This window comes from Punica granatum, chromosome 8 (assembly GCF_007655135.1).
Source record: "Punica granatum isolate Tunisia-2019 chromosome 8, ASM765513v2, whole genome shotgun sequence".
Taxonomy (NCBI): Eukaryota; Viridiplantae; Streptophyta; class Magnoliopsida; order Myrtales; family Lythraceae; genus Punica; species Punica granatum.
The window spans coordinates 13,340,608-13,412,101 of NC_045134.1; the positions used below are offsets into that span (position 1 = coordinate 13,340,608).

The window sequence follows — 71,494 nt, forward strand, 5'->3', positions numbered from 1 at the left end:
GAATCCGCCCTCTCCCTCGGCGAGTACGCCCGAAATTCCCTACTCGCAGGCGAGTATGTATAAAATTATCTCCATCCTCCGTAGCCCAGAGAGGGTTACGTGGAGCTCTCATGTTTGTCTTGTTCCTTTTCTAACCCCGAAGGAGGATCTCCTTTTAAACCCACCCCCCAACGACGCTCACGGCGGACTCCCCCAAAAACCCTTCCCGTAAGCCTTCTCCAGATCTCTGCAACAATGGTGTTTAGGGCTCCGAATTGGATCCTCTTCGCTCTCGTCGCCCTCTCTCTGTGCGCGGCGGTCGCCTTCGCCGATGCCGATGCCGATGACGGCTCCGAGTCGAAGGAGTTCGTGCTCACACTGGATCACTCCAACTTCTCCGACGTAGTCGGCAAGCATGACTTCATCGTCGTCGAGTTCTACGCCCCGTGGTACGTTTCTTCTCACCTCTGTTTCGGTGAATCCTATGGATTAACGCCTTTTGGCTGTCGTTTGTATCTGAAATCGTCGAATTTTCTGCACGTTTTCTGGATCTTACGCACCTTTAGATGGCACCGATGTTTTATCTGCTTTTGTTCGATTTTTGATTTGTCGCATCGTTTTGTTTTCGGTGTCCGGTTTCCTCTGAATTATCTGAATTGCGTGTTTGAAGCTTGAGCTCATGAGTTTTACCTGCATGCATTGCTTAGCTGCACTCTGTTTCGCTGTCGGTGACTTGATCGGATGATTCTGATCGCGAATTGGAGTGTTTTAATTTAGATGAATGGCGACTTCATCTGCATGTGTAACTTTCGCTTTATTTTTATCCATGCCTTTTGCTCTAAATAGGTCGCCCCTTTCTTTCCTTTTTTTTTTTTTGTCTTTCTGGGCTGTGGAACTTTTACTTCTGTCTCTCTATTGAAAGAATATCTATTCCTCAATTGGATAGCAAAATAGAGCTTTGACGTTCTCTGATGCGTTCATTTTATGGCATTTGAAAGAAAAATGACATTTTCGGAGCCAATAACTGTGAATGAAGTAATCTTAGTGCGATGTCATAGTCAGGAATATCGAGGGTAATGGATAGTACAGGTGCTACTTTGATGGATTATGCCAATCTGAATCCACACATGGCGGCAGTCTGACCTCAAAGTTGTTTACAGTGCACCAGGCATTACAATCATGATCATGCATTTCTAAGTTTTCGATTGAATCATTGCACTGAATCGGGTGATTTCTGTTTCAGGTGTGGCCACTGCAAGAAACTTGCTCCAGAGGTAATCAGCTTTGTTAAATATTCTACTTCGCTGGTAGTTGTACTTTTCTCTTTACTCTCTTGGTTGACAATATCAATGCTTTGCAACATGCAGTATGAGAAGGCTGCATCAATATTGAGTAGCCATGACCCCCCTATTGCTCTAGCAAAAGTTGATGCCAATGAAGAAGCAAACAGAGAGCTTGCTACTGAGCATGAAGTTAAGGGATTCCCCACCCTTAAAATCTTCAGGAAAGGAGGCAAGGCTGTTCAGGAGTACAAGGGTCCGCGTGAGGCAGAAGGCATTGTTTCTTATTTAAAGAAACAAAGTGGTCCTGCTTCTGCTGAAATAAAATCCGTAGATGATGCTAGCAATCTCATTGGGGAGAAGTCTATTGTCGTTGTAAGTACTAATCCCTGTATGTCTGGCTTTTTATCTACTTTCATGTCTATCAGGTTTCCCTGATTTGCATTTTTGGCTTACTTTTTCAGGTTGGAGTGTTCCCCAAATTTTCTGGTGAAGAGTATGAGAATTTCACAGCTTTGGCTGAGAAATTGCGTTCTGACTACGAGTTTGGCCATACTTTGGATGCGAAGCTCCTTCCACGCGGAGAATCATCTGTTGCAGGACCAGTTGTGAGGCTTTTCAAGCCATTTGATGAGCTCTTTGTTGATTTTAAGGTATTTCTTTTGTTCACAAGCATGTATGATAGATTTGCCTTGCCACTTAATAGTTATTATGTTACTAAAAATATATATTTGCAGGATTTTCACGTTGATGCCTTGGAGAAGTTTGTTGAAGAATCTAGTGTGCCGGTGGTCACTGTCTTTAACAATGATCCCAGCAATCACCCTTTTGTGATCAAGTTTTTCAATAATGTTAATGCTAAGGTAAAAGAAGCATGCCTTTGAGTTTTCTCGGTTAATTTTCACTTGATTTGCTTGATTATGAGTCTCTTCAATTTTGCTAATTTCTAATGATTGACCAAATGATTGTAGGCGATGCTATTTATGAACTTCACCAATGAATTAGCTGAATCTTTTAAGTCCAAATACCGCGATGTCGCTGAGCAATTTAAAGGAGAGGGTATAAGCTTTTTGTTGGGAGACCTTGATGCCAGTCAGGGGGCCTTTCAGGTTGGAATTCCCAATCTTCTGGACATCTCTGTCTTATGCTCATTGCTCAGTTATTTTCTACTGACAAATGAATATTTAATGCTTTGAATGAGCAGTATTTTGGACTTAAGGAGGATCAAGTGCCTCTCATCATCATTCAGACTACTGATGGACAGAAGTACTTGAAAGCAAATGTGGAGCCTGATCACATTGCTCCATGGGTCAAAGATTACAAGGTAACATAATTCTGTTCCTTTCTTTGTACAAATTTATTCCAATTGAAGTGTTGTTGCTGCAATGAAAGCTTATAGCGTTTCTTTTGTCTTCCCCATTTTTCTTGACTAATGAAATGAAAATTACAGGCCGGCAATGTGCCACCATACAGGAAGTCTGAACCCATTCCCCAAGATAACAGTGAGCCGGTGAAAGTAGTTGTTGCAGACACCCTGCAAGACACGGTGTTCAACTCTGGGAAAAATGGTACGTATACCAATCTTTTCCATTACCTTCAATAATTGTTTCGCTCAGCAGGGAGCATTCTTATGACTTTTTCCTTTCTTATTATCAAATGTGCAATCTTCTTGTTTTTAGATGTGTGGAAAACTATGTTTCAAACTCATTGCCTATGAATCTTTTCATTTACAAATTTTCCAAGTGTAGGGGGGAAATTTTTGTAAATGAGGCGAAGTCAGTGAGAAACTTTGTGCCATGATGCCCCATGAAAGATGAATATGATCGTCCGTGTAGGATGCTACAGTTTAACGGGATTGCAATTTCAGATGTCATTCTATCATTACCAATTTTGCAACAAATATTTGTCTTTACGTTTATAATATATATTTCCGCTTACTCACCTCTCTCAACAATACCGTTCTCCTGCTTCCTATAGTTATAGTGGATTGTATACATCTAATGATGAGTAATTGATATGCTAGGGTACATGGTTCATATTCTATTTCGTGATAGTGTTATGATATATCTAATGTCTTGGAATCTGCAATTTTGCAGTTCTTCTCGAGTTCTACGCCCCTTGGTGTGGACACTGCAAAAAATTGGCTCCAATATTGGATGAAGTTGCTCTGTCTTATGAAAGCGATGCTGATGTTGTTATTGCAAAGTTGGTAAGTATAGTCGCCCTACCAATTTAATAAATAAATTTATTATTCTTGGCTGATGATTTCTGTACTTTGGTATCTAACGTGCTACATTAGCTTTCTGTCTGGCTTTATGAATTGGTTTAAATATATAATTTGGAGAGAGAATTTTGCTCTGGAGAGCGTAGGAATCGGAACTTTTTCTTCCTTCCTATTTATATAATAGGCTTTCAGGTTAGGAGAATTTTCAGTATTTGGTTAAGTTAAGAGCCTTTCACTCATGGACATTTTTATTTATGTGTTTACTTAGGAAAAATTTAAAATTTTCCTTTTAATTTTACTTGTGAATTTTAGCTCAGATGTTACTTCATTGCTTCACATGTTAGGAATAGGTATAGTTATCCGAAAGATTTTTAACAGTTCATCTCATATCTGCGTATACGCACGAAATTAATTTTATTGATATTTGAGGCATCAAGAGGGAAATATCTTAAGAGGTGGTATACTATTGGGAATTTTGCTTTTCTGACAAATGCTTCTTGGTTACAGGATGCCACAGCCAATGACATCCCGAATGATCCGTTCGATGTCAAGGGATACCCAACTATATACTTCAGGTCTGCAAGTGGGAAGATAGTGTCATATGAAGGTGACAGGACCAAGGAGGATATCATTGACTTTATCGAGAAGAACCGTGATAAAGCTGGTGATGCCACCACTGAGGAAGAAGAAAAGAAAGATGAACTATAAGTAAAGGTGCGTGATCAATCACTTTGTCTTCTGTCAGCCTAATATGTTGGATTGCCTGAGGACCATTTCCCCTCATCCACATTGTCTAGTTTCTGCATAAAAGAACAACAAAATTGAGTTTCATTTTGTTTTGTCGTTGGCTTCTTTAATATCCTGAAGTCACAATCAGTTGAAGCAGGGGATGCCTGATATTACCTGATATAATCATTTTGAGATAATTTCCTGAGTTTCTTGTTCTGTCAGTACCAAGAATAGCAATGCAGCTCGGTTCGTTTTAATTGTTCTGATACTTTTTGTGTGCACTTTTTGCTTCCTTTGAGTGTATAAGTAATTCGCATATGGCGGCGTTGGGATCTGTTTGGTGCAGGATGAGCTGCCATAGGACACTGAGTATACTCAGCTCCATGCTTGTCCAATGTAGGGAGTTGTAATACTTGAGGACACTGCAAAATCAGAAGTCAACTCCCCTCCTCCAAGTCCCCAGTTTCTTTTTTTCTTCCCATCTTCTCATGCTTAGTTCGTTTTGTTTTCCTTTTTCAAATAAAACAGGAGGGGCTTTAGGTATCTGTAGAGGAGACATGTTTACATTTCTCGGCATAGTGTTAGGAATTAGGGTATAAGATGTATGACAGTGATGAGCATCTTTAATTTAAAGAGTTTCTATCTATGCGGTTTGAAGCTTTTGGCCACATGCCGTTCATTTCTTTGCGTGAGATCACACTAAATTCTGGAGTATCGGAGTCTATGACCTTCTCATGGTCTTTGTCGCAAGTGTGTTTTTTTTTTTTTTTTTTTTTGTGAAGTGTTTTGATGTGCCGAGCGCTGGCCCTTGACGGGACAAACCTGCTACGATAAAGTTTGAGAAATTCGTTGAGGCTCCAGAGAATTAATCTGGCAAAGTTGCGATTCATGGGTTTGTTTAGAAATACTGCTGAGGTCAACGGAAGTATGAGAACTGGATCCAGAACTGTTTCTGTAACGGGTCGAAGTTGTGTGCAAGCATGCCAATCTCGGCGGTTTGAGTGTCGAGCTTCGTCCTACAAATTAGCTTGCTTATTAAGGATGCAATGCAGTGTATTCTGCACATTAATCGAGGATGAAGTGATGCTGTTAGTCCCTGACTGTGTTATCAAAATTGGACCGGATATCGAATCAGTCCAGATATGAATTTATGGGTTCAATCGGGATTTGATATATCAGATCGCATATTTAATTATAAAATAAATAAATAAATATTTATTATTTTAAGAAAATATTATAAAATATAAGAAAATAGTAATAAATATTAAATAATATGAGATCGCATATTTAATTATAAAATAAATAAATAAATATTTATTATTTTAAGAAAATATTATAAAATATAAGAAAATAGTAATAAATATTAAATAATATGGGTTCAAAAAATACAAGAAGACCCAAGCATGTTTCAGTTGGAGGGCTCACCGGTCTGGCCTCCATCTTCTTGTGCTTCAACCTTAATCCAAACCTCCGGAACAAAACGTTCTAACTCCCTCTGGTCTTCACCAGCTCGTGGAGATCCTGCTTCATGTTGAGGCACTCCTTTTCGAGCTCCAACACGCGTTCCTTCATGTCATTGAATGCCAAGCTGTCGACGTTCTGCACGGGGTTATTGTTATTGTTTCCGTAGTGGGAGATGCTCGTCCTCGTGAGTGCAACGCTATTCCTGCTTGGGTTCTGATTCAGGCCCTCGAGGTTGTCTAAGACGAAGAACCAGCTTGCTATCGAGGTTCGGAGTCGGAGCTGCTCGAAGAAAAGGACCTAGACGATCACTCACAGAGGGAGCCACTCGTTCTGTACAGAACATCCCTTTCTCTTGGTTCTCTGCACCAGAAAACTAGGGCAAACGCCCCTTTCTTTTATGTTTTTCAGATTTACTTTTAGGTCCTTCATGTTTAAAAAGGTATGAACCCATCCCACCAGCCGGTCACATGGGCTCGATGGGTTTGCCTAAAAACCGTCCAATTTTTTGCATTCACAGGTCTATTTATACATTTTCGATTTTTAAACTAATCGGACTGGACATGGGTTTTTTGGTTCGACTGGTCGAACCGTCCGGACCGTTCCGGTTCTGATAACATTGGTCCCTAATGACTATCCTCGAGAGAGAAAAGACGGACAGGGAGAAGAGGAAGTAGAGGAGTAGAGAGAATGACAGATGAATGAAGTTTGTTATTATGATGATGATGATAGCTTAAGAGTATAGAGCTAAGAATATATATCCCTCTCAACCCGTTCCCATAACAGTATTCATGAAACTCACGTGAGCTAAGTCACTCATGTAGCATGAATGACTTAGCTCACTCCTCAGTTGACTTGAAGAAGAAGAGCGGAAAAAAAGAAAAATGGTTGGGTTGCTTTACGGGCTGGGCTTCGATCGACTTTAGGCTGAAAACAGAATCGTAGAATTGGCCCAATTCAAAGATTCCACGAGTTTCCATCTGATTAAGCCACGATTCTACATTTTCGGTTCATGCCATGAAATCGAAATCGCTAGCCACCCTTCAAATCGTAGAATCATAAGATTCTACGATTCAGATTCCAATTCTGACAACTATGCTCATGTTGTCCATCAAAACTGTACTTACGTGCCCCACACTCAAGGAACTCGAATGTATGGGCTGGGTTATTGTTGATATGGGCTAGCCTTTATGGGCCACAATTGCCCCGCCTTTAAAAGGTCCTTGTCCTCGATGGAAATGAGGGAATTGCTTCTGAATGAAGGATCGGTCCTCCCAAGTAGCTTCTTCCTCTCCGAGGTTCGACCATTGAAAGAGCACTTGATGTATCTCGTGGTTCCGGAGCTTGACTGACCATTGATTGAGTATAGCCATGTTGACTTGATATTTCGGATTTAGGTTATGATCAATTTAAAGGAGAAGGGCGGCCCATGAGGTGTTAAGTTGATCTAGGCATCACGAGTTGAGATGACAATGCAGATCAAAAGACAAGCCCAATCCATTGTTCGATGGCCCAGTTTTAGAATCAGATAGAATTGAAGAACGTGAGATAGATTTGTTGTCATGCTTATCTCTTTTGTTGAGGCCCCATCAATTAAGGACACATGGGATGCACAATCAAATTATTTGAATAAACTGACAGAAGTGGTGAAGAAGAGAAGAAATAACGTATCACTTGTTCATCTGGCAACAAGTAGTTACTGCATGATCAAACACCCACATTTGTCAATTGACAGAAGCATGGGAGCATGGAGGTTACGGTGATGACAGCTTGGCTGCTCTAGAAATACCAGGCTTGGAAGATTAGAGGACACAAACTCATTGACTCAGACTTGAAGCTCCGTCAAAATGCTCATACAATCCTTTTCTTTCAGCTAGTTCTTCTGTTTCCTTGTACATAAGTTCCTTTAGGTTTTCCCGCTTTCTCTTCAATTTATAAAGATCGTCCTTTCTCTTTATCTCATTATACAGAGCTTTACCCTATTAATGCAATTTTAGTTTCCTTGATCCTTCTCAATTTAAGTCCTTTTTCAAAGTAAGGCATGAACTGATCGTCGATATTAGAAGCTAGATTACTCGTATTCTCATATTTTTAAGACCTACTATCTCTGGCACGCCGTTTTCCTATAAACAATATTTTGTGGCACTACCCGGCGGGACTCATTGAAGAATTCAAGAGATGCCTTCGCGTAAGCAACCCCTTGCCAACATCGAAGAGGCCCCTGAGGCTGAATCAGCTTCGGCTGCTCAAGCTGTCGTGGAAAACCTAACAACTGGCGGCAGCACCGATGTTGTCAGCATGTTGTCTCGTTCTATTGAGACCGTGGCTACTGACATCAAGCAAGGTCAACAGGCTATGAACCGTCCCATGGAAAGTATGACAGCTGGCACAACCTAGTTGATGAAGTGCTTAGTTGTCGAGTTTCGGTAGACTTTCCAAAGGATGAGCCCGTATTTGGAACATACTTCTGTTAGCATAACTTGGACTACCGAGGAGATGCAGAACCAAGGAGATGCGCCCTAACACGTCAGGTAAACATGGGGCAACAGTAGTTACTTGCAGTTCAGCAAGCACCAGCACAAGCCTTGATTGCTCAAGCTCTTCTGGCACTAGTTCAAGCTGCAGATCCACTGAGGAGGATATCGGCTGAGAGAGTCAGCCCAAATTTCCCGGCTAGTAGTAACGGTCTCCCATGCTGCTACTAAGCTCCACCCCTTAAGAACTAGGCCCTACTAAACAACAATCAGCTCGAAAGGCTCGGGGGGCATAAGGTTCATCAGCTGGTGGATCGGAATCAGTTACAAGACGTCATCTAGGAATTTTATGGGCCCGGCCTTCGGCGTATAGACAGCTCGGCATACCAAAAGCCTTATCCTGACTGTATTGACATATTACATGATCTGCCACGTGGGTATAAAGTCCCGGAGTTTGCAACATTTTTCGGGGAAGATGGACAATCCACTATCAAGCACATAGCCTGATTTACAATACAGTGTGGGAAGGCTGCATCCAATGACTTCCTCAAGTTGCGCCTGTTCTTGAACTCTCTCATAGGTACTATGTTTGCTTGGTAAATCACTCTTTCGGTGAACTAATTCACATGTAGAATGAGATAGAATCACAATTTCATACTTAGTTCTATAGGACTAAGCCAGAAGTGTCCTTGGCGGATCTATCTCGACTTGTTCAAGAGTCGGAGGAGACTGTCGAGACTTATAAAGCTCGTTTTAAGAAAGCATGTCACCGCTACAAGATGGCACTCTTTGAGGCTGAGTTCGTGCAATTGGCACAGATCGACCTCGACTTCGAGATTCCTAAGAAGTTCGAAGGAATGAATGTTCGAGATTTTTTCGAGTTATCTATCAAGGTACCACAATTCCTGGAGGCATGCCACTATAGATTGCCTTGAATTCTGGGATATCATTCTAGAGAAAATTGATCGTGGGTTCTATCACTTTGGGGATGTACGGACCCGAATGTGGACTCTCATCGGGGGCCTGCATGCGCGCTTTTGGATCGTGCAGCTTGGGAGTGTCCACCTTCCCGTGGGGATGCGTGACGGACACGCGTGAGAGAAGGAGTCGCCACTTATCATTTTACGACCTGAAGGTCGAGGGCGGATAAGTTACCCGGGGTCTAGGGGTATGGAACACCTAGTTGTTGTTAAGGCATTGGTCTGTGCGGAACCGGAAAGTTCGTGTTCGGGGGTTCATGTTACGTGCGGGCCTATATCCCGTACGCCCTTTCGGTACTCTGGTTTGCTAGGCTTGCATGTTTTATTATTTACCGCATGGATTAAGTTGCGCTCGCCTCGCACGTTTTGACATCGTAAGTTCGACGAATCAAACAATATCGGTTGAGAAACCGAGAGAGAAGTAAATCTGTGTGTCCGGGAATTGGTTCACAATCTCGCGTTACAGTTCATCGAACCATAGAGGTTGAATCCCCGCGTGAACCAGAACCATGAGATCTTGGATTTACCTGTGTTTAGGCAAGCATTAGACCGATTCGATTAATTCGACTCTCGGACCGTTCGCTCACCGACTGGAATTCTTACAGAATGAATGTAAAAAATAAAATTCTTACAACACTCTCAGAAATACAATAAAATATAAATTACAAATGATCGAATTCCAATCGATTCGCGTTCGGTTATTATTCTGCTCTAACTCATCGTGAGTTTAGGGAAAAACCGAAGAAATGGAACTCGATGCACGCTCTCACTGAATAGGGCGTTGGACCCTGTAAGTGATGATTAGGGCATTGGACGTTGTGATTGATGATTAGGGTGTTGAACCCTAATATTATTCGGCCTAGGGATTAGGCTCGACCCGCATGGCAAACAGGTGCAAAAAGGTAACTCACAACATGTTAATAACAGACAAAGTGTTTGTTACTATCAAATGTACGTGTTTTAGCAAATTGTTAATCCGGGGTACTTTGGCATGCAAATCCTACCCTAGACAAACAAACACGTGTTAATATTTTAGCATTCGGCTTTGGTTTGAGAACTTGACATATCGGATGTTCGTAGTCAAGTTTCTTGTGTGTGGATTGCTTTTACAGTTGTTCTGTATTGTGTCACTGAATTACCCAAACTCGTGTTTTGACTCTAGATTTGGAATCTAGAATTCCTCCTAACCATTATCTAGTGTTTGGTTAGGTCGAGTGAAAGGTTAATCAGCATTTTGCGTGTTTTCTGACAGAGATAACCGTTCTAGTTACCCGAGTCTATGTTAGGATGACAGAAACTCATCAGTTAGATAAGAAAAGGCTATGCAGATGAACTTGCACCTGAACAGGTAGCTCGTTCTTATCCCGTACTGTAGTGTTTCTGTCATGCTAACCCTAGGGGTGTCGCTGAATTGTGAAAAGACGATTTTGCCATTTATTTGAAAATTGTTTTCAGAAAAGGGGAAACATCGTAGTGCGGGCCACCTCGGCCTGTAGCCAGTGTAGACCAATTCCTTGGATCGTCCAGGGTTGTGCAAGAACCCTGAAAAAGCCAAAGAACAGATCGATCTGCCCGGAAGTGATATAGAAAGATCTTCTGTATCCTGACCTGAGTTACCTGGAATCAGGTAAAAACTCAAGTTGAGACACAGAAGCCCTTTTCAGACGTCCATGCTACATCGGACCGTGCGTTTTGGGTTTTGAAATTGATAAGTTTGAAAAGGGCACCAACGTCATTTGACAACTCATCGACGCGAGTTATCAGTTAATGGCCAATTCGTGTAAACTTGTTTGAATTGAATGAATTAACCGTGTGAGCGTCCCGATTAACCCGTTAGTGAAATTAATGCTTAAGGGTTGTGCCGAATGCATTACTTACGAAAGCGATTCGTGACTCGGTGACCAAGACTGGTCAAGAAAGACCGACGATGATTCGACCAACGATGGCCGAAACACCCTTTGGTCCTAATAGGCCCGAAAGGGTCTCCGAATTGCGAATCCGTGCATACTTTGGTTTGGAAAGACATTTCATGTGAGATTCTCGATGTAATTGAACTTGCAAATTACACGAAATCCGAGAACGGATTTAAAACGGGAAGAGGAAGCCTCATGGAACCCGAATAACTCTATGAGACTCTCGGCCTATTCTCCTTGGAGAAAGCCGAGAGGTCTCATGGCTTGTATTTGGTTTCACGAGTTTTTCCTGTCTTGTTTTGAATCGTTTCTCGCATGCTCAAACATCAAACATGTTAAATAACACGATTAAACGAAAGTCGGTATTATCATGATTTAAATAACACATTCAAACTTGCAAACATGCAAACATGCACAAACATATTATTTAAGGAATCGATAAAACAATACCGACTTCATGGATGTGAAAAAAACAATAAAACTCGGGAAACAATTTAAATCGGGGCAAAGGAATCCGGTCTTGACCCAAAAAGGTCAAGAATGCTCTCGGTTACCTCATGGAGAGGTTAACCCGAACGATCTCGGCTTTTCCGGGTCGGGATGGTTTCCTCGACTTCGATTTAAATATTTCCCGACATACTAGCACGCTAAACGATGATAAACATGCATGGTGTAATAAGGAAATTGCACAAAATTAAAGTTCGGAATTAAAATCATGTTTAAAACCCCTGAAAACTCCATAAACACAACAATAATATAAAAGTCCTAGCTCCTCTAAGTTGGGAATGGTCATACCTAGTCCCGAGAGGCGGGATGGGACCTTCAAGAGTCGGGTTGGATCACTGGTTGGTCGGGTTTGGGCTGTTTTGGCTTGAACAGACCCGAATGGCAGTAACAGACCCGACTGGAAGGGTGGACAGACCCGACTGGCACAAGTCGGGTCGGACGTCGTCACGGAGTCTCCCGATGGACTTTTTGAGCACGATCAACGGCCCTGGGTAGCCAAGAGACCCCTCTAGGTGGCTGTGGTGGTCGTTTTCCCCTAGAATTATCGGGTCGACCCGTACAGTCCTGCGAAAAACACCGAAAACAGAGCGCGTCTGGAAACTGGCCCGACTGAGCAGTTTTCGGGTCAGAATTCACCACGGCGTTTCCCGGTGGACTTTTTGAGCAAGGCCAACGGATCTCGACTCCTAACTGACTCCTAGAGGTGATAGAAGTGGTCGTTGGTCGAAAAGGGTCACGGATCGACCCAATCTACAAGAAAATCATACAAACAGTCAGAAACGCCGACCCGAATGAGCAGTTTTCGGGTCGGACATCATAATGGTGGATTCCGATGGATTTTTGAGGCAAGGTCGGTGGCTCCCGAATCCTAACTGACCCCCGGAGGTGTTTGATGGGTTTTTATAGTTCGGACAGACTCTAAAAGGTGAGAAAACAGGGTTGGAAGTTCTGACCCGGCTGGGCCAAAACTGGACTCGGTTCTATACTGAGCTGGCTCTATGACTTAGAGACTTCAAAATTAAAATCTAAGCTCGGAAATGGATAGAGGGGGTCGAAAGCATGTGGGATATGAAGTTTGGTAAAGTTTGGATTTAAGCCGGGATGGATTCCGACTTAAGACTTTTCCCGATTTTGCTTGGTTTTGCTTGTTCTTGCTGAGCTGCGATTTTGCTGGAGCTAAAAGGGAGTTTGAGAGCTTCTTGATGAGTGAGAAAGCTAGTGAGATGATTTGTGATCACTTGTGATTAAGCGAATGACATAAAAAATATATATAGGCAAAGATAAAATGCAATTAAGTGAAGAAAAGCTTGCTTAAGAGCTTGATTAGGAGATGGGCGGTTTGATTAGGGGAAAGTCAAGCCAATCCTCTTCCATTGCATTGATGAGGAAGGGATAAGAGCATTAATGGGCATTTATGAAGATGGAGTGTAAGAATGGAATGGTAGGCTTGATATTTCCATGGAAGGAAAAGGCAAATTGTAATGGAGAAGAAGACAATGGACATGGACGGCAATGGGCATGGGTGAGGCGGCAATGAGTTGGTCGTGGGTCCCACGGGTCATGAGGTAAGTTCGGGCCAAAGTTCGGGTCTCGATTGATCGTGTGTTCGAGGTTCGTGGATCAAACGAATGTCGAATTGTCATTGTGCGCGTGAAAACGATTTAATCGAGCCCGAAATCCTCCATTTTGCCCAAAGGAAGATTTGTGTGATTTTTGGCTCGGAAGCCGGTTTTGCTCATTTCAGGTGTTCAGAGCAAAGTTAACCATTTCGGAATACGCATGTTTTGTCTGCATTCCGAATCGGTCGTTTTGACGTGCATTGTCGATCAGACTGAATAATTGACCCTTAAGTCGGTATTATCAATGTGAAGCCGGAGACGTCCTAAGAGTCCGAAGCCGGATTTCTCATAATGCTTCCTGAGTTGCTTGGGTGAGCTGGAGATCGCTGTAACCTCTGTTCGTTGAGAATAGGGCTCGGAGGATTGAAAAACTACATCTGAAACTTTGGAATGCTATTCTGAGGGTTTAAATGGATTGTGCGATTCTGTCTGAGGATTTCACATTGAGCGTTGAGATAAGCGGCACTGGAATTGCCGACCATTCGGCGTCAAGTTTCCGTAAAAAGGACCTCCGGTTATGAATTTCCGTTAGAAACAATCTTTTCTGCTCTTCGGAGGTCACTCGGGAAACCAAATGGGATTCTGCAGTCTGATTTGACCAATTGCGTACGTCCTCTGTAGTTTTTGGGGCAATGCATGGCTAACTTCGTTTGCCGATGTTTCGTCAGATCAGTCTTTGGAAATGGTTTTCCGTTGAAAGGTATGCTTGATCTGTCGTTCGAAAGTCATTTGAGGAGTCTGTGTGACTTTCGGAAGACAATATAAAGCAATGCTTATGCTTTGTATAATTGTTGGATGTGACTATATCTGACATCGGGCATTAACTTTTCTCAAGTGAACGACATTTTTGGACTTACACTGAAAATTTTTTCTGTATTTTGAAAGTTGCTCTGTATAGAGCAGACGAACTCCGAAATGCATTTGAAGACACTTTTCATCTGTTTGGGATCACGAGGGATTTTTGGAGTCCAATATTGACTATTTTCTGATGGTCGAACGAAACAGTAGAAAATAGCACTGTACGTGTTGTATTCTGAAAATGCCGGTTTGGATGCTGTTAAGGCTCTCTATTTGCTCCGTATGCCACTGGATGATTCCGTATATTCCTTTGTCATGTGCTTGAATCATCTGCCTATCTCTGTTGACTTGAGAATGAATAGCAATTTGCTGCTTTGTTGAGCCTTCTTCTGTATCGATGCTCAAGTCATAGCCTGGATCGCTGTTAGGTGGTATTGCCTGGATCGATGAACCAAAATGGGGTACTAACAGCTTGCCCCTCTTTGGCTGGATACTCTGATAGAGGATTCGGCCAAAGATACAGAAGAAGCCCGTTTTGGTCATGATAATCGATATGGTATCTTCCATGATTGTTTTCCTCGTCCTCTTTGGATATGTGGGATTACTGTACCTAAATGCAATATGAAGAAGCGGAATGAGACATAGGTAAACTTTACACAGGGAAAGTATAGAAAGATAATGCATGCGGGAGTACGAAGCTAGCTTATGAAAAGTGTGGAATTTGGTAAGAGATGCAAAGCTCAAAGAAACATGTGAAGCTTAATTGAAAGAGCCGAGTTTAATACAAATGTGAGGGTTTAATGAAAGGTGCAGTGCAAAAGATAATGAGCTGCGCTTAAAATGCAGAAGGAAAGATACACGAGCGAACAGGCCCGGCGGCTTTGCAAGAAACACGAGCTAGGTGGCTCGGCTAACTTACGGAGAAAGGGGGAAATGCACGGATTAGCAGACCCGGCGGACTTGCAAGAGCACAAGCTAGGTGGCTTGACGAGCTTGCAGAGAAAGGGGGAGAAGCACAGGTTAGCAGACCCGGCGGACTTGCAAGAGCACGAGCTAGGTGGCTCGGCGAGCTTGCGAAGAAAGGGGGAGATGCACGGGTTAGCAGACCCGGCGGACTTGCAAGAGCACGAGCTAGGTGGCTCGGCGAGCTTGCAGAGAAAGGGGGAGATGCACGGGTTAGCAGACCCGGCGGACTTGCAAGAACACGAGCTAGGTGGCTCGGCGAGCTTGCGATGCATAAAGAAAAGTGCAAAGCGTAATTGAAAGGTGCAAAGCGTAAAGTGGATGCAGATGTTTGGCAATTGTATGAGGTGTGGAAGGAATCATTGTGATTCAATTTGAACATTGTGCTTGTTGACACTACAAGTGACGCTGTGACAGAATGCTTTGCCGCTCGTTGTCTGGTTTCAGTGTCATTGAATGCATCAAGTGCTGCTCAGAAGACTTCTTCCTTAGATTGAAACTGTCGCCTTTTGCAGAAGGCAGATGTGCATCCATCCTGGGGAAACATATTTTGGGATTCGCATTTTCATGTCTGTGTACAGGATAAGAAAAGCTAATAATTTTGTTAGTCGCGTGCATTAGCCATAATGAAGATGTGCAAAAAAGTCCGAGTAATAATGCTTGAGGGATTTTGACTCGGTGACCATTTGAAGGGTGGCCGTGTCCCAAAAAACGTTTGACTCAAAAGGAAAGCTTTTTGCAGAACGGGGATGACCCATGGAATTTGCATTAAGGTAAAGGGAGGGATCTTTGGGATCCTCCAGATCAAGGATACAACGATTCGACCCCACGTCGAAAGGTGTTACATGCCCGGATAATCAAAGAGAGTTTGCTTGCGTCGAAGACTGCCGAACCACTACTCGTTGTCGCTTCACATTAAGTGTCGCTGTCATTTCGTGGTCGAGTTGCCAAAGGCCCCTAACTTTTGCATAGGTCGCAAGACGCGTGATGACCTAACGGGGTATTTTGTTTGACATTTCCCTCATTTAAAGCTCACCTTTTGCTACGACCGCCCTGATGATCACACCTCTCGGCTCCTCTAACTTTTGCCTAGACCGCCCTTTGTGAGTTTTCGATCTAACGAGGATTTCGTTCATGCTCTCCTTTTACCACGATTCCCCTTTGCGGGATTTTAAACTGTGTCCCTCATCCTCTAATTTTTGCCTAGGTCGCCTCAAAGAGGTTTTCAACCTAGCGGGAAATTTATTTATTTTCTCTCAGGAAAAGTTCAGAGAAAAGGAAAGAGCAGAAGAGGGGAGTACATGAGTTAGTGAAATTAAAAGGGCTGGGGATTGTACATGCGAAGAAAGATAAAATGTAATGTGCATTTGAGAAAACACCCGTAGTGGGATGAGAGAAACACCATCACGGATAGTATTTCTTAAGAGCATCAGCATTGACTGGAAGAGCGTTCTCGTTTCCGTTGATATCATTGAGAATGATTGCCCCTCCGTCAAAGACTTCTTTAACGATGAAGGGACCGTCGTACTTGTAAGCAAATTTGCCCCTGTGGTCTGGGGCGATGTGCAAGACTTTTCGCAAGACGAGGTCGCCGGGGCTGAACTCGCGGGGACGACCTTTCTTGTTAAATGCTCGGGCCATTCTTTGCTGATAGCATTGACCGTGGCAAAGTGCTGTTAGCAGCTTCTCATCGATGAGATTAAGCTGTTCGTAGCGCTGCTTGGCCCATTTTGCTTCCTTGAGTTTGGACTCGGCAAGGACTCTCATAGAAGGAATCTCCACTTCGACTAGAAGAATTGCTTCCATACCGTAGACCAAAGAGTACGGGGTTTCCCTTGTGGACGAGTGAACAGATGTCCAATAAGCCAAGAGCGCGAACAGGAGCATCTCGTGCCAGTTCTTGTAATTCACCGTCGATGAGTTTGTTGTTTAGGTTCTTGGCATTGTCTGTGAGGAGAGTCGCAGGAGCCCCGTAGCGTGCAATGATGTCGCGCTTGAGGAACCGTGCTACGACCTTTGCGGTAACTGACGCAAGAGTGATAGCTTCGATCCATTTGGTGAAGTAATCGATAGCTACTAATATGAACAAGTGTCCGTTGGATGCTTTGGGGTTTATTGGACCAATTATGTCCATTCCCCACATTGAGAAGGGCCATGGAGCTGCCATTGGATGTAGTTCATTGGGCGGGGCTTTGATCTGAATCGCGTATACTTGGCACAGATGACAGTGCCTGACATGCTTGACGCAGTCAGTTTCCATTGTGGACCAGAAGTAACCAAGTCGCATGAGCTTCTTCGCTAGCATGAGCCCGTTCATGTGCGGTCCGCAATTTCCTTCGTGTACTTCTTCTATGAGACGTCATGCCTCATTTCCGTCGACACACCGTAGTAGTGTGGCGTCAAATGAACGGCGGTAGAGAGTCTCACCGCTCAGGAAGAAATTTGCTGCAATGCGCCGAAGAGTTCTCCGGTCATGACGATCAGTAAAAGCAGGGAATTGGCTGGTTTGCAGCAAATGCTTAATGTCCACATACCAAGGTTCGCCATCAACAACCTCAATTATATCGCAATGGGCAGGGCCCTGAGCAATCTCGAACTCGAGGGGCTCGATGAGATTCTCTTTTGTGATGCTCATCATGGAAGCGAGCATTGCGAGTGCATCGGCAAATTGGTTTTTCATGCGTGGTGTATATGTGAACGAGACTTTCTCGAAGTTCTCCACTAAGTCCTCGAGATACTCGTGATACGGCACCAGATTGGGATCATTCGTCTTCCACTGTTTGAGTGTCTGAAAGATTGTGAGCATGGAATCTCCAAACACTTTGAGCTCCTTGACTTTGAGATCGATCGCCGCCTGCAAGCCGAGGATACATGCCTCATATTCGGCTATGTTGTTGGTGCAGGAGAAGTCAATCTTTGCTGCAACTGGGAAATGGCGTCCTTCAGGGGATATCAGCACAGAGCCAATACCCGACCCGGTGGAATTGACTGCACCATCGAAGTACATCTTCCATCTAGGGATTTCCTCCTCATCATTCACTAGGAGGATCCCTTCATTTGGAAAGTCAGAGTTGATTGGTGTGTCATCGACAATTGGGAACTCTGCTAGATAATCTACTATCGCTTGGCCCTTCACTAATGTGCGCGACACGTATTCGATGTCGTACTCCGTCAGTTGACAACGCCACTTCGCTATGTTCCTCATGGAGGACGGACTATCAAGCAGGTACTTCAGCGGATCCGTCTTGGACAACAAACGGATGGTGTGGAAGAGAGTGTACTGCCGGAGCCTTTGCATGACCCACACGAGCGCGCAACACATTTTCTCTATTTTAGGGTAGTTAGACTCCCCTTCAGTAAACTTCTTGCTTAAATAATAAATTGCTTGCTTTGCATGCGAGGAATCGTCCTTTTGTCCTAACATGCACCCGAGAGATTGTCGGCGTACTGTCAGGTACAAAATGAGAGGACGATCCAGTGAAGGTGGGACTAACACCGGCGGCTGAATCAGATATGCCTTGACTGTATTGAAAGCTTTCTGACACTCATTGTCCCACTCAACCACTGCATTTTTGCAAAGCAGGCGGAAGAGCGGTTGGCATTTGTCTGTAAGATTTGCAATGAAGCGTGCGATGTAATTCAGCCGTCCTAAAAAGCTCCTTACTTTGCTCTTTGTCGACGGAGGAGGCAACTCCATGATCGCCTTGACTTTGTCGGGGTCAACCTCAATTCCCTTTTCACTGACTACGAATCCTAACAACTTACCCGACTTGACACCGAAGGTGCATTTTGCCGGGTTGAGTCGGAGCTTGTACTTCTTGAGACGGTCAAATAGTCGCTTGAGATTAACTAGATGATCTTCTCCTTCTTTGGATTTCGCAATCATATCGTCGACATAGACCTCAATCTCTTTATGCATCATGTCATGAAAGAGAGTGACCATTGCCCGCTGATAGGTTGCCCTGACGTTTTTGAGACCGAAAGGCATAACCTTGTAACAAAACGTCCCCCACATCGTGATGAACGTCGTTTTGATCTTATCTTCCTCGATCATCTGAATCTAATTGTATCCAGAAAAACTGTCCATGAAGGAGAATTGTGTGTGACGTGCTGTATTGTCCACCAAAACATCAATATGGGGTAGTAGAAAGTTATCCTTAGGACTGGCCCTGTTAAGGTCTCGATAGTCGATACAGACTCTGACTTTCCCGTTCTTTTTCTCAACCGGGACGATATTCGCTACCCACTCAGAGTAATTGCATACCTCCAAGAATCCCGCATCTACCTGCTTGATGACCTCTTCCTTAATGCGTAAGAGAAGGTCGGCACGTTGATGCCGTAACTGTTGGCGTTTGGGCGAGAATCTTTCAGTGTCGAGCGGGAGGAAATGCTTCACGATCAAGGGATCTAAGCCTGGCATGTCAGCATAGGACCAAGCAAAGACTTTCTGATACTCTGTTAAGAAATCGATCATCCGAGATCTCTGTGCAGGGTCGAGTCTCGTCCCGATTCTAAGGGTGGGTGGTTCTTCTGCGGTGCCAATGTTTATTTCTTCAGTTGGCTCGACGGAGGTGAGTTGGTGGTTTTCGAGACGATGCAAACTCTCCTCTATCTCGGACACGTGATTGTCCTCGTCAAGCCCTTTTTCAAAGTATGTGGGTAAGGGCTTTTCGAAGCGTCTTTCGGGTGGATTTGAATCGTTATATCCGTGATTTGGATTCGATTGGAGCTTGGAAATGGAAGGAAATTGTTTCAGAAATTAAAGCGTCGAAAATGAGAGTGAGGGAGAGAATTTAGACACAAGAATTCAAAAAGTGCATATAGGGATTTTATTAACAAGCCATAACAAAATAATCCCTCTTCCGTCACGCGGCTTATGGCTTTGCCAACATGCGGGTGGCATTATTTGTACAAGGATTGTCTTACACATCGACGACTACGGCCGAATAGCATGGGACTACGGTCCAATTTGTCAGCTCCTCGTCCTCTTGTGCCAGGCGGATAGGTACCCTGGAAGATGTTTCCTCCGTAATGGCATACACGGCTGGCTGTGCAAAGAACTCTTCAGTCGTATCTGAGGAAGAGTCCTCTGACTCAGATGGTGCGGTATCAAATGTGCCTCTGACAACGAGCGGTGGCCCAGGGAAGAAGTGCGAGAGGGGTGGAACTGGGATGCCCCTGGGGAGCTTTCTGTTATGTGCCGCAAGATGATGAAAGTGCTTACCGCGGCGTGCGTGGACAATCTCATGGCAGGAGGGGCGAAAACCGAGTCCCCTCCTATTACGATATTCCTCCACCTGAACTGGATGAAGGACTCCTTATGCATGCGCCCCAAGACCGGTTCCAGGGACGTATCCGCTCTTCAGCAGAACCTTTCCTATCATGCGATCAGCCCGTGACGGACCGACTTCTCCGTAGTCTCGGATCACGGAGATAATATCAAAGGAGTGGAAGGGCAGGTTCTGATCTTCACCGATGCTGACATAAGGGACGGCTGTCTCCTTGTATATCGTATAGTCCTCTTTGCCGTTGACAGTGATGAGCTTACCTTCGACAAAGAATTTGAGTTTCTGATGCAACGAGGAGGGAACAACGCCGACAGCGTGAATCCAGGGTCTTCCTCGCAAGGGACTAAAAGCATTAGGGATTTCGAGGATCTGGAAGGTGATGGAGAACGAGCAAGGTCCCACGTCGATGAGAAGATCGATTTCCCCATTCACTTCTCTCCTTGAGCCATCGAAGGCTCGAACAGTTGTCTTGCTTCCACGGATACGGCTCATGTCCACATTCATCTGCTTCAACGTGGAGACGGGGCAAATGTTCAAGGCAGAGCCGTTGTCGATCATGACTCGACCGATGACATGATTATTACACTTGCAGACAATGTGTAATGCCCGCAAGTGTCCTTGACCCTCCGAGGGAATTTCGTCTTCAGAAAAGGAGATCTGGTTCGAGAAGATAGAACTCACAGTCTCCTCGATCCTTTGCGGTGCGGTCTCCTTTGGAACTTGCGCTGCAGTGAGAACCTTCAGAAGAGCGTCACGATGCGATTCGGAACTTAGAAGTAGTGCAAGCAGCGAAATGTGGGCCGGTGACTTGCCCATTTGTTCCACCACTTTGTATTCGCTTGCTTAATAACATTTATGAAAGCCTCAGCTTCCTCTTCTGTCACTTTCTTCGTTGGAATAGATTCAGCTCTCACATTGTCCCTGAATGCAGCGGCGGGAGCTTTCCCTTTGTCAACAGGTTCCAGGCCTTGCTAAACCCTTCCCGAGCGCGTGATGCCCATCGCGCTCAGCTCTTGCTCTGCATTGGCAACACTATCACCGTAACTCCAGGGAACCCGGCTGTCCTGATATGGCTCCTTTGCAGGAACCTCAATGACGAATGGGGCGGATGCAACTGCTATTTTCGCTGGGACATGTTCGATAATGAATGGGACCGGGGTCTCCTGCGCATCTTTGTCTTCTCCAATGGCGCCTATGCTGATCATGTTGATAGTAGGCCCTGAGCCCGACCCATGATTAGGGAGAGGATTAGCTCGTACGTTCGGTGGCTTTACCTCGTTGAAGGAGATTTGCTTCGTATCAACCATCTCCTGTATCTTCTCTCGAAATCTTCAACAGTTGTCAGTTGTATGACCCGGAGCACCCTGATGAAATTCACAGCGAATGCTCTGATTTGTACTGTTGGATCGAAATTGGGGTGAGGTGCCTCCGATTGGATCTTGTTGCCTGCCAAGAGCTGCTGGTATATGTGGGATAGAGACGCCGGCAAGGGTGTGTATTGCTTCCGCGGGTACAGTGGGGCAGTGTTGCTCCGCTGTGCCGGCTGAGAAGGTCTTGAAGCCGGGGCTCTGCTTTGAGTCGGGGCGTGTTGTTGTGGCGGCGGTGGCTGAATAATGAGCGGTGAAGCCGGATGATATGCCTGATGTGCTTGATAGGGCGGCGTGTATTGTACAGGATGTGCATAGGCTTGTGAACCGGCGGTGGAGGTGTATAATTCATCGAAAATTGCTGCGGGGATTGACGTCCCGGATTGACAGCATTAACGGTGACATCTTTGGCCCTCTTGGAGGTACTGGCAGTGTGTCTCTTCGGTGCTTCTTCTTCTTTCTTCTTAGTCAGTCCCTCGATCCTCCCCAACTTGATGCCCATGTCAAGCTTCTTTCCTGCTTCGATCAAGTCCGAGAATAATGAGGTATGAGCCAAAAGATGTGAGTAGTATGCACCCCTGAGTGTGGAGTGAAACAGCTGAACTTGCTGTCGCTCAGTAATTGGGGGAATGTGCTTTGCGGCTTTTCCCCTCCACTCCGCTGCATAGGCTTCGAAAGCCTGATTTTCCTTCATCTCCTTGGTGCTCAGCTCTAGGAGGGTCGGGGTGTCTTCGCGTAGAATTGATACTGGTCTAGGAACTTCTGAGAGAGATCAGTCCAAGTGGGGATGTCGTCAGCTTTCAACGTCATGAACCAATCTAATGCTGATCTCGCAAGACTGTCCTGGAATGTCTGAATGACAAATTCCTCATAATCCCAGTACTGCATCATTTTACTCTGATAATGGCGGAGATGATGTCGTGGGTCGTTCGTCCCATCATACCTTTTGAATTCTGGAATCTTGATCTTCTGAGGCAATCGCATGCCCGGGAATAGATTCCAGTTGATATCACTGTAATCAAAACGAGAACTACCTGCTTGGAGGGCTCGGATGGTTTCCTCAATTCTTCTTATTCTCCTCTCCTGTTCATTCTCCGCGTTAGGAGGAATGTTTGTTGGTAGAGCTGCAGGGGCGGCCTGAATAGGCATGCCCGGTTTAGTGGGAGGAACATTTAGGGGTAGTGGAGCTGGGTAAGAGAAGCTTGCTTGGGGTTGTGGAGCTTGGAAAGGAAAACGGTTCGCGGTGGGAGCAGGGGCTTATGTAATCGTGACTGCAGGAACTGTCAGTGGTGGAACGGTGTAAGTTGGAGGTTGAGCCGTTATGGTAAGCAGCGGCAACGTATGTATAGCGGAATCCACCGATAGGAAAGCCGCTGGAGGCAAAGCGACGGATGTAGGAGCGGGCGGCGGTGGAATAGGATCGCTGACTGGATGGACTGCCGGTACGTATGTCATTGTGGATAAAGACATCTCCTCACTATCCGTAACATAGATCGGTGGGACTACCGGATTCGGATCTACGATTGTCCCGTGCTCCGGAGGGGGAGTGTAGCTTGAAGAAGCCCGATTATGGTCTCGGAGCATGGTTATAAGTTCTGCCATGTTGGTGTTCATGTTGGCAGCCAGTTGATTCACCATTCCTTCGAGTGCGGTGAAGCGCACGGGGTCAATGACGTTGGATGCCGTCTGTACCGTCGGAGGAGGAAAAGGCATTGAAGGAGCGCCTAAATAAGTTGCAGCTGTAGTGGGTGTTGCAGGCGGTATAACATGTGTGCCTTGCGACGGGGAGTGTGCCGGCGTCGGCGGTGCGTCTTCCTCATAAATAGCGAGTTGTTGCTCCTCTGCCATTCTTACGTGTGCACGAGTTGGATATCGATGCTACGCCAGTTGTGAGCACCTGTATATATAAATGTATAAGCACGATTGCTGTTTGATTGACTCGAATGTCAAAATAAATGAAGTAAATGAATGAACTGTATGAAATGCATGAATTCAAAACACTAATGCCATTACATCGACTTGATTCAAGTTCCATAATTTACAAAGATAGTACTTTTGAAAAAGAAAGGAATGTAAACATAAAACCGACACCCTACTACGCCCGACAGCCGAGTGAGCATTGCGTAGGTCTAAACGGGGGCAAAAAGACGTTGCTGACTACTGAACTCAAGGATGGGGGACTTTGCGCTTTTTTCCCCGCGCTTGGTCCAACGTAGAGCTCAAACGCGCTATCTCCCGGTCTTGGTTCGCAATGTGCGCGTGTGCGTGAGCTAGTTCCCTCTGGAGCTCTCTGTGCTCTGCAAACTCTGCGCGAGTGTCAACGAGCTTGCATCTGAGTCGATCTTGTTCTTCCCTGATAGACTACAGTTCTGTGCGTGCTGCGGCCTGGGCGGAACTCTCGGCATTGGGAACGGATACTGAGGGAGCTCGTGGAATCGGTGTCGTTCGAGGCTGATGAACATGTGCTAATTCCTGCGGGTGAAACTGAGCCCATACGCCGTGGTAGCAGAAAAAACTTGCTCCTCATCAGTGGGGTGTTCCGGAAAATAAAGCCGCTGAATAGTTTGCATACCCCACAAGCGTCGAGCTTCTCGGACTCGTAAAAACCTCTCTGGGAGCGAAGCTGAAGTGTCTGCCCACATGAACCGGTGAGGAGTACGGTCCGCTTCGGTAGGAATATCCTGTAAGCCACCGAGTTGTCTGATGACTCGGCTTGGGAAAACAAGTGTGCTCCCCAAATGACTGATTAAAGGAAGTCCTACCACTGATGGACATCCAATAGCCATGGGACCGCCGGGATTCTAGTGAGCGGCCAACAGAAACTGTGCTGGAGTAAGATCCTCCATGAATTGCCTCCAATGTGTAGTTACGCTCAAAAGGTTGAAACATATGAAGCAAACGAGCGATGAGGGAGCGTTCGTCAGTGATGTAGGAAAATGGGTGGGATAAGCCGAATGGTCTGATGTGTGCGAGGAGCCAAATCTGCAGGAGGTGCGGAGACCTTCTCATTCTGCCGCACCGAACCTCTCGTACATAGTCAAAAGACCGAACAATCTCAGCCACGACGGCTTCAATATAACTATGGCCTCCTACCACTTGGAGGACGACTTGGGCGTGTGGCCCGTCTATGAGGTCAGATGTGTGCGGGAACAAAATAGTCCTGAAGATGAGCATGATGAATCCGTGGCAGGCGTCACGCTGATAAAACTCTCCGGTAGCACGGAGTGCACGGATGTGTATGAAGTCTATAAGCCATTCAGTCCTAATGCCATGCTCCTATCCATACTGAAACTCGCGACGAATTTCTTCACCGCGAAGGCCTAAAAGAACGGCTAGTCTACTCTGTGTCGTGGCATACTGGTTGGGCACCACAATATCGCGAGTAGGCATGGGCCTCTGAATGAGCGCCTCGTATTCTTCTACTGTAGGGGCTAGTTCTGTCCCCTGAAAGTTGAATGCGGCGTGCTGAGTGTCCCAAAAGCTTATTGCTGTTCTGAGCAGGGTCCAATCGATGGGAGAATCAGCAAGTAGGGGCAGGTCTCCTATGATGAGCCGGAGGAATGCCCGGTCAACTGGGCGGAAGTTATGGGTAGAGTCACTATCAATCAAGAAAAAAATTGGCCTCTTTTTCGCCATTCCATTGATTCGAATGTTGTTGTAGGCTACACTACTAGCTAGAGCGTGCACAGAGATCTCGATTGGGTCTTCTTCATCTCCCGTGATGTCATTTTGCTCCTTAGCCGCTTCTTTAGTTTCCTCCTCCATCCTACTTATGTTATTAAGTAGACATGTCTTGCATTGGTGATCCAAGAAGTACTTCTTACAATGATAACAAGACCCACACTTCTTCTTCCTTTCAATGCTTCCCTTCCCAGTATTGGAAAGTGTGTGACTGGGTCAAGCAGTAGTACTCACAGGGTCGCCCTCCTTCAATTTGGACTCTGATGGTGCCATCCTAGGAACGGTGTGGGAGAGACCACCCCCTTTGGCTTGCTCAAAGGAGAGGGCCAAGGTTTGTGGTTTGAACAGATTAATGATGGGTATAATACCGTCTTTTAGTCTACTAATGAAACTCGAGATGGAATAGGACTCCGAAAGGGAAGGGTTCTGATGCGATTCCCTCCAAGAATGACGAGACCTGACAACTAAAGGAACCCAAGATCATTCCACGATCAGATTTGAGTGACAAACCTTCGATCCGTTGTTTACGACAAAAACAAGAACTTTGGTATAACTGACCTCAACCCATTGTTTAATGCGAAACAAGAACCTCGGTATATAGGAAGACGCCACAAACGGTGGTGGAAAGCCGCTTGATAAGTCGATGAAGACGCCACAAACGGTGGTGGAAAGCCGTTTGATAAGTCGATGATGAACGCCACAGAAACTTCCGATAAGTTCGAATTAGTTCTTCAAGAACCAAAGAGAATACTCTCACAATTTTCTGAATGTTCCTTTCATTAAAAATTGACTAAGATGAATATATATATAGATATAAAGTAACCATAATCTGGCCATATCTCTTCCTAAAGATAAGGAAATTAAAACCTAGAATATCGATAGAGATATGACATAATCTATAAAGATATGAAATCTAAATACCCCTAGAATATCTCTATGAGATTTAAACTTTAAACAAATCTGATGATATCTTCTCTTGATCATCAAATATTCTAGAAGCTTCCTCAAACACTTGTTGAATTTAGCCTTGTCCGGAATCTTCTATAACTTGAATCATGTTGAGGGATTTTTGTTGATCACATGGTTTATGTCCAATAGGCCTCCATGAATTTGCTTGAGCCTAAACCTCTTCAATCAGGCCGTTGAGTTCATCTTTAAACTTCTTTGCTCGTGCTCGCGTAATCTGTCCAATTGGAATTTGAACCGGATCCCTTGAAGTCGTGCTACGATTTGCATTAGGTTTGGACCTAGCATCAAGGAGCGAAGCTCCTCAAATTTCTCCTGATATTCAATGACTATACTTCTCTAGCATAACTTGTTGAACTCCTCTATTGGATCCTCTGGGCTCAGGTCGAACCTCTAAGGCTTCATTGAACTCCGACTAGCTGATGACTTTGCGAGTAGCCAGAAATCCATGTAACCACAAGTCAACCTTGTCGTCAAGATACATCGCCGCCATCTCTACCTTATGAGTCTCCTCCACTTAGTTCGGTATGAAAGATCTCTTACTGCAACGAATTCAACTCCGTGGATTCCCCCTATCGAAGCGAGGGAAATTGATCTTTAGTTTGAACCATGGCGTCGATGATGCCTCCGCATCATCGGTTTAGGCAATAGCGAAGTGTTCACACGGTATGGGGAGTTTGTTGTCGTGACTGATTTTGCAACTACGTTCTTCTCTAGTAATGTCACCATCTTCTCAAACATCTCAGAGAGCTGGTTCTTGCTCTCCTCACGATCGAGTCTCCTATGCTCGTAGACTCCAAAATTTTTTTTCCAGCTTTTGCTCTAGGCCTTAGATATGATCTTTCATGGTCTTCAATTGAGTTCCCTTCGCCATGTGTTGGAAGCCCTTCTCCAGCTTGAAGTGCCCAAGACTCGACTCTGACACCAAATTGTTAGTCCCTGATGACTAACCTCGAGAGAAAAGAAATAGAAAGGGAGAAAAGAAATTTGAGAAAGGGAACATAGAATGATAGAGGAATGAAATTTGTTATTATGATGATGATGATGATTGCTTAAGAGTACAAAGCTAAGTATATATATCTCTCACCTACTTCCCTTACAAGTACTCACGAAACTAACGTGAGCCAAGTCACTCATGCTCCTTACTGAAACTGTACTTACGCCTACACTCAAGGAACCTGAATGTATGGGTTGGCCTTTATGGGCCACAACAGATACCCATGCTGTTAAAATCCAATGCATTACCGTTGTCCTAGATTCATGTGCATCTCTCATAAATTAAAATAATTTGTTTTAGTTGAGATTTCTTGAGTCGGGGGTGACATTGGTTTTCAAGGGGCCTGGGGGGAAGGATACGGATTCTCTTGGAGGATCATTAGCTTGATAGATTTTTTTTTTTTGTGGGTGGGGGGCCACGGGTTGGGGGGGTGGGTTTGAGGGGGCTGGATGGGTGGTCCTAAGCCGATATGAGAGATCTCAATCGATATCACGTGAATGACTTATTTGTCCCTTGAAAGACATCATGTGCCACGCATATAACTCATTTGACTAGAGGATTCACTAAATGAAATTAAGTACTTTTTTTTTTATGAAGGTCAAGGACATGTGTAAATGTATGTTTGGTAACGAAGTTTGATTTTACTTAACTTAACTTAACTTTTTCCTCAATTTAACAATATAATTATTACTTTTTATCTATTTTTTTAAATTCTTTCTCATACGTTTTTTTGTCTATTAGTACAATTAATTTTTTAATATTAAATTCTCTTAACTATTCAATACTTTTTCTTAATTTCAACATTTTTTCCTCAACTTATCAATACAATCATTACTTTTTTTTTTCATTTTCAAATTCTCTCACATAGTTTTCCCAACTACTTTTATTTTCGTCTCCTCAAATCATACTAAATTAAATTAAATCAAACTTAAGTTAGTTATGAAATGCTATATTAAGATAGAGAACACAAGTTACTTACCAAATGTCGGAAGCAAATTGCTTTACACTCAAATCGAAAATTTTAAGGTGCGGACTTTGACATTTATTTGGATATGATATGATATAGTATTTTCTAACAATTAAATAATTTATCCAAAAAATACAAAATGGATAGGAAGGAAGATTATCTCGGCTACGCTCGAAAATTCAAATCTAAATATAAAAAAAAAAACTATATTTGATTAATTCAATAGAGCAATAAAAGTTTAGTAAGATATATATATTATATATAATATATATACCAACTACGGAGAAATGTTTGCTGGCTAAAAAAGAGTCGGACAAAGAGATGAATCAAGCGGCCAAATTCTCATCTTCGCCGGAAGACTCCCTTCCCCATTGGCTCCCCTGATCTCATCATCCTTCAGATAAGGTCACCTCCCTCTCCTGACCCTCTCATCTCTCTCTGTCGCCATCTCTCTCTCTCTCTCTCGCCATCAAGGTTCGGTCCAGCTGAATTCCGCTTCCTTACTTTGCTTCTCATCTGGGTCTTTCATTTCGAGCTCGCCGGAGCTCAGCTTCTTGGTAAAAGAATCAGCTTCAGCCCATTTGAGCGAAGTTCATCTTCAAATCGTCCCACCCCACTTTCTGATTCGGTAAACGCCGCATCTTTGACTAATGGGCTCCGTCCCGACCCTTAATTTTGACTGCGTTAGCCATTAATTGTTCGTAATTAATTCAGGGGCTTCTGTGATTGAACCATGGCCTCTGCGATGTTCACTGCTCCCTGCGGTGTCCGTTCTGCCGAGGGCGCCGACTGCCAAAACTATGTGGGTCTCCGACCAAACACCGGCTTGAAGTTCAATGCTTCCGTTACTGTTAAAACTGCGATGAATGCTCGGCGGCTGTTTGCCGTGAGGGCGAGCGAGAAGCGCGATGAGTCCATTAAGAAGCTCGGGATGACTGATGCGGAATGTGAGGCTGCCGTAGTGGCTGGGAATGCTCCGGATGCCCCTCCTGTTCCTCCGAAACCTGCCTCTCCCGCTGGAACCCCTGTGGTCTCTTCTCTGGTAAGCATGAGCTGCTCTTGCCAGTTGAATGGACTATTGAATATTGAGTTCAGTAGTTATATTTTGTGATAGAGTAATCCATCGAACATCCAGGGTTTAATTGTTCTTAAGTTTAGGACATGAATGATGGCGATGTTTTCTTGGCAGTGTATACTGAAGATTTGTTAGATCAATATTCATTTTCATTTGCTGCTCATCAAGAAAAATGGTCTTGATCGAGTTCGTGAGAGCTGATTCACTTGTTGGTGATCTGTACCAGCCACTTAGTCGGCGTCCTCGTCGTAATCGGAGGACTCCTGCAATGAGGGCATCCTTCCAGGAAACTAATCTCTCACCTGGAAACTTTGTATACCCGCTTTTCATTCATGAAGGTGAAGCAGACCTGTCTTTTGGACTGCCTTTCGAGGACTGTCCTAAACTTGTATCTTCACAATTACTTATTTATGAGGTTTCACAGGTGAGGAGGATACACCAATCGGAGCTATGCCTGGATGCTATAGGCTTGGGTGGAGGCATGGACTAATTGAGGAGGTGATTTTGCTCAATCTTCTCCCTTAAGAAATGAGTTCTTTACTTAGAGGACCGCTGAAAGCAAGATTGTCAACCCTTTTATGGTATCGTCATTATTAATGATGTGATTTCGTTTTGGCTGGTTTATAGAGAGAAGAGCAGGATACTCACTGAAATCATTCACTATGTTGGCACCTTTTTCTGATTTTGACAATCTACTTGTGAGGCATTTAATACAAGGGACTGAATTTGAAATGTGAAATCTATGTTCTTTGAGATAATGTGCTTACTGATGCTTAGTCTGATCCTAGTTCTATCCCTTGGATAGGATTTTTCCTTTTAGACAATATTCCACAGCATTTACAAAGCTTGAATGCAATAAGAAGCGCACAGCTAGGTGTAGTCTCCTAAAGGAAGGATCTAAATGTGCAGGTTGGGAAAGCTCGGGATGTTGGTGTCAACAGTGTTGTACTCTTCCCCAAAGTTCCTGATGCTTTGAAGGTTGTTATTCTGCTTTTGCTTTTGTTTCTTTTTGGTATATAGAATGATCAAGCAATTGCATTTCTTTTTTTTTTTTTTTTCACTTCTTTCTTTGTAAACAGACTCCCACAGGTGATGAAGCATACAATGACAATGGCTTGGTTCCACGAGCTATCAGATTGCTCAAGGATAAGTACCCCGACCTCGTAAGTTGGTACAGCTAAATTTATTTTCAAGATAAAGCTAGTCGATTTGCATCGAGAAGCATCTCTTATTTCATTTTTTATCTGGTGGTAGGTTATCTACACTGATGTTGCTTTGGATCCTTATTCCTCGGATGGGCATGATGGTATTGTTCGAGAAGATGGTAAGTTTTATCATAATGCCATGCTTGCAAAGAGAGGGTTTTGTTCCCTTTCCACCCTTTGATGACGTAGGAAATTCACCTCTTTGATGAGCTTGGTACTTCAACACTGAGATATTTAAATGTCCTAGGTGAATGCAAATTGCTCCATCCATATCGCATCCAAGGGTTGCAGATAGGCTGTTTTTAGGTCTCTGATAGTAACATGCATTGCACGTTGCAGTGCGAGCTGCCTAAAGATGTGGTTCCTTCATAATCCATTCGGTAGAAACGGAATGATCTGCCAAGTTCATATCTTTAAATTGTTTTTGACCCCTCTAAGCACTGTTATGTGGAATCTTTATAATATCCGTTTGGTATTTATTCTGCTGATGTAATTTGTTTGACTGTTTGCAGGGGTTATACTGAATGATGAAACAGTGCATCAGCTATGCAAGCAAGCCGTTTCCCAGGTAAATTTCCTTCCCGTCAGTTGCTGTATGGCATTTTATGAGCTGGGAATATAGGATGATCTTGGATTCTTTTAAAAGAATCTAATGATCTCTTTTTTGCTTCCGTGCATTGGTGATTTTCTTGGGCCCAGGTAGCTTCAATTAAGGCTTTCGGCATAGTGGTTTTGTCCTCTCTTTTCAACATTTTTGGTATGCTATATGAAGAGAATTTCTGATGTATTGTAGAAAACTCAATTTTGTTTCTTAGAGTTGCTCTCTACAATTACATCCCAACATTACTTCATATGGAGCCTGTCTTCCCAGTATTGCTTACCCTTTGTTAACTTTGTTCACTTTGATGATGCACTATGTCACCAATCTCAGACCCAACTTAACTTTTAGGCTGCTCATTTTACTTGTTCACTGAGTTAATTTTTCGGGATTATGCAAAATGATTCAATTACATTATATTTATTGGCGTGCCAAATTAAAGCTTTGCAAAGGCTTTACTCTTGCATCCGCTGTAATTTATCCCCTAGAGCTACATACGGCAAGTATTTCACATTGCGTGGAAATTTCTCGCATAATGGATCAATTTCCAACACACTCAAGCTAGCTAATGGTAATACTGAAATGGCACCTAATTAATATAAGAGTGCTACTTTTTCTTTGCCTCCTTTGACAAAAAGCTAGTACTTTCAAATTTTAGAAAATACTAATGGATTTTTGGTTTTAAATTCACCTCAGCTTCTGTAACTCTGCTTCTGATTCCATGACATGATCCCTTGTTTTAGGTCTATTGGCTCACTTGTTCTTCATGCATGTTATTTTTCCAATAGGCCCGAGCTGGGGCAGATGTTGTCAGCCCTAGTGATATGATGGATGGTCGAGTTGGAGCAATTCGAGCAGCTCTTGATGCTGAAGGGTTCCAGCATGTTTCCATCATGTCCTACACGGCGAAGTAAACTTTTGAGCTTCTATCTTTTTCAGTCCCATGATCATCCTTGTATCCTTCCATACCATTTACATTTCTAATTTCATATTTCCGCTCAGACATGTATGACTGTATTAATTTGCAGGTATGCCAGTTCGTTTTATGGTCCATTTAGAGAGGCATTGGACTCTAACCCACGTTTTGGTGACAAGAAGACGTAAGAAATCATCATTCTTTATGGATGTTTTGTGGGGCTCTTTTTGTGGGTTACCTCAATACACTAACTTTGGTTTCTTAATAAACAAAGTTATCAGATGAATCCAGCTAACTATCGGGAGGCTTTAGTGGAGCTCCGTGCTGATGAAGCCGAAGGAGCCGACATTCTTCTGGTCAGTATCTATTTTTCTGCAGCTCATCAGGAGATTGTATTAATTGGTGAACCTCTTATATCTCGAACCTGAACCACTGACCTTGCTCTGGCAGGTGAAACCTGGTCTGCCTTACTTGGATGTTATAAGGCTTCTCCGAGACAATTCTCCTCTACCAATTGCTGCATATCAGGTAACTCCCTCTTCCGGCCGTGCTTCATCAGAGCCGTTCACCATCCGTAATTTTGGATTTGATTAAGGACTCACTTGATAAAATGTGATAGGTTAGAGAATAAGTCCAGAATGGACTCGAGAACGCATTCTAAGAGATACTTCAAACTCCACACATGTTTCTTTGTCAAATAAACCTGTGTACTGTTTGGCTTCAGGTGTCGGGAGAGTACTCAATGATAAAGGCTGGTGGGGTCCTCAAAATGATTGATGAAGAGCGGGTCATGATGGAGTCACTGATGTGCCTCCGGAGGGCAGGGGCTGACATTATTCTCACCTACTTTGCACTACAAGCTGCCCGATGTTTATGCGGGGAGAAGAGGTGAGGAGCTCCGGTGAGTGAGAGGATGCAGCGGTTGCGATATATGTTCAGACAGAGCCTTTTGTAGTGTTGGTGAAATCCCCCATGAGCCATTTTATTTTATTTTTTTTGTTTTCTTTTTCTTTTTCTTTTTCCTTTAAAGGTTAATGATAGTTAATCCAGGGGGAAATAAGAATGGAGTCAATCAAGACTGTTGATTTACGGGTACATGTACTGAGAGTTGAATTGAAGAGAATATTCATTATTATTGTTCGGTCCCAGTTCTGCGGCCAAATATTCGGGATCCAACAATTCTCAATGCAGAAGCAGTTTCGGATCTTCGTTTGATAAATTATTGGAAATTAATAAAGTTCATAAATCGTTGATGGTATTTAGAGAATGTAAGTTGTCTTGCGGAATCCATGGGACATACGACTAGATATGGTTGCTTTGATGCATCATTAGTCTTACCAAAGCTAACGTCTATTCTTTCTGGCCATATGAAAGTCCGACTTGACATGCCATATTGGGTGGGATGCATAACGAGAAAATGGAAAAGTAAGGAGCTGCATGCTAGGCATATATTAAGGAAAATCCGAATTTACCCCATTGGCACGCACAGGAGAAGGAACCATATTAAATTCATATGACAAATGATATTCTTATAATCTACTGGTGTAGAATAATTAAAATTTTATTTTGTTCTTTTCTTACATATATCTTATGTGATATATTCATTATAATCTAGATCAATTTATACATATATTTACTAATTTCGTAAGAGAGGATTCCTCTGTGAAAGAAAATATAAGAATTGTTTTGCTACACATTTTTTTGTTTTGTAGATAAACATGAAAAAATGATTTTCATTTTGCATATGTTCTCATTTGATTATCTACTATTTATTCCAAGATGATTAGATTGTTTTCACTCTTTCCACAAACACAATCCCTGTATGCCTGTATGCAGGCATGGATATGCATGTATGTAATGTACATGCTTAAATAACAATATGATTTTTATTACACTACTGATAAATTTTTATATATTTACTTTCACTTCCATACCTTCTTTAACTCACGGTAGATGTTTGGGTTAGAACCGACGGAGAGCGGTTTGACACTTGCTTTCGTTAAGTAAAGTTTTGAATTCTAGTCATATGAATGGAGAAAATCCACGTTAGAAGAGTTTTACCCTTTAGTAGACTGACCACCCAACTCGACTGGATTAATTGGAGTACATTAGGCTTCCGAATACTAGGTGCATACCAAAAAAAAAGAAATCCAAATGGAGAAACAAGAAATGAAGAAACTATAAACAAATAGTATGTGGTGGCCAAAATCAGAAAAATACATAATTCATTCATTTGCACATGGCATGTACTCTGCCTAGGTGGATATGCTTCTGATTATTCTGATCTTATAATTTATGTGTTCTCTTGAACATTCTGTACTCTTTCTATTAATGAATTAATCCTCAATACTTTCGATAAAAAGAAAGTTAGGATTAGGAGAAACTACATAGAGAGGCAAAGAAGTCGAAAATTGAAAAAATATATATATACAGAGAGAGAGAGAGAAGAAGAGAAATACTGTAATATATATGTATGTCTGATAGAAAGAATAATTTCTTTCTTTGCCATATAAAGTAGGAAGATTTGATTTTTTTTTTCAAACGATTATGCTTTATTGATATTCAAATGCATACATAGGTCCATTGCAAAAACGAATACAGAGGAAAATATCCAAGCACTACATATGAATTACAAGAGCATGACACTTGGTTAGTCTGCTGAGCAAAACTACAAAGAAACTTAGACTTAAACAGTCACAATAAGTAAGAACATTACAATTATTGTAAACCATTCTGAAACCAAGAATCCCGATCAACCACCTTCATGCAACAATACACCACAGACCCCAGTAAAAACCGTAAAGGGAATTCTCAGTACAGTCCATTAGTCCATGGTAAATTTATGTCTCCGTTGCAGAAGATAGAGCAAGAAGGATGTCTTGGGTCGGTATCCAAACGCAGACTCCCACCACAAATTGCAACTCCTAGACAATCAAACCAAGGAAACTAAAGCTTCGTCGATCGGTTCAAACCACTGATCATCAATCAATTTTAATCAACCTAACCCTAATAGTCCAATCCAAGACAATCAAACCAACTGAACTAGCAGCTAAGCAACTAGAGCTCCTTCGATCGGTTCAAACTAGAGACCGTCAAAAGGGGACTTGACCTGTTCATATCAATAACAAAAAGGCAAGCCACAAAAATCGATTTGAACAGGGGAAGAAGATCAAACCGATCAAAATCGCAATCCTTGACGTGATAGGCAAGGATACTGTCACTGAGAAAGATGGTGGGAAGACCGAAGATAAGAAGCCGCCACAGAAGAGGAAAAAAATGGACCAATAAATGAGCGGGGAGGTGGAGATTATCCTAGCACAGTGGGTCGGTCATGAACTGACTCGATCTTGATCCAGCACGACCTGACCCGAACCCAACCTGACCCAAACGACACAGTCGCAGCTCAGCTCCTCCATCAGAACCAGACGGACCGCCTGATAGAGGGAGCGCGGAATCCGGGAAGGAACGGGAGGCCACCACTATTTAGGAGAACCAAGCCGTCGAACGGAGAGGAGGAGGGGAGGGTTGCTGTCACAGCCTGAAGAGCCAACTCCACCCATTCCACCAGTTTGAGCCGCCATGGTGTGGTCCCGTTGCTCCATGAGAAGACCACCGTGATGAGACCATCGTGAGGAGACCATTCTGAGGAGACTAACACCTAAGCCACCAAATCTAAACCACCACAGTGGAGAAAACCGCTGTATGGAGAAGGTCCGACTCGAGTCGTCAAGAAGGAGATGGTGACGCCCTCATTGCCTTGGAGTCGAACGTAATCGCATCACCGCACCGTCATTAACCATCCGAAAAAAAGAAAAGAAATGGAAAAAGTGTGAAGATGGGGCCATCGAAAAAGTTAAGACTACAAGAGGGTAGAGGAGGGTCTTAGCTTCCCGATGGCGGAGGTGGTGGTGCCCGACCCGCCGGACAAAGCTCGGATGTGCCGGGCAAAGGGGTTAAAATGAGGATTTTCGGTCTGTTGTAGAGGTACAGGGGGAGAGCTGGGGAGATTAAAAAAAAAGGGAAACCTTTGTCTGCTAGGAAGATTTGAATTTGAACCTTGAATGACACAACTTTTGTATAAACAAATGACCCAATAATTAAACAATTGACAGAACTTACTCTATTTATTCGCTATTTTTAACGGAAAAAGTGATAAAGTTTCAATCTATTTTCATCTCTCTAAAACCTTTAAAACACACTCAAGAGTGCACCTTGGGGAGATGATCTCAATCCAAAACCAGCAAATAGGCAGTGGCGGCCCAAGAGATGTTGTGATTTATATGAGAGCTCTAGATTATATTCAATAAAATTTAGGGTTAATTACATTGGTGATCCAAAAAGTTTTAATAATGTATCAAGTTGGTCCAAAATTTATTTTTTGCTACTTGATGGTACAAAATGTTTCAAAGTTGTAACATGATAGTACAAACCGTCATCTCGTCATTGACGCCGTCAAGCCGTCCTTTACAAGACTGTAAATTTTACACCATCATGTAACTTACGTAAAACATTTTATACTATTAAATTACAACTTTAAAACATTTTGCACCATCATATAACGTCCCACAAAAATCAGTTTTGCACCATCAGTGTCGGCTTGACGGCGTTAATGGCGAGATGACGGTTTGTACTATCATGTTACAACTTTGAAACATTTTATACCATCAAGTAGCAAAAAAAAACTTTTTGAACCAACCCGATGCATTATTAAAACTTTTTGGACCACCAATGTAATTTACCCTAAAATTTATATACCCATAAGAGGAGTCCTTTAGCCACACATGCCAATAATTAGGTTCATATTACAGATATTACAGAATCATTGACTATATATATGTGTGTGTATGATATTGCATATTTCACTTTACCATACATACGTGATATTCCATACATATGATAATGAATTCCCCATGGGACGAGTTCTTTAGCCACACATGCCAACAATTAGGTTTATATTACACATACTACAGAATCATTGACTATATATATATATGATATTGCATATTTGAATTTACCATATAACTAGATTACATATTTATTTGATAATATTTAGCTTTTCTATAGTTTGTTGTATCGATTATGGTTAGATTACATTAGCCAAATAGTTGTTGTACAGTTTTTATATATTAATTACTTCATTTTTATCATGTGGAATAATAAAAATGTGACAGCCACTAATAAGTAATAAAACAACGTATGTCGTATAAATTCAATGATTTGATGAGGAAGTAAATTCTTAATGGCTCGATGGCACGACGAATTGGAGCAGCTCCTTACTGGCCTCGAACTCGGCCATGTCTGCTTTAGTTAGCGTGACCCATGCCTCTACTCCCTCATCTTCCAGTCATGTTCCCATCAGAATGACCACATTCTTTTATGGGCACGTTTAGGGGTGTGCACGAATACCGAGTATACTCGGAACCGGTTGAATCTACCATAACAGTTAGGGTTCGGATAGCTCGTATTGAAAATAGGATAAGGTCCGGGTATTAAAATACAAAACCTGTGAAAATCGATTCTGATTCCGATTCTTGCATATAAGGTATTCATAACCGGAATCGGAACCGATACCCAAAGCCGGATTATAATTTCCCCATTATATATATAGTTATATCCAGATATTCCTCTATTTAAAAAATATAGTCACTAATTTATAATAAATCTAAATCTATGTCGACATTATATTTTGCGTAATTACTGATTATAGATGAGATATTTTCGATTTTATTAATGAGATAAAAAATTTACAGGTTCCACAGAGTACCCGGAACCTGTGGTATAATACAAGTTCCGAGTAGGTTTTAAGGCTCAACATGGTAGGGTCTAGTTTCAAAATATTGGAATTAATCACTTATAGGGTAGGATTCGAGTATTCGGATATCGTGAAAAAAACAGAGTACCCGGACCCAAACACCCTAAGCACGCTGGCTGGTTGTGCAGCCCCATGCGGGCCTGCCCCACCCAAACTCTGCCTCGTAGAACGGGATCCTCGTCCAGCTGCTATACCTGTAAAACTCAAATCCCGCACCGCTTGTTGAGGCCAACTTCCTTGCCGACATAGCGACTCGCAAGGTTTGGCTGACCCGTTCCCTCCATGGAGCACCCTTACAAAATCTCCATTCATTCTTCCGATAGACTTCCGAAGCAGAGCCCCTAGATCGTGCAGTTGGGGAGCTTGTTTGTCCATGTCGATCATCGGGCGGGGCCACCGCTGATTGCCAGAGATTGCCCAGCGTCTGCTCCAGCAGTGGTGGGGCAGCCCTGCTCCAGATGTTCATGATGTGAGTGACGGCGGAAGGCAGGCAAATCCCCGAACTCCCTGGCGTTACTCTAGCTACTTCAAGTGCAGTTTTCCAAATCAGGGCTGTGACAGCCTCGACCATAATCAGTTTCAGCCCGGGAAATTCTGCCCTCAATTGGGCTAAGCCTTTCCCATTGAACCGGCTCTTAGTCACGAGCTTCTCATTGCTGATCACTCCAGCCGGCAACGGGAAGTTCACAACTTTCAGCAGAAAATCATCGAGGCATCCCAGCAGGGCCTGGTACCTGAGACGGGGCAGATTCCAAAGCCTGCCTCGGCCCATGACATAAGGAACTGCGCCAGGGAGCAACCATCAGCTATATCGTGGGACGCACACAGTCCAATCCCAACGCCCGCCACACTTGAAGAAGCTGACTTTGACTCCTAAGATTGTACAGAGGGAAAGGGAGGAACTGCTGGAGTCCAGAATGTCGGAGTCCCGAGAGCGGGGAGCAAGCTCTGGCCTCCACGAACAGCACTGCATGGTCGCTGCAGTCGATGGAAGCAATCTCCTTCAGCCTTCCGCAGAAAGGGTAGAGGCTGGAGAGCGTCTCGGAAAGTGACGTCTTCAGCTTCTTTGATACATTGACCTCAGGAGCAGAAGTATAGAAGAGTGCGACCGGAACATAAAACGGAGGAGCCAACTGGTCCAGCAGACATATTTTGAAGGTCTTAAAGGCTCGATTTGGTTGGAGAGGATGGCTTGATGGTTTCTGTAGAGACAGTTTCAACTTTCATTGGCATGATTTTTTTTTTTTTAAATTGTGGAGTTTCGCATGGATTGTTTACGTTGTAGGAAACATGTTGGGTTGAGTGTGATTATTTTCATGGAGAGGTTAATTTATATAGGGAGCTTTTAATACCAAAACATATGTAAGACAAAGCTTATGCTGAATTTTGGCACAATTTCAATGCTTCCATGTTTGCTTCTTAACAAGATCCAAAGAGAAGTAAACATAAGAATACAGTCCATTAGGAGGATTTCCCCCGAAGATGAGAAAGCTGTGTTGGGATATTGTCGGGACTTCTGTCATGTCCGTATTGAAACGAATGTTCGGTGAGTATTATTCATCCATCATGGCTGATTATGAACAAATCAAAGTGTTTGAAAGTGAGAAGTTTTGAGATCATTATGAGGCAAAATTTCAACTTTCAAGTATTTTGACTGTGAACAAATTTCTCACTTTCAACCGAGAAAAATAAGTATTTTGATTGGATATTAGTAAATGAATAGAACTCAACCAATATTTTCTTGCATTAATGGTTTGATGACAAGAGGAGCGGGTGCTCCAATGAAGAGGGCGGGAGCTGATATGCGAACAAATGAGATCCTCAACTCCATGCTGGGTGTGGTTGGAGTCGGGATTGAACGGGCACTCGTAAGATTGCGCATGCACAATCGGCTGGGTTGCACCTATAAATGGCAGGGCCCATATAAAATTCAAATATTTAATTTAACTTGTGGTATTATGCAAATTTTCTTTTTAAATAAATGCAGATTGTTTTTCCATATTTTCAATATGACATCGTAGATTTTTATTGCATTATGCATTTTATATCAAGCGTTTATACGTCAGGAGATGGTTGAAATCTAGCTAATTCTCTTTCACATTGGTTGCTTATTGATGGGATTTATGGTATTAAATGATAAAAACGCAATAATGCATGGGTTGTCTCTGCTACATCGAGCTCAAACTCGAGCTCTGGCACTCGCTTGTTCGGGCAAGTGCTCTCTTTGAAAACATCTAAAGGTATTTCGAATCTACTGTGCGCTGTTCTACCTCCAGGAAATAGCAACGATGCAATTCCTGTAATCAGCTTTGGCTGTGAAAAAGGTTTACTAATCAATCTAAATAAAATTGTTATATTCTATATACACATATATGTCTGTATATATATGTATTTATATGCATAAGATATACAAATATATATAAATATAGACGGACTGTATTCTGTATATAATATGTACGTGTAGTTATTCTTATGTATGATTTATGTTTTGGATTGTATTGAATTCACATCTTTCTCTCAGCCCTCAATTTCGCTATAATTGTCCTGTAGAGGAAAGTTTTCCCTGTTCCTCCATGCCCGTAAATAAAGAAAACTCCACCGAATATTATTCGAAACATCATTTATGACTTCATCAATAATTTCCTTCAGCTCTGCATTCAACATCGGGAGACATCTCTGGTGATCTTGTCAAAGCTCTTCGATGTTATAGCTTAGCTCTTCTCTGATAAGTCTGTTGTGCATTTCTTCAACTGTGGAGCTGTCTGGCAAGGGCATCCCGTCGATATCAGAAAGATGTTTTCCATTCTTGATCAGTATGCTCTCAATTTCAACTTCACAGTATGTCCAAATTTGTTTATCAGAGAGCTGTAAATTGAAAAGTCGAAACAACCTTTATTTTCTGTGAACAATATCATCTGACAGCAGCTTCCAATTGTTCTCCCAGAATCGCTTCACGTCTGTACCTTGGCCAAAAAGAAGAACAGTGATGAATAACTCTCATAATTGAGAGGGAATGGCCCACTGACTTGCTTCCTTAATTGCTTCATTCTACTCTTTGTCATCATTCAACAACCCAAGAGCGTAACGTGCTTCTTTGAATGTTTGATAAGTGACGTTGCCCACTGTCCTTATCTCTTCATAGTTTTTTGGTCCTTTAACGATATCTCAAGTAGTATCTTTCACCTGATGTTGGATGAGCATAAACAATTCTTCCGATGGATCTCCCGGCCTTCCTTTGTTTTTATTTTTTCTTCTTCTCATCCATTCTGTGAACAATGTCTGTTCTATTCTGTCTCTTTCAAGGATCGAACTTGAGCTTTCAGAATCTCTCAAAGTTAATGAGTTTTCCCCCGGCAGATTGAAGATTAATCTCTTAACTTAAGGAGATCTATAATGAATATCAAAATTGAAAATTCTCCAACAGGCTTCACATGCGGATACATACCTGCAATTGAGAAAGTGGAATATGGTGAAAGATGTCTTTACAAAGTAGGAGAAAGTCATAGTCACATGATTGATTGTGCAAAGCTCTTAATAATATATTTATATGATTTGTTGGACTGATAAATCATACCTGCAATCCAAGAATGTTTTAATCTCATCAATCTGTCTGATGTCCATGGAATTTGTGCCATTGTTGGCCTGAATATTTTCTTCTATCAATATAGTTGCCCAGTTGGGACCTTTATGGAGATACTTGAAGAGATATTTTATTGCCTTCGACTTGTTACCGCATTCATCATTTATATGAGCTTGAAATCTCAGCAACAAATCTCAATTATATGGGACAACAAAATGATTGTCCAAATGGATGTCTCCTTTCTTCACATGTCCCATTGTCCCTCCTTCCGTAGGTAGGGAAACCATCCCCATCAATGGTTGTCTCATTACGGAACTTCTTCGGGAATTTTTTGCCGTTGGTCCAATGCATGGACCCATGCATGGTCCATGCGTCATGAATTGACAACAGCATTAAATCCAGCCGGGTCATCCTTTTCTGACGGTAATTCCACAGAAATGATTCTGTCAATGTCCGCTGGTGTCGGGAATTTGTTACTTTGGTCGAGCCAAAGAAGAATGTGAGCACGAGGAAGTCTCCTCTTCTGGAACTCAATTGTGTATATAACTGTGAAAGAGTAAAATATAATCGGTTAGTTAGATAATAAAATACAATTCATTCAGTAAATCCGGTCTGGATTGGTTATTATAGTGGAAAACAAATTGAAGAAATGTACTTTTACCTGCTACAACTTTACCAAAGGGTTGTCCTTCGACCATGTGTCTCATGAGCTGATCAAGCTTCATCTTGAAAACTCTCGTTTTAATATCAGGTCTGTCTTCTGCAGGTTGTCCTGGAACTTTGTCAAGCATGTATTGAATTTTGGGTCACTTTGGATTCGCGGTGAATGTCGTGAATATCAGGATTGCCAAAAGTTCTGCAGATAGCCCTAGCATCTAGATAGTTTTGGACCATACATCGAGGGCCACCTGTAAAAGAAGATGGCAATACGATTCTTTTCCCAGTTGCAACAGACGATGTATCACCTCGAACAACAGCATCACATACATTCTCGTAGAGTTCTGTTCATAGAACCCTGATCCATCGCAAACGATCTTCTTTGATAGCTCTGTATGCATCTACAATATACGGCTGGAACAATCGGCCTGCAGATAACTGGGAGTAATGCTCCGAGTCTGTGGAGATTATGGCCGCTGATTCGGAACACATAAGGACCCGGTCGTAAGTTGACCGTGTTGTCTATCTTGGCGCCCATAGATGTGAAAGCAAATACGGAGTTGTATGCTCGAATGCTTTCTCCGAATTTCCTAGAGCGGCGACCACCTTCATAACTTAAAAAGGCTTTTCAATAAATCTGGTGGTTCTTGTAGTGGCGGATATTGATCTTTCCTTGCTGGCAACAAAAAGAGAAAATTTCGGAGTTCTTGTTTGACATCCCTTTTTAGCTCTTTCTTCATACCACATGTAGCTTCCACAATCTTCACATTCATAACTTGGGTGGCCAAGATCCGAATTGTTCGGATCTGCAATTATTTGGATGGATCATATGTTAGAATTTGTAGTCTGAAATGGTTTACAACTATTAGAGTATTTGATTTTCGATACATATTTGTGATTGTATACTCACCGTCGTCATGTTGGTAATAGGTTGATGTGGCAGGCAGAGTGTTCGCTCTGCTTCTCTTCCTCTTTCTTCTTGTAATATTTCCTTCTGTTTATGTAAAAAGGAGAAATAAAAGTCACTTTTAGGGAAAATTTTTTTTTACAAACATTACGTGAGTGTTTAATGGAAAATGTGTGAAGATAACTTTTGGAAATAATATTGCCTAATATTACCTGCATCACGGTTGACGCTTTTCGAAATTTCAGTTTTTACTTACCATTTTTATGGTACAGAGTACTTAATTGGGCAGACTACTCTTTCTAATTCTCTAAATTCAAGCAAATTAGAAAAGTATTTTAAATTGTTTTTCAATTTTCTTCTCTTTAATTGGAAGGTCTTCTATAAATTATTTTTAACTTTTTTAGACTCCCTTTAATTTGAAAGTTTCTATTATTGTTAGATATTCAATATTAATTTGAAAATTCTCAATGTTGAATTTGCAAACATGATTTCTAAATTCTTTTAGAGAAATGAATTTAGAAAAAGAGAATAAAATTGAAAAAGAAAAATAAATAAGACTTTTCTAAAAGTAGATTTTTCTAAAGTAAAGAGGTACATTATTATGGAATGATGATTATGAAAGCCTGGATCTAATTATATAGGGCGTTTACCCCAAATTATATCTTCTTTCTTTCTTTCTTGTGAAATATTTTATTTTATGTGAACCATAATGTTCAGAAGTCTAATGTGCCCTAACTAATTCAGTTGGGAGATTGAGCATTAATAATTATTCTCTCTCATAACAAGTGTGCTTAGCGGGACTTGAAATTTATGTTCTTCTCTTTACGGGGATTAGACCTACTTATCACTCAGTAAAATATTTTCAATACGATAGGTTTTCCTTACAGTAATGAAATTGATACTCTGTCCCGTCCCATATGCGATATGATATTTCATAATTATGACTTTACGTAATATGTAAATCAATTGAGAATTATTAGCTAGGGTAGCATTTAATCATTTGTTAATTCATCTATCGTATTTTAAAAGTGCTAAATCTATTATCTATTCCATTTATATTTATATTTGTTTATATTCATATTATTTATATTTATACATATATAAAAGTATGAAACTCAAAAAGTGTTTCTCCACATTTCATAATTCCTATTTTACCCTTTTACATCTACACATTTCACAATTTCCATTTTACCCTTTTATGCATTTCATAATTCTCATTCTACATTTTATTATTTACATTTTTCTCGCAATCACCATTTGTTGTTTATCTAGACGTGACCAGTGATTTAATAGTGTCTTTCAATAAACACTATGAAAGAGTATCTCACTATCATGCCCTTTGCAATCTTATTAATATATGCATGTCCTTCCAACTCTATAGATTACAACTCTTTACAATTTCATCAGACATATTTAAATTTCAAAAAAATTTAAACATATATTCGTACAAAATTGTGAAACTCTCACTGTGTTTCTCCACATTTTATTTTTAAAAATGCCCTTAGCTATCTTTTGAATTTCCATTAATGCCCTTTAGCCCCTTAAACATGATACCTTGTACCCTATAGCTAAACTCCATTTACATCTTATTATATTTCAATCAACTAAAAAAATAAGAAAAAGAAAAAAAGAAAAAGAAAAAGTGAGGTCTGCCTTATATTCGGGAAGTCTAGCAATTGGAAAGATTAATAATATTTTCGTTATTAAAAATTTCTCTTCTCCCCTATTTCCTTCTCATCCGAACGTTTCTTCTACCACTTGAAATGCGCAATAGTCAAAGAAACGTCCCCGTTGACCAGTGCTCTCCCAGAAACTTGAAATGCGCAATAGTCAAAGAAACGTCCCCATTGACCAGTGCTTTCCCAGTGGTTGACCGACACGTGCCCGTCCAATCCATTGACCAACGGAATCCCCTTTCTGGTACAGGTCCTCCTTTCTTTCTTTGAAAATCCCGCCAGGCCGTATTCTCGTGCAAGCCACGATACCTCGAGCCATATATGTATGGACCCCTCAGTTGTCATCCCTTCTTCTCGAGAATTATTTAGGTGATCCTATATCACTACGCGACATGAGAAAGTATTAATCAAAATATATGAAATTAGTAATTTGATATTAATCACTCGAATAATTATCATTATTATTTTTCATTAAAAAATTCTTATTGATTTTTTCTCATCACGTCATTTGAGATAGAATTATTTAAAATTTTCTCCTTCTTCTCTCCCAGTTAGTTCTTTTTTTTTTCCCCCATAATTTCCCCTTTTGGTTCAAACATTCTAATGTATTATTTCTTTGTTTCTTCATTAGTCTTATCAGTTTTCTCACCACATCAATTAATGTGCTACTACCTCTCGTCTTCTCCTAGAATACAGATGGAGCCTAGACTTGGGTCGACTAAGCAATCAAGTTGCTCGGGAGCCAAATGAGAAGGTAATTTCTTTATAGAAGAGTACATAATTTTTCTTTTTATAACGACAAAATTTAGGAGCTCGACCAATCCTCAGTCCCTTAATTGGTCCTTTCATGTCCTAGAATCAACACTCAATTAATTACCCCTTCTGATAATGTCGTCTCCATTACGTACCTTTTGAATTTTCTTCTAATCAATCTCTTATGCTTTTGCAAATAAATAGTTTAGATCTCAACTTTGTGTTGTCTCTTTATGATTCAGTTGGATACTTTCATTCACTATCGAAGACCACACGCTGTTGTTTCAAGGATAGAGACAAATTCGTTGTCTCCTTTGTTCTTACTGTGGACAGGTTTTCCCTAGGTGATTATCCGAAATAACAATGGGAGACATTGTTGGCCCTACTCCACGCCCTTTGCTGTTAGAAGTAAAATGGTGGTGAAACATTCCGTTGCTACCTTACTCTTTGCGTCTTCCAATTCTCAATGGGTGTCCAGAAAATTCAAGAGGAGAAGAAAAGTGATTTGAACAAATGTTTGCAACTTCCATTGTCGTCAAGATATGGAAATTACACTATTGATCACAGCACAGTGGACAGAGAATATTGTTTCATGTAAACCTGCCTCATATGTACTCTCCATCACTGCATCTCAACGGAGCAATACAATGTAGTATCTGCCAAGTCATTTCATCATGAGTTCTGCCGTATACAAACACTGGCTCGTTTGGTTTGCAAATGTGATTTTAAAATCACAACTTTAACATAATTCTACCCACAACAAAAGAAAATAACTCATACAAAGTTAAAGAATGGGCTCTATTTATACCACTTTTTTTCACAACAAAACAAAATAACTCATATAAAGTCAAAGGGTGTGCCCCATTTATACCACTCTTTTTCAAAATCAAAATTTGATTTTAAAATTTTATTTTGAAACCAAAGGCCGCATAATATTTTGTTATCGTCCTCCCTCTGTTAAGACGCATGATACCACAATTGAATTTATATACTGCCATTATTATAAAATAATATGAGTACGAATATTGTCAAAAAAAACTCTGGTTGATACTGACACTCTTCGTTTGATATTGAGTTATAAAGACACTATATAGTTCCATAATTCATGAATCCGCAAGCAGTTCCTTTATTTCCAAAGTTCATTGATTTTCTAACACAAACACCATACAAATGGTCATGAATGGAGTTCTTGGATTAGGACAACGGTATACGTCCTATGTGTGTTTTTCACAATTCTGTGATTCTTGTCCGTACTCCTTTAGATTCTTATCCAAAGCAAAGAGTATGTCCTCACCAAGGGATACGTCTGGGGGGATTTAGACTCGCAACCTCGTGGACTATTCATGAATCATGCATCCATCCTATAGACTAATTTTTTGGGCAAACAGTAATTTATAATTATCACTACCATGACTTACTATTAGGCAAGATGTTCCTTGTTTTCATTTTCGTTGTTATTTTTGCTTTTTTATTCTTTTACTAGCTCTAGGTCCTTTCTTCTAATCGAAAAAGGATTTGATCACTTCTGTGAGAAAGGGCCCGGGTGTGATGTAGTGGCACGCAACTTCACCTAGCTAGGAACCTAGAGGATCAAAGTTCGATTCTCCCCAATAAGGCTATTTGTGCTCCTTTGTTCAGCTTTCTATTTTTTCTTTACTAGGCTTTTTTGGTTCACTATGCTCTCTATAATATCAAATTATATCCCGTATTTTCAATATAAACATTAAAAAATTAATCCATGTAGTAGTAGTCTATTTTTAATTAAGTTTTGTTATGTCAGTAATAGTTGGCTAACATTATATCATCTTCTGATACGTATAATGAATGAATGAATAGGTCAAATGTAAAAGAAAACTGAAAAGTTCGTGGGCAAAAATGAGAAAGAAGAAAAATACGAGAATCTCAAGTAGAAAATAAACCAGGGAAGTGGAAGTGGGAGACCGAAACACTTCAAGTAACGGGGCAAGAGCGGGTGATTGGCTAAGTTATCGTAACCTGGCCGGGAGCTTCTGAACAGACCAGCTACAAGAATAATGTGACGGCCTTGCAAACATACTTACGTTGACATGCCCGATCATTGCCAAGACCATCACATTATCCTTGACCATTCTTGTAGCCGCTGTCTCCGCTAGGTTATGGGCCAACTACGGGTTGCAGTGATAAAAGAACTTGCATAGGCCGGGACTGATGCATTGCTGTTGTAACATTGCCACTCGCAGTCCATTCTGCACTCTCCAAGGATTTCCGAGGAGTATTTCGCCTCCGTAAGCTCAACACTTAATCGCCCTGTCGAAAAGAAAAGAAAAGAAAAGAAACCAATCGAAAATTTTCCACACTTACACACCAATGAGACAATAATTGACTTAATATGAAGATTAATCATCTATAATAGAGACACATGTACTTGCGAATACGAGGATGACACCCAGAGAAACCACTGCGAGTATAAGATTCTGCCGTTGTTGACAGAGCTAATTCTTATCGGCTTGCCCCAGCAATTTTTTATGCCACATTTTATCGTTACTTATACTAGCAAGAGATGATACATCATGGAAATTCATAGAGAGGGTGCTTATATTTAGTAAGAAGCCAGATCGATGCCCACGCTACGCGCTGTTTTTGTGTAATCTTTAGTACTACAATAGTCTTTTTTTTGGTAAATTATAATAGTCTTTTTTAAAGATACTAATTTGTTGAATAATGCAATATATACGATAATAAAAACATCTTTGTTTTTTGGTAAATTATAATAAATCATCGTGTGCCATGAAATGAATATACAAATTGGATTTTTTTTTTGCATGGAGCAGAATTGGAAGTGTTGCCCTCACTAAGAGAAGAGAGAGAGGGGGAAAACATCTTTGTTTTTTGGTAAATTATAATAAAAACATCGTGTGCCATGAAATGAATATACAAATTGGATTTTTTCTTTTTTTTTTGCATGGAGCAGAATTGGAAGCGTTGCCCTCACTACGAGAAGAGAGAGAGGGGAAAAACATCTTTGTTTTTTGGTAAATTATAATAAAAGCATCGTGTGCCATGAAATGAATATACAAATTGGATTTTTTTTTTTGCATGGAGCATAATTGGAAGCGTTGCCCTCACTAAGAGAAGAGAGAGAGGGGAGAGAGAAGAGAGAAAAGAGGGAAACCGAGGGAAAAAAAAAAGAGAGACAGTTAATTATTATGGAGTAGCTAATTTACTATATCTCCTTTTAATCCAACGATTATAATTTTTTGATGGAATTTCAGGAAGAACACTAATGGAAAGTAAAAGTTATACGAAGACTTGACTTCTCTATTTTGTAGTAGTATGGATGATAATGTATAATTATCTTCTTGTTTTAAAAGATATATAAATACCATCCTTGATCCGATTATGGCTTTTTTAGGTAGAAACCCAAGCATTTCATTGTTATTTAAGGAAAAGGGGAACAAAGTGTCTGTCAAGAATTATTTTTTATATTTGAATAGATAGACTCAATATATGCATGTTGATGTGATGTATAGCTTACTCAATTCTAATTTTGTAGGTAAGAGTTTTGTTTGGTAGAATAATTTTGTAGGAAAGATTTTCCTTACTGAATTTGCCACCAAAAAATAAAAATTCCTTATCGAATTAAAATTTATTAGCCATTCTACTCGCGTATCCATGACAGAAATATGTATATTTTATTATTATTATTTAATTGGATCAATTAAAATTATTAATTAGCATATGTTGGTTAAATTAAGGTTTTTTATAATTTTCAAGTTGACTATAAATAACACATTTTAAATTTATCATATTGAATTAGTTGTATTACGTATTTTATTTACATAAAAAATAGTAAGTTATTCATCAAAAAGGCATTAACTTAATTATGTACTTTATTAGTAGGTTTAGTAAAACCAAACGAATAAAATTATTTAGATCAGAATTAAGGTAATGAAATAGATTTTTATTCTCTAGGAATTGACAAAATGCACTCGTAGAATCAAATTTAAGATAAATCAAATTAACTAAGTCGTTACATCTTTTTTTTTTCACGTTCAATCATATTCCAGCTGACCTTTTGATTTTTTTGCAAAGAATATGGAACACTGTTGTGTGAGATAGCGGATTTGGATTTAAAGTGTGAATTGGGATTTAGAGATACAGAGCAACTTCGATTCCGTGGAATAAAAAATAGTACAAAAAATACACGACACGATTAAAGCTAGCTGCTCGGAAAATTAGGCTGATAATTAGTATAAGCTGGTAGACTTCGACATGATTAGTAGATAATTTCTCATCTTCATTCATGTGAATAGCTTTTTTTATACTAATTTACCAACTGAAGCAAAGAACAAGATTCAAAAATTTTACTTAGAAATTTAAGAAGGGCGTGAATTTCATCCAAAAAATTTATTGAATTATGATCTTTGGATATATGCGTCGCATCATGAATCCAAATAAATAGTATATTAATAAAATAAAGATGACAACCTCTCTTGGAGAGGGGGATGAATATTTTTTTCCCCCATATAATCACTCTACAATTAAAAAAAATACAGGGTCAGTCTGACACTTTCTAATTCCCATTATATACATCTCTGCTTCCTTTCCGAACCGTTGCTTCGCGCCTGATAATTTGATACGTTTATTTTTACCCTTCCCTTTACAAAAAAACGCTGCATCGCTGCCTCCCAATCGATCTGTCACGTCGGTACTGGTCGAGCTACTCTTCCGACCCGCCTCCACAAATCCAACGCCAGTCATCTCACGACAGTTTGGAAGTCATCTCATCCCCATGCATTCTCGCGCCTCGAAATTGCTCCTCAAAATGTCTGCACAAGTTGGTTTGCTTTCAGTGGCTCCATATTGCTTAATGTGATTAGCGATAAATTTTTCTCCATGTTATCATGTTAGCAGTTTAAGGATTCTTGAGCATGAGGTTTTCATTATTTAACTGGTGAATTCATTTTTTTTTTTTGCTCGATGAATTCATGTTTTTTTTTTTGTGTAATTATGAGGCATTCTTGGGCAATGAATGAAGGGAATGACATACTTGGGAAGAGGAGGCTATGGTTTGCACTTGGAATTCCTGTTGATTTGTAATTTTTACTTCCGTAAGGAGAGGGAATTTACAATATACAGGACAGTTTGCATTTGAAGAGGTTGGTTTTGTAATTTCCACATCTCGATATAATGTGACAATTATCCTTGTAATGAAGGATTAATTATTTCGTGAATGAATGGTTTCACATTTTAGCAAGTTATTATTAGTTTTCTTTTCATCAGATTGTCGGATTAGCAGATCCGATGTCTGCATTTATCCTCTCTAATAATGAAATTTCAATGCAAACAACTATTATTGCCAAGAGCATGATAGGCCTTATATGTATAGATGGACATGTTCACTACACTTTTTTTTTTATTTTTTCAATTGTGTTATCTTCTCACTTATTCGACTAATGTATAGGTCTGTCACGATCAAGGACATCAGCAGTGGGAAACTTTGGCTCATCTACGAAGCCATGTCAGGGCTCAGTACCCCTTATGTAGAGGATCCAAAGGTGAGATTGATCAGTTATTTGATTCAGCCATACTAATCAGCTTGTAGTTCAGCGGCCTCAGCCTGAATACGTGATGAATAATGGGATTCGTTTTCTCGTGTCTATTTTTGGACATTTAGGGTGTCTTGGAGAGAGAATCAACCGTGGTGCGGGGCGAGGTGAGTCGGGGGATTCCCGGGGAAGAAGTGGGATAAGGCAATGGAAGCAAAGAGAAGTGTTGAGCAGAGGCAGAGGGAGCTCCAAAGGGAGAGGGACTCAAGAGGAGAGAAATGGGCTCCTAAGCTCTTCACTGTGACTCACAGCAAGGAAGATGGAAGCGATTGCAGTCCCATTGAAAGCTTCCGCTGGCTCCTATAGCTGTTCCGTTGAGAATCCCGGATAAAGAAATCCGGAGATTTGATCTTCCCGTGCAGAATCTGACACATCATCCCGTAAGACCTTATGGCAAGAAATAGTGGGCCTTGCTTGCAGATTATAGTTTCGTAGACGGTAGATCAACAGAGTATCATACAGATATTAAGGGATGGGAAACGCATGGGCTCTCGGTCATGGGAGACGATCAGCGATGCAACAAATGTGTTATTACTTCTTTAAAGTTCTCCAAGCTCTTTCCTACTATGATTTTATCGCCTTAATTAAGATTCATAGCACCCTCCACTGAAGGAATATCAAGGGGAAACACATTCTCCTCAACAAATGTTTATGCCATATAGTGAATGAAAATGAGAAAAAAGAAAGGGTGAATATTATTTGATAACTAGACAATTATGCCCGTGCATCGCGCAAGCCACCCATTGAGTAAATTTTAAATACAGATAAATCTTTATATTTTTTTATAATTAAAGTAGCAATAAGATCTTTGCAGAATCTATTCATGCATTAATGAATGGATAAAAAAAAATATTTTTGGTTGAAATGGAAAATTCAAACTTACTAGCACATGATACTCAAAAGGATGGGAAACCATGAGTTAAAGGATTGTTCGAGAAGTCTCTCACACAGTCACACTTAGGTGCGTCAAAAAATGAACAAAGTATATTTATTCTGTGAAAATTTGAATATCTATTCAAGAAAGCTTATTAAGAGAATTTAGTGTCCTAATTACAATATAAAAAGTACTGAAAAAGTTTTATTTTCTAAAAAAACTTCAATATGTAATCTATTTTTAATATAATAATTCAATATTATAATTTTATTTAAATTAAAATAATTAAAAAAACTAATGCGTCTTGTTAGTCAATTTCATAATAAAAATAATATTAGAAAACCCTCATAAAAGGAAAATTTATTTATCAATTATTTGTCATAGATTAGGCAATGATATTTTTTTAAAATATACTTTTAGTAAGACAAAACTATTGCATAAGCAAAACAAAGAATATAAAAACTTTTTCTTTCGTTATTCTTTACTGATATCATAAACTTTTGAAACCCAAAAATATTGATACTTTACAACATGTAGCTATATATATATATACACACACATATATATTACTGTCTTCAGCTTTAATTTAAATATACTCAATGCTTCTATCATATGAGTAAATTCTATTTTGCACAACGGTAAACTACCTATTATCGAAATAGAAAGAATCATTAAAAAAATGAAAAAAAGTGTCTTTTTAATCAAATAAAAAGCCCTTAAGCAAATGTGTTGGTATTGGGTAGAAAATGATCAAACTGATCAATGCGTGAATCGTTAAATTAGATAAAACTTGTAAATATATTAACAAATTAAATTGTATAAATTTAAGCAATCGCAATGTGACTTGCAATAACCTATCTATGTGATAATAAGAGAATAAGATTAGAAATTAATATGAAAAAAGGAATTATAATTCCAAAATTCTTTTATGTAGGAAATTTAAAAGGGACGGCCTATCATGAGCTAAGAATGCTCAGGTAGTCTTCTCTGAAGTCCTTCTTTGAACAAATCGAGTCATCATGTGAGAGTAATCCGAATTGATATATAGATTTCTTGAAATTTATGGATATCATGATCCACTTCTTCCAATTCAATTTTTAATTTTTACTTACTATGTTCCTTTGAAAATGATATCCAATTACCAATTTAAAAAATTCTTCACCTACATGAAATTATTTTGGCTAATTTGCGAATGGTTAATAGAATATCATGAAATCCCTCGATTCGAAGCAATGCTTCACCTCTGCAATTGGATTGCTGGTGGTCCTAAATTCGCACATCTTAATAAAATTAAGTGAAAGAGTTAAATTTTCTAGAATTATTAAATTAACTTATCCTTTATTTATTACATTTAAGAATGTCAGTATAGAGACACTTAACCATGAGCCAATGATGTAGTCTAAAATCCTATATGGCAAGCTATCATCGAATGAATGGTGGCCTCTTATTGCACAAGTCCGGGGAGCCAAAATTAAATACCTATATATTATAGGTATGCGCGACTCTATATTTTTTTTTTACATCAATCAATGATATACCAGATTAGTAAAATTCCCCCATCATTAGCATCAGTCACCTTCATAAAGACCGAAATGGGTCTGAGATCTATCATTTCCTAGAGCCTACGATCAATCGTGGGCTTTATGTGACCCGCCAATTTTTATACTTGAAGAAATAGCATCAATTTCTTTATTTTGGTTTATAACGTCCCAGATTCAACCTTTTTTTCTTTTGGATATTGGATATGCGAAATCCAGGTTCAACTTATATTTATACATTTCACAACAAAAATCATACATTCAAAAACCTCATGCATGTCGAGATATAATCCTAGATGTTAAAATGTTTTAATTCCTGATTGTACCCATGCTGCAGTTCGCTGAAGAGTCACGTATCAGTTGGATCCATTACTGATGCATAAAATGATGGGGATTTGTCCGACTAATTATGCATCTGTTGTTGATAATCATATTTTAAATCGTTATCTTTATACTTCTCCCTAGTCGAGACTATAGAAAAAATTCTCTCCCCAACACGAAGGATCCTCAGGTCCTTCGAATCCGACCGCCACTCCGAGACCTGCAAGAAGAGCTCTCGAGTTGGTGTCCGAGAGCCCCCTCCGACGCTCAAGTTAGAGGTGTGATAGGGGGAGTGTTCAAGAGAGAATGTGTGTTGGAGTTTACCAGTACATTCTCGTGATTGTTCCTAAGGGGGCTTAAGTCATTAAATAATGCAGGATGTATCACAGCGTGACATTTACAAAAGGATCTATTCCCTCCCTAATTTTACACAAGAGTTGCACGAATTGATCAATTGCATCAGGTTGAATCCCAAGTATTAGTCACTGCACGAAGTGGAAAACCGAAAACCTTAGAATGACTAATTAGCCCCTAGAACTAACTCGTCAACCGTGCTCGATTAGGTATCTCTCGGCGATTGCCGCATGGGCAGCAGCTCCGACTGGAAGAACATCCTCGTCGATCATGAAGTAGGGCGAGTGGCCTGTGTGGGTCGACCCAAGCGTCTCGTTCCTTATCCCGATGTAGAAGAAGGCTGCAGGGACCACCTCGGAGTAGAACGAGAAGTCCTCCGCCCCCATCATTGGCGGGACCACCCGGAAGTTGTGCGGGCCCAGCAGATCAGTAGCCACCTTCTGCACGTGCTGGTACATCTTCTCGTCGTTCACCGTGGGGGGATATATGGTGTACTCCTTCTCGAAGAAGTCGACTGTGGCAGAGCATCTGAAGACTCTGGCCTGCTCCACAATCACCTGCTCAATTCAACAATCACATGATCAGATTCATTTGACTTTATAGCAAAAAGTACATCATCTACAGATATATTTGTTTTTTTGGTAGCGCTCATGTTGTATCAGAGCGTGGGTTCCGTTACGCACATGTATGCCTCCTATTTGATATATTAATTCCACACGACAGAGCTTCAAAACTATTACAGCCTATGCTTGTGGACAAAATATTGAGTGAGTGTTACTCAATCGTTCGGACGAGTAACATCTAATAAGAATGCACGTAACTCGTAAATCGAGCTCACAACTGTCCCACGAGAAGACTAGAAGAGTATTATTACTTATCCACAATCAAATCAATAAGTAACACTCATTGCATATCTTTTAATGCGTAAATGGAAATATTGATTAATAAATAATAAATATGCCGTTATCTAATAAGATTAACGTGGTAAGTATACGGACATAATGATGATCATGTCAAACTTTCAATAGGTATAAGTGGAGCCCATATGTGAGATCATCATCGATCGGCATCTTAATCAAAGGAAAAAATAGACAAAATAGATTAATAAGTGGGAGCAAAATTACCTCCTCAGTTCTTCGTAGAAGCTGGTAGAAGCTTGAGTTGGAGAATGCCCTGAAGGTGCCACCGAGGACCACAGAATCGGGTATCATGTCCAGATCATTGCCTCCATTGAATGACGTCACAGATACTACCTGGAGATTTTATTACAACAATTTATAAGCGACGAAAACGTTAAACAATACATGCATAACCAATTTCTTCGAGTTCATACGATAAATTCAAGATGAAATGTGTCATAAGTTAATATTTTCTTTGTATTTTTTTATCTATAATCTATTATATATTATTTATATTGGCATAATGAAGTGAGCGTTTTCTTAACTCCAAAGAATTTGATCTAGTGGTAAGGAGGAGCTTAAGTATCCATCCGATACCCCGTTCGAAACCCCTTGGTGTCATCGGAGCACCTTTGGCGTGATTACCCGTTCAGTGCGCCGTTGGAGGTTCACGGAACTTCGGGAATTAGTCGGACGAAAGCCAGACATCCCGAGTTAGCAAAAAAAAAGAAGTGAGCGCTTTCTTCAAAGTAAAATTTATCATAATATCATTTAAAAATTTCAAAAATATCAAATATGTGTAGGACTTAACAAAAGTCTGAAAAAAAGATAAAGCAAAAACTTCAAGAAAAATCTTTTTACTATATATATTTTTAGCCCTCAAACCTTGCCACTATTCACGGAAGAAAAATTGCCCACATTCTCCGCGTGTCGGAGATGTAACTTCCTATTTTGATTTCTGACCTTACAAAAGAAATAGGGAAAAAAAACCAAGTAATGAAGATATTTCTTTTTATTTTTTGCCAAAAAAAGAACTATTTATTTTTATTTATTTTATTTTATTCTTTTTATATATAATTTCTACATGTAGTACCGATGTATCGCCTCTAGTTTCATTATGTAAATTCTATCTCATGTAATTCACCGAAAAAATTCTCTTTTTTTTCAGTGAATAAAAAAATTTCTTTCATATATTTAAGATCCACCTTTTATTTTTGTTCTCATTATTTTCAAGATTAAAAAAACTCCACCTTTTATTTATTCAAATAGATCAAAGTTTTAGGGTAAATTATCCTGAATATAATAGCTATAGGTAAATTTAATATTATATTTTTGAAAACGAAGATATCTGAAAATTCGAAAATATATGAGAAGCAGTAACTCTTTTTTTTTTTTTCTTCTTTTTGGTGAACTCTATATCTACATTACCTGCGAGTCCAACGGATTAGCTTCTCGGGAAACAATTCCTTGCAAGCTCATGACAGCCGCTGAGGCGGCCAAGAGAGGATCGACGGACTGGTGGGGCGCATGGGCACCACCTCTTTTCCCGCTTATCACCGCCCTAAAGAACCCGCACCCTGCTAGTAGAGGACCGGGTCTTGACCCGATTATGCCAGTCGGATGCTCGTGAGACACGTGGACTGCAAAAATGGCCTCCACGTCATCGAGAGCCCCATCTGCTATCATCCTCTTTGCCCCGTTCCCAGCTTCCTCCGCCGGTTGAAACAGCAACACCACCGTCCCCTATAAAACATAAATGATCGATAGTTAACAAAGACGAAGCCTACATCCAAGTTGTTAGCTTTTACCCACCTGCAGCAATTTTCTACCGTCGAAATTTGTTAGTTAATAATCGAATAATTATAAGAACTGGAAAATTATGCCTTTACAATGAGCTGCAATAGTTTTTGAATGCAGACTTCTATGATAAAGATAAAATTTCATATGATATCAGAATGGAAAATAAAATACCCCATATATGTAAGTGGGCATCTTTCATCTTTTATATGAATAAGATTCCTACGTTGCTCCAAAAACAATCTACTATTATAAATTATAAATGATCACTAAAATATGGTCAGAGAATAATAATCGACCTGTCAAGGGAAAAAGGATCGAGTTTTTTTTTCAGAAGTCAGACAGTGAAAGCAAAAGGGGAAAAAAAAAACAAAGAACAAGAAAACCCTAACCAGAGAACCATTTTTGAACTGATTATTATATATAATTGTGGCAGAAAGTAATGACCAAGACGTAGAGATTGGCAAGACCGAACGCCTAATCTATAATTATAAAACACAAATAAATGAAAAAGATGTAGTACAGTGACGGACACTCTCTATGTCAACTAAGAGATTACAGATTCAATTCTCATGATGAAATTATTCGCATCCTTTAATTAGCTACTGAAATTTTAATTTATTGTACTAAATTCATGTTTCTTTTTTTATTACAAGGGGACCCATAGTTTCTTTATAAATAAAAAACCAGAAATAATCTATAAATCTTTTTCCCTTCTTTTATATAATTAAACTATTAGATTGGCGTGCTAGAAAACAAAAGTACTTTAATTTCTATTTTCCTCTGGAAGCGAAGCAGCTACATGATAGGGTTAGGAACAGAACTGAAACACATCCTATCCTAAGCCTATAGTCTGTCCAAAATACGCTGAAACCCTAAATTAATGCACATGCCAAAATGTATTCTTATTTCTTACAACAAAGCCAAAATATCATTATGAATTCGTTTTTCTTAAGATAGCAATTATTTCACTAGCGTGCACTAATCACGCCGAAAGTAATAATTAATGTAACAATTCCTTCGGAAAGAAAAAGTAGCGCAATGGCGTACACTCTTCTGGAATTAGGATATGTCATTTTCAATTCTCATAGTGAAATTTATAATTCTTTCCCGTTTAGTTTTTCATTTCTCTTAAATAAATTTATAGGTTTTTCTTGTAATTAAAAAAAAAAATTCTACTCACTCCTCACCTGTGCATGTAATTTGTCGACAATATCGAAGATACTAGTCAACTTTCTTTCGAGGCAAAATATATAGTAAGTTATTTAGTTGTGAATAATATTAACGTATGAACCATATTCATCATAGAAAAAGGAAATGTATAAGCCTACCTCGAGAGTTTCCAAATCTCCAGATAAATTTTATAATCAATTTGCAAGTGCAAATATGTCGTGACCTCAGTCAGCATAGAGCAACTCTTGACAGGTGTAGGACAAGTTCGAGTTTAAAAATGTGCAAACTAAAAAGATACATGTGTGTGTATATATATATATAATATTTCTTGAGCGTGACTCATACATTTATACAATTTTCATCAAACGACAAGTACACACCGACTAACAAATTACAGTAAATTTAAAGCCGAGACCCAAAAACTTTAATGCCTTATCTGTTTGTATGTGTTTTCTATTAGTTTTCCGGTCACTCGTCATCGACATGCCATAAAAGTGCAGAAAATACTTTCAGGTTGGGTCTCTAGCTATTTGGTGTAGTTCACATGGACAGGGACCACGCAACTTACGTTTTGTTTGTTTTTTTCTTTAATTTTTTTTTCTGTCATTCATTTATTCATTTATCTATTTTTATTATTTATTTATTTTTGACAACATAAACATGCTAGCACGAGCATCTTTGCAACGATTTGAACAAAGACGTTACTAATACAAGGTTTCTTTGAGGGAGGAAACCTAAAAATATTGACCCAACCCTTAGCTCAAACAACGGGCTTTTACTCAATCATGCTAATCTATCCTGGTCGGATACCATTGTGGTTCCATGCGACGAATCAATTATTACCATTTTTCATGAATACCATGTTTACATATACATAATATAATTAACACAAGAAGGATCAAAATGTAAGACCTAAGAATTAGCACAAGATAGATCAACATTGAAAGAAGAAGCAAAATGACAAAATATACTGTACATCTTCATTAGTATAATACTCTACTTAGCACATTCGCCAAAAAAAAGAGCTACTTCTAGTGCAATTTAATTTGTACGTGTTAAAGTTGTGATTGATCCTGAATTTCAGAGGTTATTCTATATATATATATATATATATATATATATATGATCTGAATACGTTTCAACATGCATGAAGATTTTCACAACCATGTGTGCATCGATGGACTTATCGTTATTATCCACTCCATGTCCCGATGTTGTAGGACACGAAGCACATAATAAGTGGAAGAAAAGTCCCTCTGCATATGACCAAATTTAGAAAAGCAGAAAAACTGTTGGCCGACAAATAGCTGTACCCTAAAAGGACCAGTGGTTGGACAATAACAGAGGAATCCAATAAGTATATATATATATATATATGTAAAGAAAAATAAAATAAAGAACGAAAAACACATGTCTCTTGTAAAATTTTCTCTTGGTTATTCTATTGACATTATTACATCCATAGTGACATATATATACAATTTACCAATTGCATGGGACAAACAATTGAACTGTGTCAAAATCTCCACTGGACCAACGGAATTGTTTCAAATTAAATTGTCTTGACAGAACAAAATTAAATTTTAAATTAGAAACATATATCAATACAACAATAAACAAGGTGGGTTTAGTTTTAAAGTTGAGTAGAGTTGAGTTTTGATTTTAATTGGACTGTAATGATTATATTGTTGAATTATGAGAAAAAGTGTGAAAAAGTAATGAATAGTTGAGAGAATTTATTATTAAAAATTGAATTGAGTATAATGAAGTTGTATGTGGATTTATGTATGTGGCCACCATTTTAACTTTGAAGAGTTGATTTTTGTTGTGTAGTGAGTATAATTAAAGTTAGAGTTAAAATTTTAAAATTCAATTGGAAAACCGCAAATTTTTTTGAGCAATTAAATCTTACTTACTAAGGAACAAAATCTAGTTGCTAAACCCGTTGCAATTTGCTGGTTACACAAAGGTTACCATAGTTCCGTAGTTATAGGGCTTGACGACTATATATATATATATATATATATATATATGGTCGAGAAATACTTTAGCAAGACGATCTTTCACGAATAGTTTAGTTGCTGATGAATTATTATTGCAGAAAGGCCAAAAAATAAATAATTTCCGGAAAATGAAAAGAAGGAAAGTGGAAAACCAAAGAAGCAATAATTAGCTCGAAGAAAATGCCAACTCCTCTACTATAGATGAAGTGAGAGATCGGTAGTCGGACCCCAATTGAACTTCGGAAATCAAGATTCACATCGAAAAAGCGAAAGCGAAAGGCTAGTAGACATTACTGTTCAAAAGAACCGAGAGAAAAGAATCATAGCACTTAATTAATCAAATATCATCGTATCATTATCTTTATGACTACTTTATTATTGTTAATGGGGCAGGAACTAAGTTTATACTTAATTGGGGAAGAAAAGTGTGGAAGAAGCGCCCCCATCAAGAGCCAATTAGAGAATCCCACATACAAAGCAAACACAGTGGCTGGGAAAATATTTCATATATATGAGAATAACGGTAATGCGTAAAACATAGATTCACCTAGTGGACGAGAATAGTACTCACAACCACAAAATACTTCATATATATATATATATATATATGCAGCTTCCTAATAATTGGATCAGCAGTTTCTTTTTTCGGGTACTAGGGTTCAGTGAATTTTTGTATAAAAGATCCACGGTTCATCGTATATTTCGCATTTTGCTAACAAGCAATATCTAATTCAAGCTGTGAACAAAGAGTTGAACTACCCACAATCCATGTATAAGCGTTTCACCGATATCCATCGTCTTTTAGTCAAAAACCACATAATCGAGCTAACATAACATTTCTCACTTCCGTTGCCAAAATATCAAGAGAGAGAAGAGGACAATCACGTAGGATAGTAAATTTAAATAATAATTGAAGAAATTGTTAAGTGCAATAACTGTCACCTTTAATGTGAATTATAAGGGTAGGTACCGTTCCCATCGAAGAATTTCTCATCTTTATTTTTCAGTTATTATTACCTATGAGGTAGGCGCATAAACTTAACTTTTAATCTGGGGGGTGGGGGGCGCACCCCAAAACCCATTAATTCTCCTCTTTTGGTTTTGTAACGTATGTGTAATGTTATGTACACCAAATTTAATTCGACGCCTATATTTCCCCAATTTGTCCAATATTTAAAATTGCACAAACTAGTTTTGACACTTAATTTATGTTAGGGCATATAGTTTTCCCTAGTTATATATATATATATAAAAGCCTATTTTTTTTTCTCGAGCTCGACATTAATCAATACAATTTACAACTTCCAATATCTGTGAAAATTCGATATGAGGAATTAAATAGAAAACAATTGAGGGACCAAACCTTCAAAAGATGTTCTCTGGTCTTCAAGATTTTGGCAGCGCCGAGTAGCATGGCCACATGGGCGTCGTGGCCACATGCATGCATTTTCCCCTCAACCTTGCTTTTGTGCTCCCAATCCACCGCTTCCTAAATTTTCACAATATTCTTAACCCATTAAAAAAAATCCATCAATATATTTTACATATTCCCTACGTATAAAAACGAAAAAAGAAGAAGAATGACCATAGCTAACTTTCTCTTCACGAGAGAATGACCCTATTTTGGTGAGCAAAATCACTCAACTTATGTTACATGGTCATGACTATAATCATTCACATCAATGATCCCAATGTTGTTCACATGGCCTCTTTGACAATCCCGAGGCCGCGGGCGAGTTCAAATGCCGTACACTAGTCAAGTACATAGATACTCTGTCAGAAATAGTACAGACTGATAATAAATACAGATAAAGACAACACGTGTACGAGATTCTATGAAAAGCTGTCAGATCACAATAGTATAAAAGTAAGGTAATGATTTCAGGTGAATCTTAGATTTTTTTTTCTCTAAGGACAAGTTGTAGATACATGCTTTCTATAATACCGTGAAGAAAAAGAAAAATAATCAAGCACATATAGAAGAGAAAGAGGAAAAGCAAAGACACAAAACTAAAGATGGTTTTCTTTCTCCCCTTTTCTGTTTAATTGTTCGCACAACTCAATGAAAGAAATAAAAGGAATATGGAAGAAACCTGAATAGGGAGAGCATCCATATCAGCTCTAATTGCTACAAAAGGTGCTCGACCACTTCCAATCCATGCCCGAATCCCGGTCTTGGCCATCGGGTATTTATATTCGATCGCCATCCTATCCAGCTCTTTCCTAACCAACTTGCTCGTCTGGACTTCTTCAAAAGCGAGCTCGGGGTTCTCGTGTATCCTCCTCCTTATGTTCCTCAACCAGCTTCCCATCTCGGGGTTCCTCGCTATGGTGAGGACTTCCTCAGAGCATGGCCCGGAGCAGCAGGACATGTCGCATCGACTCAAGCATGAGTCCAAGGACGACGTTCCAAGGAGTAGATTCAAGGATGTTTGGTTGTTCTGTTGGGTGTTCAAGTTCCTCAAGCCGGAGCTCGTGTCGAAGAAGGAGAGCCTGCTATCTTCTGGGGTTAGGGTTTGTTTTGCTGACTGAAGGGTGAAGTATGTGAAGAAGATTAGCAGAGAAACCATCAGACGGTGAGAATCCATTGGAGAAGAGTGGGAGGAGGAATGTGGGGAAGTTTGGAAAGAGAGAGACATAGAGAGGCAGAGAGAGAGAGAGAGATATGAGCACGTGGGAATAAAAGTGAGATGGGGAAATTAGTCACGTGAAAGAATATGTCATGAGAAAATAAAAAAGGAAAAGAAGAAAAAATTGGTGGATTGAAGAGTGGAATTTTTCAGTAGGTGGGGGCCTCCACTTTCGCGAGCGGTTACGGGTGGGGATAGATTTGGGATGCATTGAGTGGCGGATCCTGTGTGAAATTTATCAGAAATATCTAGGTATTCATTACAGACTAAAGGTGTGACTCGTGTTAAACGCTGAATCAAAAATAATTTTAATTTTAAAATTTAACTTATATATGCAAAATATTATAATTATAATTTTAAAATTTAACTTATACATGCAATATATATTAAATATATTAATTTATTACAAATGCTATATATATATATATATTAATTTTGTTAAAATTATCGATTTTGAAAAGTTAATATAAAAAAGGGATATTATTTCGTTGAGGAAAGAGAAATAAGAGAGAATGGGAGAATAGGAAAGAAAGGAGGGATAGAGAAATTGCGAGAGGAATTAAGAGTTGGTAGTTAGCAATAAAGTTAAAATTACATAATGATACTTAAACTTTCACTCATCTAATTGTTATCAATTAAACTTTCTATTTCTTTATGGGTATTTTTGGAAAAGGAAACTTAGACAAACTAATTTCCTCCTCTAATTTCTAGTAATAATAGATAGATATAATAAGAGTCGTGATTCAAAAAGAGAATGTATCATAGTGACGTACGCCTTCACTTGTTAAATAATAGGTTTCATGTTCAATATCTAGTGTGAATATATGTGCCCATTTATTAGTTATTAGGATTTCATTTTATTGCACTAGGCCTACGGGCCTCGCTTATAATAAAAAAATAAGAGTTATGAATTAACCAGCGTCGATTGATTTAAGTGATTCGATATTTATTTCCACTAAGGTCACGAGTTCCAATCTTATGACTATAGAAAATCTACGTTGAGAGAAATTTACATTTTAGTAGACTGATCTGATTTGAACTGCATTAGTTGGGTCCGTTAAGCTTCCAAACACCATAGTATATATGAAAAATGCTCAAGCATTACGCCTGATCTGATGTAATTGTTTTCATCATTTTATGATCACCATAAAAGTATATTTATTTTTCTTAATTTTAAGTATGTATAAGACATTGCATCCGCACTGTATACTATTATAGAGTGTTAATTATTGATTTTTACATAGTATAAGCAGCGTACTCATTTTTTTTTGTTTATTTTTCAGTTGTTAGTAACATACCCTATTTATGGGATTGTCCTGAAAACTCTTGAAATTAATGTTCAAGATGATATGATATGATTGCATTCCAAATTTATTAGTTAAAATATATGATAATAAAATAAAATATAGAGGACAAAAGTGAACTAAAATATAGAGAAGCGGTGTCTGTGAAAGAGAGAGAAATAAGGATAGAAAAGTGTATAGCGAGAGTAGGTGCCAGGTGGAATTGTGTAGTGATCAAAAGTAAGTAAAATAAATCAAATCTAATTTGGTCTTTCACCTTCTCCATTTCTTTAGTTTTATTGAAAGCCGTTTATTTTATGGAATATTGTGCCAAAAATCACAAATTTTGCATTTTTCATATCTAGCATGAAGTACTTTTTTCTCCCAAAAATACATGAATTTTCATTTCCTTCCCAAATTTAATATATGTCAGTTTCTCTATTCATTTTATTGATATTGCAAATGAAATATTGTCGTGGCATTAAAAAATAAAATAATAAAATAATTGCATAAAAAAATTCCAAAAAAATGTAAAAATTGAGAAGAAAAATATAGAAAATTGAGAAAATTGTATAAAATCTCAAAAAAGGATCAAATATAAAATTGAAATATAAAATATTGAAAATAAGGAAAAAAAAAGAAAATTCATGAAAATATGAGAAGTCCCAAGTAAACAAGAAAAATGGGTAAATTTTAGAAATGTTATTAAAAAGTCTAGATAAAATAGAAAAGTAAAAAAGCAAAACATGGAAAACTAAAAATTAAGAAACATTTAGGAAAAATTACAAAAAATAGAAAATTGTAGCAAAAATTTTAAAAATACAAAATATAAAATACAAAATAAAAATGAAATTTAGAAGATAAAAAATTTAAAGAAATTGGAAAATTTTAATGAAATTCAGGAAAATAGTAAGAAAATAAATTTACTAAATATACCTTAAGTGACCTAACATGCAAGCAAGGATGTATATTGATTGACTAATTGTCTTTATGGTAATTAAATTTTGAGAAAATTTTTCATCTTTAACTTTTGGGTTAATTGCACCAACAAATTATTTGTCCAGTGGGACCCACAAATTGAAGAAAAAGCTCCTTCAATTGCGACGGAAGATTCCATTTGTCACGTCCTCGTTGCTACCGTGTCACGTCACTAAAATTGATGGATTTATGGATGGACGTAGATTTGGAACAACTTTCAAAAGTTCAAGTATTTTTTTTGTAAAAAAATAAATTTTGTGCTAGATTTGAGAAAACTGTGAGAGTTCGTGACTTTTGGCGCAATTAACTGTTCACATCAAAAATATCAAGACACCAATTTGGCCAAGCTTGTGGTGATTGCAGGCGTGCCGAGAAGTGGTTCTAAGTAAGATTGACATGTCACTAGCCGGTCTCACCGAAACAAAGCGTTGTCCCAAGGTCGTAGAAGTCCGCGGTATTGCACGGCGACTAAATTTTAAATCTTCGAATTAAAGTGCATCTAAGATGATATCACAATTCGAGTATTTAGACGTTATGAGTTCTCCACCAATTTTCTACGCACAACCACAAGTCCGAAACAAAATAAGCGGCTATAGAGCCTGCTTATTAATATCTCGGCCAAAACTCAACTGAAGAAGCTGAGCCTTAACTTGCAAAAGTCCCCCTATATAAGTGAAACCCCAATCCCGTAGAGTAGGCTCGGCAAATGCTTCCGTAGAAGTTGAAATTCCTGCCTTGAATGCCCAGAAGTTCCAAGGACGAATTTACTTTGATCCACATGGAATCGGTTGAAAGGAAAAAAACGAATGGGAATTGAAAGTGCGGTAGAGGAAGTGCAATACACGAAAGTGCTTGGAAACTAAAAGTGTAAGGAAAATAAATGATAGGTAAAAGTAAAGTGCATGAAAGGAAAAGATAAGTAAAATGTACAATTAATATGTTGGTCGGGGACCCTAACAACGAGTTTCGACACATGTATTTATAGGCGTTATATGAAATTCTAGAAAATCTCTCTTAATTGAGTACTCCTATATATCAAGATCGAGATAAAATCAAATAGGAAATTGATCATCTACACCACCTAAAATCTCTAAGACAAAATATTCTAGCAACATCGGAGATATATCCCGCTTATTCACTACCTAAAATAAAAGCAAGTTGAAATATTTCTTCCTTGCTCACCAATTAATCCGGGTGCCACTTGAAAAGTAGAATCCACCGCCTCAGCTCATTAACCCATGCACATGCATATATTTCCATGCATATATGTGTATATCTCATGATCGGTTGTCACACTCAATTAATTCCACCGTTTCCAGTGTCAGCACCCCATTTTGGCTCACCAATTCAAGCAATGCATATCAGCAATGATTCAGGCCTTGACTTGAACATCGATGCAGAAGAAGACTCAACAGAGTAACGAGTCACTATTTACCCTCAAGTCAGCAAGGACAAGCGAATGACATGGACAAATAACAGAATAACTTCCTTAGTCATCAGGAGTTAAAAGAGCAAACAAAAGCCAAACAATCCCCAAACCGGCATTTTTCAGAGTACAAAACCGACAACGATATTTTTCGATGGTTCGCTCAACCATCAGAAAATATCCAATATTGGACTCCAAAAATCCGCATCAATGCCAAACAGATAAAAAGTGTCTTCAAACACATTTTACAGACCATTTGCTCTATACAGAGCAATTTTCTGAATACAAACAACTTTTCAATGGTAGTCCAAAAATGCCGGTTTATCAGAGAAAAGTTAATACCGAATGTCAGTTGCAGCCATGTACCACAAACATACAGAGTATGAGCAGCGCTTTAGATTGTCTCCTAAAAGCCACACAGACACTTCAAATGATTCCTGAGCGACAAAATAAGCATACCCTTCGCTAGAGATGCATAACCGGAGACTAGCCTGACGGAATATCAGCAAACGAAGTTGACCCTGCATTGCTCTGAAAACTATAGCGGACAGACGCAATTGGGCAAATCAGACAGCATAACCCCTTTCAATTTCCCGAGTGACCTCCGAGGAGCAGAAAAGATCGTTTTCAATGGAAATCCATATCTGGAGGTCCTTTTTGCGGAAACTTGACGTCAGACGATTAGCCTACATAGTGCTAGCCATCCCAAGGCTCAATGTGGAATCATCGGACTGAACTGTACAACTCATCTAGGCCTCACGAGCAATGCTTTAAAGGTCTCAGATGCGTTTTTCAAGTCCTTAGATGTCTGTTTTCGACAAACAGAGATAGCAGTGATCTCCGGATTGCCCAAACAACCTAGAAAGCAATCTGAGAAATTCAGTTTCGGCCTCCTAGGACATCTCCGACTCCATATTTGCAATACCGACTTAAGGGTCAACTATTCATTCCAACTGACAATGCATATCAAAATGACCAATGCACAACATAGATGCAAGATATGCCATTAGAAGTAGTTAACTTCGCTTTGATCACTTAAAACGAGCAAAATCGGTTTCCGAGCCTTATGACCACCCGAGAAATCTTCTCATGAAAAATGACAATCTTGGGCTCATTTGAACCGTTTCCTCACGTACATTGTCGATACGTCGTTCTTTCAAATTACAAAAAATTTGAACACCCGACCGATCGACACCGGAGCTTTCCCGACTCACCTCTAACCCAGGCGTGACCCACGACATCTTTTTCCCCTTGCTCAAGACAAAGCTAGCCAAGTTGCATGCAAAATATCTAGCTTTGTCCTTCTTGCACTCAACCATCACTATCCATGCATTCAATGCATTTGGCTCTTCCTCATGAAGAATACTTGGATGACATTCATCCTCATCTTCATTAAGCTAATCGACTTTTGCTAAGCAAGCTCCTAATTACACTTTGCTTTCTCTAATTGCTCATTAGCTTTGCCTATATATTGCATAAAGTTCATTAAGCTAACCACTTCTTGCATGCACACTCTCTCTAGCAATTCTCTCTCAACAAATGCTCTCCAACTCCCTTGCAACCAGCAGCAAGCATACTAGCCATAGCAACTACAAAACCAAGCCAAAACCCTCAAACTTAAGTCGGAAAATATGGCGGTTACTATTTCGACTTAAATCTGAACTCAACCAAAATTCATGTCCCACATGTTTTGGATCCTTTGAGTTCATTTCCAAACTTAGATTTTTATTTTGAGGCTTCTATCTTATCATTTCATGTTTATTTAGTGTTCTCGAGTGATTAGCCGCACGCCAGATGCACGCCCGTGTTCTCAGCCGCACGCCAGACGCACGCTCGCGCACTTACTCACACGCCAGACGCTCGCCTGCACGCTCAATCGCTGCTCCAGACGCTCGCGCACGTCCACGCTTGCTCACGCGCATGTCTGCACACGCCCGTGCTCCTCATGACGCTCCTTGCGTCTGCCTGACGTTCGCGCTCCAGCGCACGCCCGCCTACGTCCCGCGCGCACGCCCATGCTCCAGCTCACCCGAAGCTCGTGCTCGTGCACCAGAACACCCATCCACGTGCCCAGCCGAGTCACCCTACTCTCCAGCCCTTCCTCGACTCTTTCCTCATATCCTGAGGCTAGGTATAACATTCCCGACTTAGAGGAGCTATGTTTTTTTTTTACATTTTTGCATGTTTATGAAAGAATAAGGTGTATTAAGCATGTTTCACTTGCAAGTTTATATTTTTATGCACTTTCATATTATATCATGCATGTTTATTCTCGATTTACGTGCTAGCATGTCGGGAAACAGTTGGATCGTAGTCAAGGAGACCGTTTCGACCTGGGAAAATCAAAAGACTTCTCGGGTTTACTTCCAAATGAGGTGACCGAGTCTTCTTTTGATCTTTTCGAGCTAGAAATGATCTTCTTATCTTGATCCAAGTTGATTCCTGAATTTCATTGTGTTTTCCTGCACCCATGAAGTCGGTATTGTTTTATCGATTCCTTAAATAACATGTTTGTGCGTATTTTGCGGGTTTAAATGTGTTATCAAATCATGGCAATACCGAATTCTGTCAAAAACGTGTTATTTAGCATGTTTGACATTTGAGCATGTGCGAAATGACTAAAAACGAGACGAGGAAACCTCTTGAAACCCGATATGAGTCAAGAGACCTCTTGGTCTTCCTCCAAGGAAAGTGGCCGAGAGCCTCTTGAATTGTTTTGGGTCATTCGAGGCTTTCTCTTCCCGAATAAAGTCTTTCTCAGATTTTGTGCAATCGCAATTTTAATATCATCGCAAATCCCGCGTTAAAACACCTTTTAAAATGTTATTTTTCAAACAACATGCATGGATTCGTGTAATGATGACTTTTTCCGATCCATTTGGCTCTGAGGGTATTTTGGTCATTTTGACCAAATTATCCTCGACCTTTATGGACCCGTCTTAGTCGTTGAGTCACGAATCATTTTCATTAAATTAAGCTTTTCGAGTATTCAGACTCCATTCAATGGATCAATTCACGGTCTGTCTGATTATCTGTAACCCGTACATTTAATGCATTCGGTAATAATCATTAAATATTAATTTTACAAACAGATTAATCGGGACGCTCACACGATTAAATACATTTCACACCGAAAAATCTTGCATGAATTGGCAATTAACTGATAACTCATGTCGATGAGTTGTTAAATGACGTTAATGCAATTTTCAAAACTTGTCCATTTCAAAATCCGAAACGTGCAGTCCGATATAGCACGGACGTCTAGAAAGGACTTGTGTGTCTCAACTTGAGTTTTTGCCTGATTTCAAGCAACTTGGATCAGGATACAAAAGATCTTTCTAGATCACTTCCGGTTAGATCGACCGGTTCCTTGGTTTTTTCAGGGTCTTGCATAACCCTGGACGATCCAGAACACAGGCTACAGGCCAAGGTGGCCCGCACTGCAATGTTTCCCTTTTCTGAAAATAATTTTTAAATAAAGGGCAGAAGCATATTTCCATAATTCAGCGACACTCCTAGGGTTAGTTTGCAAGAAACACTACAGTATTAAGATAAGAATATGCTACCTGTTTAGGTGCAGGTTCATCTGCAAAGTCTTTTCTTTTCCACTGATGAGTTTCTGTCATCCTATTGTAGACTCGAGTAACTAGAACGGTTATCTCTGTCACAAAACATGCGAAATACTGATTAATCTTTCACTCGACCTAACCAAACACTAGATAATGGTTAGGGGAACTCTAGGCTCCAAATCTAGAGTCAAAACACGAATTTGGCTAATTCAGTGGAATTTCAGTGTCACAATACAGAACAACTTTAAAAGCAATCCACACACAAAAGGACTTGATTACGGACACCATGTCTGTCAAGTCCTTGAAACAAAGCCAATGCAAAAAATGTTTTACACGCGTTTGCTTGTTTAGCATATGGCATTTGCTTGCAAAAATACCCCTAGGTTAAAAATTTGTTAATCCACGTACATTTTGCAATAACAAACACATTTTCTGTTAACTGCATGTTCTTTGTTACTTTTCCGCTCTTGTTTGTCCATGTAAGTCGAGCCCGACCCATAAGACGCATTGCACTTAGGGTTCAATGCCCTAACCATCAAGCACAGGATCCAACGCCCCCATTCACTGAGAGCGCATTTGAATTTCAGTTTTCGGTTTTTTCCTGAACTCACTGCAAGTTGGAGCAGAATTGAAATTCCAAAAAAATTCGCCAAACTCGTATTTTGACTATAGATTTGGAACCTAGAGTTCCACCTAACCATTATCTAGTGTTTGATTAGGTTGAGTGAAAGGTTAATCAGCATTTTTGCATGTTTTGTGACATAGATAACCGTTATAGTTACTTGAGTCTACGATAGGATGATAGAAACTCATCAGTGAATAAGAAAAGGCTTTGCAGATGAACTTGCACCTGAACAGGTAGCCCGTCCTTATCTTGATACCGTAGTGTTTCTGTCAAGCTAACCCTAGGGGTGTCGCTAATTTGTGAAAAGACGATTTTGCCCTTTATTTGAAAATTATTTTCGGAAAAGGGAAACATCGCAGTGCGGGCCACCTCGGCCTGTAGTCGGTGTCGACCAATTCCCTGAATCGTCAAGAGTTATGCAAGAACCCCGAAAAAGTCAAAGAACCGATCGATTTGCCTGGAAGTGATTTAGAAATATCTTCTGTATCTTGACCTAAGTTACCTGAAATCAGGTAAAAACTCAAGCTGAGACACACATCGGACCGCGCGTTTCGGGATTTTTGGAAAGGGATAATCACACCAAATATCATGAACTTATACTGTTTTCCCAAATATAGCATCAACTCTCAAATTTTCCAAATATAACAGGACGTTACCTCCGTCAGACCAAAAATGTCACCCGTCAACAATTCCGTCACGGTTCATGACGTGGCAATAAACGGCAGCCAATGTGGCCTAATAATTTTTAAGATCCAATAGAACAATGACAAGTGGTCCTCTTCACCCAACTGATTTTTCAAAAAGACCCATACTTTATCTTTATTGAAATTTTAGCCCAAAATTTTTTGGAGAAACCCCGCGGGGTAAGGGATCGAGGGAAGAGTGGGCAAGGGCCCTACTCGGCTGGGGGTTTCTCACCAACCCTCGACCCCCCAGGCAAGGAGGCCTAAGTCCGACCACCCCGCCGGGGGGGTTGAGGGTCGACGGGGGAGCCCCCAGCCAAGTCGGGGCCCCCTCCCCTCTTCCCCTGCTTTCTATCAGAAAAAAAAATAGGGGAAAAAGGG

The 71,494-nt window shown here is 40.0% G+C and overlaps 4 protein-coding genes and 2 pseudogenes across 5 annotated transcripts; 2 read left to right on the top strand and 4 right to left on the bottom strand.

Moving 5' to 3' along the window:
• Positions 1-82: 82 nt before the first annotated feature.
• Positions 83-4,891, top strand: LOC116188172 (protein disulfide-isomerase-like). The gene is made up of 11 exons (XM_031517352.1): positions 83-428; positions 1,223-1,253; positions 1,347-1,634; positions 1,724-1,912; positions 1,997-2,122; positions 2,231-2,368; positions 2,464-2,583; positions 2,710-2,827; positions 3,356-3,468; positions 3,991-4,197; positions 4,559-4,891. Exons 1-10 carry the CDS (start codon positions 235-237, stop codon positions 4,189-4,191), a joined length of 1,518 nt encoding a protein of 505 aa, XP_031373212.1. The 5' UTR covers positions 83-234; the 3' UTR covers positions 4,192-4,197; positions 4,559-4,891.
• A 23,599-nt stretch (positions 4,892-28,490) lies between these two features.
• LOC116188951 (delta-aminolevulinic acid dehydratase, chloroplastic) lies at positions 28,491-33,206 on the top strand. Of its 2 annotated transcripts, XM_031518403.1 has the most exons (14): positions 28,491-28,598; positions 28,744-28,821; positions 28,908-29,235; positions 29,495-29,606; positions 29,693-29,766; positions 30,178-30,246; positions 30,348-30,431; positions 30,523-30,592; positions 30,986-31,041; positions 31,860-31,981; positions 32,100-32,171; positions 32,262-32,343; positions 32,438-32,515; positions 32,712-33,206. In XM_031518403.1, exons 3-14 carry the CDS (start codon positions 28,927-28,929, stop codon positions 32,877-32,879), a joined length of 1,296 nt encoding a protein of 431 aa, XP_031374263.1. In that variant the 5' UTR covers positions 28,491-28,598; positions 28,744-28,821; positions 28,908-28,926; the 3' UTR covers positions 32,880-33,206. The 2 variants fall into 2 exon arrangements, with proteins under 2 accessions (XP_031374263.1, XP_031374264.1); XM_031518404.1 differs by lacking the exons at positions 28,491-28,598; positions 28,744-28,821 and having other exon boundaries at positions 28,996-29,235; positions 29,383-29,606.
• Positions 33,207-37,902: 4,696 nt separating this feature from the next.
• LOC116188756 (vinorine synthase-like) lies at positions 37,903-39,322 on the bottom strand. The gene is made up of 3 exons (XM_031518236.1): positions 39,224-39,322; positions 38,665-38,932; positions 37,903-38,582 (listed from the first exon to the last, which is right to left on the bottom strand). The coding sequence occupies exons 1-3, from the start codon at positions 39,320-39,322 to the stop codon at positions 37,903-37,905; spliced, it is 1,047 nt and encodes a 348-aa protein (XP_031374096.1).
• A 923-nt stretch (positions 39,323-40,245) lies between these two features.
• LOC116189066 lies at positions 40,246-41,313 on the bottom strand (annotated as a pseudogene).
• On the bottom strand, positions 41,308-42,170 carry LOC116188757 (annotated as a pseudogene).
• Positions 42,171-54,024: 11,854 nt separating this feature from the next.
• Positions 54,025-62,570, bottom strand: LOC116216074 (IAA-amino acid hydrolase ILR1-like 6). Its single transcript, XM_031551994.1, has 5 exons — positions 62,013-62,570; positions 61,283-61,408; positions 56,375-56,689; positions 55,172-55,300; positions 54,025-54,604 (listed from the first exon to the last, which is right to left on the bottom strand). The coding sequence occupies exons 1-5, from the start codon at positions 62,556-62,558 to the stop codon at positions 54,239-54,241; spliced, it is 1,482 nt and encodes a 493-aa protein (XP_031407854.1). The 5' UTR covers positions 62,559-62,570; the 3' UTR covers positions 54,025-54,238.
• Between the last annotated feature and the right edge of the window lie 8,924 nt (positions 62,571-71,494).

Bases quoted from the DNA above. Each gene is read 5' to 3' on its own strand.
- LOC116188172 (XM_031517352.1), top strand. From the start codon at position 235: ATGGTGTTTAGGGCTCCGAATTGGATCCTCTTCGCTCTCGTCGCCCTC. The intron at 2,369-2,463 runs GTTGGAATTCCC...TTGAATGAGCAG, and splicing joins CCAGTCAGGGGGCCTTTCAG to TATTTTGGACTTAAGGAGGA. The intron at 2,828-3,355 runs GTACGTATACCA...GCAATTTTGCAG, and splicing joins GTTCAACTCTGGGAAAAATG to TTCTTCTCGAGTTCTACGCC.
- LOC116188951 (XM_031518403.1), top strand. From the start codon at position 28,927: ATGGCCTCTGCGATGTTCACTGCTCCCTGCGGTGTCCGTTCTGCCGAG. The intron at 29,236-29,494 runs GTAAGCATGAGC...GATCTGTACCAG, and splicing joins CCCCTGTGGTCTCTTCTCTG to CCACTTAGTCGGCGTCCTCG. The intron at 30,432-30,522 runs GTAAGTTGGTAC...ATCTGGTGGTAG, and splicing joins AGGATAAGTACCCCGACCTC to GTTATCTACACTGATGTTGC.
- LOC116188756 (XM_031518236.1), bottom strand. From the start codon at position 39,322: ATGACAGAAGTCCCGACAATATCCCAACACAGCTTTCTCATCTTCGGG. The intron at 38,933-39,223 runs GTTAAGAAGCAA...CTGCTGGACCAG, and splicing joins TTTACTTCTCTTTGGATCTT to TTGGCTCCTCCGTTTTATGT. The intron at 38,583-38,664 runs GTCAGCTTCTTC...TCCCTGGCGCAG, and splicing joins GTACAATCTTAGGAGTCAAA to TTCCTTATGTCATGGGCCGA.
- LOC116216074 (XM_031551994.1), bottom strand. From the start codon at position 62,558: ATGTCTCTCTCTTTCCAAACTTCCCCACATTCCTCCTCCCACTCTTCT. The intron at 55,301-56,374 runs GTAATGTAGATA...TAAAATCTCCAG, and splicing joins CTAATCCGTTGGACTCGCAG to GTAGTATCTGTGACGTCATT. The intron at 54,605-55,171 runs GTAATTTTGCTC...TGAATTGAGCAG, and splicing joins TTCTACGAAGAACTGAGGAG to GTGATTGTGGAGCAGGCCAG.